The 72089-nt window shown below is 44.0% G+C and overlaps 3 protein-coding genes across 4 annotated transcripts; 2 read left to right on the forward strand and 1 right to left on the reverse strand.

The window, feature by feature from the left end:
- The first annotated feature begins 26619 nt into the window (after positions 1-26619).
- Positions 26620-35397, forward strand: LOC123444565 (katanin p80 WD40 repeat-containing subunit B1 homolog KTN80.2-like). Of its 2 annotated transcripts, none has more exons than XM_045121334.1 (17): positions 26620-26891; positions 28208-28338; positions 28441-28558; positions 29077-29406; positions 29693-29763; positions 30226-30300; positions 30379-30522; positions 30599-30770; positions 30875-31537; positions 31626-31685; positions 31801-31943; positions 32996-33121; positions 33944-34018; positions 34101-34213; positions 34449-34565; positions 34821-34889; positions 35059-35397. In XM_045121334.1, the coding sequence occupies exons 1-17, from the start codon at positions 26861-26863 to the stop codon at positions 35126-35128; spliced, it is 2508 nt and encodes an 835-aa protein (XP_044977269.1). In that variant the 5' UTR covers positions 26620-26860; the 3' UTR covers positions 35129-35397. The 2 variants fall into 2 exon arrangements, with proteins under 2 accessions (XP_044977269.1, XP_044977270.1); XM_045121335.1 differs by having other exon boundaries at positions 31629-31685.
- Positions 35398-36110: 713 nt separating this feature from the next.
- Positions 36111-41527, forward strand: LOC123444567 (secretory carrier-associated membrane protein 2). The gene is made up of 12 exons (XM_045121337.1): positions 36111-36359; positions 37120-37233; positions 37464-37526; positions 38237-38270; positions 38701-38823; positions 39376-39438; positions 39533-39626; positions 39716-39761; positions 39893-39960; positions 40823-40871; positions 40998-41063; positions 41151-41527. The coding sequence occupies exons 1-12, from the start codon at positions 36303-36305 to the stop codon at positions 41235-41237; spliced, it is 864 nt and encodes a 287-aa protein (XP_044977272.1). The 5' UTR covers positions 36111-36302; the 3' UTR covers positions 41238-41527.
- Positions 41512-44200, reverse strand: LOC123444566 (BTB/POZ domain-containing protein At5g03250-like). Its single transcript, XM_045121336.1, has 4 exons — positions 43937-44200; positions 43713-43782; positions 42304-43593; positions 41512-42229 (listed from the first exon to the last, which is right to left on the reverse strand). Exons 1-4 carry the CDS (start codon positions 43993-43995, stop codon positions 41717-41719), a joined length of 1932 nt encoding a protein of 643 aa, XP_044977271.1. The 5' UTR covers positions 43996-44200; the 3' UTR covers positions 41512-41716.
- Positions 44201-72089: the final 27889 nt, after the last annotated feature.

Raw genomic sequence — 72089 nt, forward strand, 5'->3', positions numbered from 1 at the left:
TCTTAAAGAGTCCTTGTAGCTCGCTACGACTCGGGGATACTTCGTATGTCGTGTGCACTACCTTGCACAAGATGGCTACTGTAAATTCGAGCCCGTGCGATCTTATCCACGAAGATATCGGATGAAATCTCGATCATATGTTTGTTCCGAGCAGTTCTAGCTCATACTTGTTTGCAGTGGTCTTAATCGGAATTTTGTCGTCCGTCACTTTGAGGAAGCATTCTTACTATTTTGTTCGAATGCAATTGCTTATTCCTGTTCAGATATTTCTGTCATGAATTTGTTCTGCCTATTTTGCAAGCCTCATCCTTTGTTTTGTTGGAGTATGGTAATTCGAGTTGCTTCGATGTCAAATGGTGAGTCATATCTTTTCTAAGAGGCGTTCTCATATTTTTATGGGAATGCTAATTCTTTTGCTCAATCAAATTGTCTTGTCAATTCGTTTCATCCGGGGTCGTCATATCAATTCTTACCGGTGTACTTCTCTTCAAGTGGATTTAATCCTCTCCAATTTTGCAAGATCGATCTCTCATTTCTTTTTGGAGTTTGTCTCATCTGTCCAAAGTTGTGTTTGTTTTTCCCCGCCCTCCCGCCCTTTTTCTCCAATGATTCAATTATCATCCAAGTATCTTCCTTTCGTTATTGCTTCCGCTACCTTTTATTTTCTTTTGTTACCGGTGATTCTTGTGAAGATTCTCACGAGTTCTGAATTCATCATTTCTTAATTTTTGTTTTCTTCTCCGGTGGATTCAATTCAATCTTTCGATGTTTATCATATCCTTTTCATCCTTTAAATTATTTCCCATGTTGAAAATTCTTATCAAGCCTCTCCTGTTGTTCATCAATATCTGTTCTATCCGGAGTGCTCGAGATATCTCAGAAGCTTATGATGACGAATTGATGAATATATTTCTCGCTCCTCGTTGGTTACCCCAAGTGGAAGTTTGATATGTAGTCAGCAGCAAGTTTTCCCTTACACGGAGACTGTAAGGTTATCGAACCAGGAGGACTCCTAGGGTCAACAAGTAGGTGTCCCCTGCCCTGGCACAAGTAGAAGACGTGGACCTCCACACACACAAATAACTTTGCTCCCAACGAGTACACAGAGGTTGTCAATCTCTCCGGCCTTGTAGTTTGTAAAGGATCAAAACACAAGCGGGAAAAGTGATAGTGATTGCAATGGAAAAGTAAATGATGGAGGTCTAAGAAATGGTGGTGGTATGGACCGGAGTCACATGATGTTTAGTACTGATGTCTCTCTCCCAAAAGACATAAACAACTATGCTTGGGTAAACAAATTACACCTGGGCAATTGACAGAATTATGAACGCACCGCAATGCTAATTATGCTACTTGAAAGTTAGAGGCTCAATAGTAATGGGCAGTATGCCAAGACAAGTAGACCGTTTATTCATCAGCATCTACTTACTAATCATCCACCTTGAGATATCTATCCAGAACATCTCGCTGGTATTAAGTTGCGAGCCCCACCCAAAGTGTAAATTCAAGGCAACGGACAACTGCATTAACGGACTATGCGTAAGGTAAACAATCCTTGCAACCATGGTCACAAGCACCGTTTTTTATCCCTGGTGGCAACAACACATCCCCTAGTCTCATGTTTCTGTCACTCAAGCTAGACATCAGGGGGCATGAACCCACAATCATGCATAACGCTCCCTCTTGGAGTTACAATCTACTACTCGGCCAAAGCAATAAAGAGAAACGGAGAATATGCGTGAATCACTAAAGAACATAATATAAAAGGATAATCAAATATATAACTCATAACAATCTGAACATAATCTCATAATCCATCGGATCCCAACAAACCGAGCATAGCAATAGCATGAAAATTACATAAGTGCCTTGATCATGTAGAGCAGCTCACAAGGACTAATCATGGAAGCACAAGATTGGAGAGAATACATCACATAGCTACTGGTCATGGACTCATGGTCCAAGGAGGACTACTCACGGCATGTTCGGGAAGTGTCCATGGCGGTGGAGAAGCTCCCGGAGGTCAATCCTCCCTCCGGCAGGGTGCCGGGAAGAGGTCTCCTGACGCTCCCGATCTCGGAAGCGCTACGGCGGCGGAACAATGTAGAAATTCGTGATTATGGATCCCCTAAAGGGTTTTTCTCGTCGAGGGATAAATATAGGCGAAAGGAGGGCACCAGAGGGCGTGGGACCCATCCAAGCGGCCTCCCGGAGCGGCCTGGGGGTGGGTCGCGCCCACAGGTCGCCTGGGCGGCCCCTGGCACCCCTCTCGCGCCCTTTCGTGCTTCGTGAAGCTTCTGGTGCGCTTATTTTTATATATATTTTTCGGGATTTTCGGGGCTCCAGAAAATTGGGTAAAAGCCCGTGCAAAAAAGACATCAGCAGACAGAAACTGGCACTGGGTGCACTCAGTTAGTAGGTTAGTCCAAATATGTGTAAAAATGTATAAAAGTGTAGCAAAACATATAACAATGTCACCCAAAATATCATGGAACAAGCACAAATTATAGATACGTTTGGGACATATCACCTTCTTGTTTTCAATCCTTTCAATTGTTTCGAGGTTCCCAACCTCATCAAGTTTTCTTTATACCGGTGCAATATCTCTCTTTTCTAACCAATTTTTCAAGGGTGGTTTTCTTTTGAGTGGGCCCATAACCCACAGGTTTCTCCGAGGATATTATGTGGTTCTTCTAATCTTTTGGCGGAGATCTATAATTCTTTTGAGTCGTGACGTAAGTATGAATTTCATCAGTCATATTCCTTCTCCAAGATCACTTCAAATTTATTCTCATCATTGGCTCAACTTTTCATATTCATCATTCCGGAGTGTCTCAGTAATTTAGGTAGTGTCCCTTCTCATCATTTTCAGCTTGGAAGACTGAAGGAGTTTTTCTCTCAAATCTTGTCCTTTCTCTTGAAGATTCTTCATTTCAACTTGTGTTATAATCTTTAATTGTTCCTAATCATGAGAATTCTTTTGATACCTATATCCGGTGCATTTCGGAGTTGTTTTCTTTTCGTGATCCTCCGAAGGCCATCATGTCAGAAGATTTCTTCGTTCTCAGCTTTCAACTTTCATTCTCAAATTCTTCTCAATTGTTGTCTCTTCGTTCATCTCTCAATTATTCTGGTGCCTTGTTCAAGTTTTTTTCTCTCAGGTGGCTCATGATCTCTTTGTTCTCTTGTATCTCCATTCATTCTTGTTATCCCCATTCATTCCAATTCTTACCGGTGCTTCCTTCAATTATGCTTCAAGTGGTGCATATCTCTCTCTCTTCAAGTTTGTTTTCAGAAGAATAAGTGGTATGCTAAATCCGTTGATTGTCATCAATTTAACTTGATGAATGATAAGCATAACATAATTCTTATTCTTGTTCATAGTGATTTGAATTCTTCTTCCAGAGTGGCTCATGATATCAATTCTTTTTCCCAACTGCTCCATGTTTTCTTTTCCTTTATCCTTTGAAGTGGTGTTATACGTTCTTCTTAGTGGAGGAGTCTCAAAGAGAATTTGTTTCAATAATTAATATGTAAACCCACCAAATTCTTGATCATGAGATATTTTGACTCATGATTTCTTCATTGAGATATCTTGGTTTAGATTTCACCTAAAGCTTTTTCTAAGGGTTGTTGCTATTATGGTGATTATCATTGTTCCAAGTTCTCAATATATCCTCTTGGTGTAAGAAGTTTTGCCTTTCTTGTTGCTCCCAAGCAATCAATCCTTGTTTTGTTAGTGGTGGTTGTCACCTCATAATTGTTGAGATGGTTTTCATAAGTCCACTACAAGCTTGTTCTTTCGTTGTTGATTTCGAACAACTCCATTCAATTCTTCTTGCAAGGCTGCTTATCAAATTCAATTGTGGTAGTAGTTGTCAATTTCTTCTTCATTCCTTTTTCCCAATGATCTAGTTTATATTCTCTTGTTCCGGAGTTGTCGTGATGTTGCTCTCTTCAATCTATCATCTTGTTTTGTCAAGATCATGTTCTTTCCCTTCTTGTTCATGTAACCAGAGTGTTGTGTCTTCTTTCATGTTCTTTCCTGGCATATCAATTTACTTGGTTTGTTGTGAATCTTTCAAGATCTTTCCATCTTATCAATTTTTTGTCCTCATTTTCCTACCAGAGTGCTGCCAAAATTTTGTATGAATTTTTGCTTGTTTCACATATCATTCTTCATCTCTTTGTAACCTTGAAGATTCATTGGTTTCACTCGTTTGTCAAAGAAGCAACTAAGATTTACCGTTTGCTCTTCCTCTTCCTCTTCCCTTTTCATTCTTAGATCTTAGGGCGAGATCTCTTGTTAGTGTAGGAGAGTTGTGACAGCCCGAGACCGACGCTCCACAAGATTCCCCTTTATTTCATTGCCGCTGTGCGATTAGATTGTCTGTCGCATTCATCATCGCATCATTGACATCACGCGCATTGCATCGGCACTCCGTTACCGTTAGTTTTCAAAACTGCATCCGTTATTAGTTGTCGGTTCTCTCCGTTTTCGTCGTTGACCGTTTTAAGCCCGACCACATTCGCACGCGCCCGCTGCATCATTAAAATATTATTTTAAAAAGTGTGTATAAAACATTCTAGGGTTGAGTTGAAACTTGGCGTGCAGCCTTGTTTAATGTAGGCACGCTGCCTGCCAAATTTCGTCGCAATCGGAGTTCGTTTGATACTTGTCCCGTTAAATATATAGCGACACTATAGCCAGTTTAATTGTTGGACGTTCGGTGTTTTAAAACACTATCACGGGCAGCACCATTTCCCTCTCATCCCTACATAGCCCAACTACACATACCATTAGACCCATCTAGCCACTTCCTCTATTCGTGGTCATCGGATCGCGATCGGATGGACGAGGTCCATCCCACCATAGACCAAGCCCTATATAATAACCACCCCATGGAGAGACCTCTCTCACTCCACTAGGGTTTCCCCTAGCCATTTTTGCAGCCACCCCCCTAGATCCATGCTTCTAATAACTTTTAAACCGTGCGTCGGATCGCAACAAGTTATATATGTAACTTGGCTAGAATTTCACGTAGATTAATATTTTCCAACTCTCATGCATATTTAAAGTTGTTAGCCTTGTTGTTTGCATCGGTTTGCGTGCAGACATGTTAAAAATGATTTAGGTCATAGTTAATTAACCGTAGCTTCGTTGGAGATTAGCCATATATGCAAATGGATAAAAACGACGAGTAGAATCACGTGAACCACTTTGTTTTGCCGTTTAACAAACATAAAATGTGATTAGGACAAATCTGGGCAGAATTAGAATGTAACGCATGAGGTCAGTTCGGAGATGCTATATGTCGTTTCCGGCCTCATTTAAAATGCCTAGATATGTAGTTTAATTTGTACTCACCCCTTTACATGTTTAAAAAACATTTAATAATGTCGTGTACCTAATCGGGAGTGAACTAAATAATTAAATGTGGAGTTTCGTCAATATGCAACTTGTTGCATATTGAGCTTCACTTAATGTGTAGTGTTTGTGTGATGTGAATTGCCATGCCATGCCTTGCATAATTTAACCCGACATACATCATATTAGGGTGTGCATCATATCATGCATGTATGTGGTGAATATCATGTGTTGATACTTGTTTCCGGTTTGCTTCGTCCCGATAGAGTTCCGCAAGCGTGTCGGAATGTGAGGATCCGTTAGACAATGTTGGTTCGTCTGTTTCACGGAGTCGTTCTTCTTCCAAGCGGGATCTCAGGCAAGATGACCATTTCCCTAGATACCATTATTATCATTGCCATGCTAGTTCTCCCGTTTCTTTCATTATGCCGTGTTGCCTACCACCTGTTAAATGTCAGCCTCTCAACATTGCCATGAAAACCATCAACCTGTTCACAACCTAGCAAACCACTGATTGGCTATGTTACCGCTTGCTTAACCATTGGATAGGGTTGCTAGTTGGAGGTGCAGTTGCTTCCATGTGCAAACATGGGTTCCTTGTTATATCACCATATTAAATGCTATTGAAATTAATGCACCAATATACTTGGTAAAAGGTGGAAGGCTCGGCCTTTCTAGCCTGGTGTTTTGTTCCACCTTTGTCGCCTTTGTTTCGGCTACACGTGTTATGTTCCATAAATGAGTGCTCCTAACATGCTTGGGGTTGTTATGGGGACCCCCCTAGATTCTCTTTTTGGGATAAAGCTCGTCTGGCAAGGCCCAACAGTGGTACTATATTTGCCCAACATAATATTTCTGCTAATACTGAAAAACATAGGGCGTCATGAACCCGAGGAGTAATTCAACATAATACAGGGGGGCAGTGCTGATGGTGTTGGTCCCAAACGGGCAGACTGCGAGGCCACCGCGAGGAAACTCGAGGTTTGGTTTTACTCGTAGGCTTTCCCATCCGGTCGTGTCCTGAGAACGAGATACACGGCTCCTATCGGGTTCGTCGACACGTTGGGCGGCCTTGCTGGACTTGTTTTACCTTTCTCGAGCGTCTTGTGCGAGGGATTCCGAGGATGGTTTGGGTTATCTCGAGATTGACGTTTTCCAATAGGAACCCGAGGAGATTACGGGTTTCCTTGATCGAGGTCATTCCGTCGCAGCGTGTGGTAGTTTGTGATGAACTAGATAGAGCACCCCTGCAGGGTTAAATCTTTCAGAATTCGTGCCCGCGGTTACGTGGCAATGTGGAAACTTTGTTTAACATCCGGTTCTAGATAACTTGAAGTAAGCTTAAGTAAAACTTGCCAACTGAGTGTGTAACCATGATTGTCTCTTTTGTGAGCTCATTCTCCGATCGAGGACACGGTGAGGTTATGTCTGACGTAAGTAGGTGTTCAGGATCATTCATTTGATCATCAATAGTACACGTCCGCTATGCGTAGATCACCCCTCTCTTATTCTTGTACTTGTAATTAGCCACCTCAAATAAATGCTTAGTCGCTTGCTGCAGCCTCACCACTTAACCTTACCTCACCCATTAATCTTTGTTAGTCTTGATACCTTTGGAAATGAAATTGATGAGTCCTCTGTGGCTCACAAATTACTACAACACCAGTTGCAGGTATAGGTAAAGGGTTGCTTGACGCGAGCGCGTTGATTGTTCATTTGGTGTTTCTTCTTCTTCATCATCATTGATCTAGGATAGGTTCAAGGCTGGCAGCCTGGGATAGCAAGGATGGGCGTCGTTCTTTTATCATTTGTTTTCGTCCGTAGTCAGACCCTACTCTTCTTCATGATGATTGTATGAATTGTACTGATGTGACCCTGATGTAGCTTGTGGCGAGTGTAAGCCAATTTCATATACTCATCTTTTCAGTACACGTACTTGTAACAATATCCATTCTTGCGAAACGACGAGATGCGTTTCTATCCCTGTCGAGGTCCTCGCGCCAAAATAAGGATAGGACCGCATCTTGGGTGTTACACAGTAGCAGCAATCTGTGGAATAGCAGGTGGAGTGCCCCAATTCTCCTTCACACGGAGCTTGAGAACACCATGAGTGACCATGTGATTAGTCACCAACAGCTCAGTAGGAAAGGCAGCATTCCAGGTGTCCTCAATCAGCTTGAACAGATACGGAACATAGATGTGCACCTTCTTTTTGTCAAACACAACACACCTCAACTCCATGCACATAATGTGGGAAACATCCAAGGTGGACTGGTGGTCTCGCTCCTTCATGCAGGAAAGAAGGAGGTTGACAAGGTAGGAGTGCACCTGGTCCTTGTTCCCAACACGAGGTAACATAGTGTTGCAAAAGATCATGTGCATGATATCCGGAAAAGGAATGAGCTCAGTACGGTTACCTCTCGCAGTCTTCACAATCCTCGAGTGACGAATGAGCTTGGACTTGTGAATAGTAGGAATACCCTCAGTGTGAGGCCTCAGGCCAATAGGCACATCCAGACCCCTGTCAGCAATGCCCACAGAGTTCATAAACATCTTCCAATCAGAGTGTAGCACACGTGCACCAGTCATCCAGGTCATGCGCCTTTCATCATCTAGATGTAAGTGAACAGTGGCATAGAATTGAGCCACGATCTCGCTATCAAAGTCCTTACTGAAGCTGATGATAGGACCAAGACCCCACTTCTCGCAGGGAGCATAAGCTTCAGCAAAATAAGCAGTATGGGAATTAGAGGTCATGTGCGCCATATCAATGATATTGACATCCACAAAGAGATTAGTCCTTGTCTTGATGATCTTGGAATAGATAAGAGATTGAGTCGTGTTCTAGAACGGACGCCCTCCAAGAGCTTCTCCTGAGGCATACAATAGGGATCCTTCTTGCAAAGCACATCAAATTCTTCTTGAGGCAAATCCTGGAGCTCTTTGGGCCCTTCTTCTTGCTGACTGTCCTCCTCACACGCTGCTTTTGTGGCTGAGCACTGGAACTAGCAGCTGCCTCCTCAAATGCACGTGGGCACTTGGAGCCACGCTTGGGTTCATATGATGAGTCATAGGACGAGAGCCATCACCTGGAACTCACAAGAAGAATGGCAAGAAAACATGTGTAAATAGACTGCAATAGTTAAATATGTTGGGGATCATGGTAACAATTCAAAAAAATTCCTACGTCACAGCAAAATCAAACTAGGAGAAACTAGCAACGAGAGAGGAAGAACATCTTTATACCTTTGAAGATCACAATGCGGAAACGTTACTATGAATGCGGTTGATGGAGTCGTACTCACGGCGATCCGATGAAACACCAAACGTTTGGTGTCTCCGCGTTCAACACACCTACAGCCCGGGGACGTCTCCTCCTTCTTGATCCAGCAAGGAGGGAGGAGAAGTTGAGGGAGAACTCTGGCAGCACGATGATACGTCTCCATTGTATCTAGTTTTCCAAACTCTTTTGCCCTTGTTTCAGACTCTAATTTGCATGATTTGAATGGAACTAACCCGGACTGACGCTGTTTTCAACAGAATTGCCATGGTATTGTTTTTGTGCAGAAATGAAAGTTCTCGGAACGTCCTGAAAATTTACAGAGAATATTTCTGGAAAATATGAAAAATACCTGCGCAAAGATCCACCGGAGGGGACGGACCAGTGGGACACAAGCCATGTAGCCGCCCCCCTGGTGGCAGCTACCAAGCTTGTGGGGCCACGTGGCTCTGCCGCCCCCAATTCCAGCGCTATTTATTCCCTTTCATCCCAGAAAAAATCAAGACAGAAGATTTCATCGCGTTTGCAATATGGAGGCGCCGCCACATCCTGTTCTTCATCTGGAGGGCAGATCTGGAGTCTGTTTTGGGCTCCGGAGAGGGGAAATCGTCGCCATCGTCATCATCAACCTTCTTCCCTCTCCAATTCCATGAAGCTCTTCATCCTTCATGAGTAATCTATTTGTAGGCTCGCTGGGCGGTGATGAGTAGGATGAGATCTATCATGTAATCGAGTTAGTTTTGACGGGGATTGATCCCTAGTATCCACTATGTTCTGAGATTGATGTTGCTACTACTTTGCCATGCTTAATGCTTGTCACTAGGGACCGAGTGTCATGATTTCAGATCTGAAATTATTATGTTGTCACCAATATATGTGTGTTTTAGATCCGATCTTGCAAGTTGTAGTTACCTACTATGTGTTATGATCCGGCAACCCCGGCGTGACAATAACCGGAACCACTCCCGGTGATGACCATAGTTTGAGGAGTTCATGTGTTCACCAAGTACTAATGTGTTGTTCCGGTTCTTTATTAAAAGGAGAACCTTACTATCCCGTAGTATCCTTTTGGACCCCGCTGCCACGGGAGGGATGGACAATAGATGCCATGCAAGTTCTTTTCCCTAAGCATGTATGACGACACACGGAATGCATGCCTACATCACATTGACGAACGGGAGCTAGCCACATATCTCTCCGTGTTATAACTGTTGCATGATGAATGTCATCCAACAAATCACCGACCCATTGCCTACGAGTTTGTCCCACTGTTGCTGCTACTGTTACTTGCTGCTGTTGTTACTTGTTTTGCTCTGCTGCTGTTACTACTGTTGCTACTACTGTTACTTGCTTTGCCCTGTTGCTGCTGCCACTACTGTTACTTGTTGTTGCTACTTGCTACTGCTGTCACTACTCTTGTTCCTTGCCACTGCTGTTACTCGTTACACTGCTGCTACCTGCTACAATACTTTTCTGGCGCCATTGATACAACAGTTAGGAATAGTCTGTCGTCAACAGATCGTTTTTGGCACTGTTGTTATCATACTACTTTGTTGTTGACACTTTGCCTGCAGATACTAATCTTTCAGGTGTGGTTGAATCTGACACATTCAGCTGCTAATACTTGAGAATATTCTTTCACTTCCCGTCGTGCGAACCAACAAATTTGGGTTGAATACTCTACCCTCGAAAACTGCATCGATCCCACGCGCGGGTGGGCTATTGCAAGACAATTTCTAATTGTTGAGCAATCGGGAACAACATTTTTCTAGCCATTGCCGGGGATCTGCTAACAACATTTTTGTGGCGCCATTGCCGGGGAAGGGATTGCTATATTCTCTGAGTCACTTGGGATTTATATCTGCTAATCACTATGAAGAATCTGAAAAATCCAAAAACCAAAGTTTTGCCCTCAACTACGAGGGGAGGTAAGGAACTGCCATCTAGCTCTGCACTTGATTCACCTTCAGTTATGAGTAAGTTTGCGACACCACCTCCTGCTAGAAATCTTGATATGTCGCCTGTGCTTGATGATGCTTATGATGCTACTATGCCTGATACTGCTAGAGATGTTATGCCTTATACTGCTATGCATGATAGTGCTAGAGATTATATGCATGATACTGCTTTGCCTGATGATGCTATGCTTGATACTGCTTTGCCTGATGATGCTAGAGATGTTATGCCACTAGGGGTATTCCTTGATGCTCATATTGCTAGAGTTACTGCCAATGCTCGTGATGCTTCTGAAACTACCGATACTATTGAGATAGAACCTGCTTTTGCTCCTGCTAGATCTAGCTCTCCTAGATATGAATTGCCTGATATACCTGAGGGTTATGTTATGGAGGGAGAGATAGCTGAGGATTTTCTTGCGTGTAAGGATGCCTATGACGCTGAGAAATTACTTCTCAAGTGGAAGGAAAAATCTCTGAAAGCTAGGATGAAATACGACCCGAAGTTTGGCACTTCACCTATCTTTATCACCGATAAGGATTATGAATTCTCTGTCGACCCTGAGATAATCTCTCTAGTCGAATCTGATCCTTTCCATGGTTATGAGTCTCAGACGGTCGTAGCCCATCTTACCAAACTACACGATATAGCCACCCTTTTCACTAGTGAGGAAAAGATCCGCTACTACTATATCCTTAAGTTGTTTCCTTTCTCTCTAAAGGATGACGCTAAAGCCTGGTTCACTTCTCTTGCTCCTGGATGTGTGAGTAGTCCCCAGGATATGGTCTATTACTTCTGTGAGAAATATTTCCCTGTCCATAAGAAGCAAGCTGCCTTGCAGGAAATATACAACTTTTCTCAACTCAAAGAAGTGAGTCTCCCACAAGCTTGGGGGAGGCTCATCCAACTACAGAATGCTTTGCCTGATCACCCTCTTAAGAAGAACGAGATACTTGATATCTTCTATAACGGACTCATCGATGCTTCTAGAGACCACCTAGATAGTTGTGCTGGTTGTGTTTTTAGGGAACGAACTATAGAACAAGCTGAGGTCCTTCTGAATAACATCTTGATCAACGATAACGCTTCGACTATTCCCGAACCACCTCCTAAGACAACTCCTAAGAAAAGAGGTATTCTATTCCTCAGTCCCGAAGATATGCAAGAAGCCAAGAAATCTATGCAAGAGGAAGGCATTAGATCTGAAGATGTCAAAAATCTACCACCTATCAAAGAGATCCATGGTCTCGATAACCCGATACAAGTAGTAGAAGTGAATTCTCTGCGTAGGTTTAATGAGAGTGATATTCGTTTTGACAAACCTGCTAGCCTATGCTTTGATGAATTTGACAACTTTGTTGCTAAACAACACAGTTTCAATGATTATGTTAGCAGACATTTGGAACAAAGTACTCGTATGCTTAGTCATTTAAGTGCTTGTGTAGACAGAAATGTCAATGATCTGAAGCTTCTGAGTAAACATGCCTCTATGATTACTACTCAGGTAGAACAAGTACTTAAAGCTCAGAATGACTTGCTCAATGAATTAAATGACAACTCTATCAGAGTCATTACTAGAGGAGGCAAAATGACTCAGGAACCTTTGTATCCTAAAGGCCATCCTAAGAGAATTGATCAAGATTCTCAAGGAATTAATGCTGATACACCAAGTCATCCTAAGAAGAAGAAGGATGATAGAAACCTACATGTCAGTTCACCAAACACTGTCACACCTGAAGAACCAAATGATATTTCTGCGTCTGATGCTGAAACACAATCTTGTGATGAACATGAACCTGGTGACAATATGGACAGCGATGTTCATAATAATGCTCAACCTAGCAATGATAAGGATGTGCAGATTGAACCTACGGTTAATCCTGATAACCCACAACCTAAGAGATACGATAAGAATGACTTCGCTGCTAGGAAGCATGGTAAATAAAGGGAGCCATGGGTTCAGAGAACCATGCCCTTTCCTCCTAAGCCATCCAAGAAAAAGGATGATGAGGATTTTGAGCGCTTCGTTGAGATGATAAGACTCGTCTTTCTGCAGATGCGGTTAATTGATATGCTCAAAATGTCTCCATATGCCAATTTCATGAAAGATATCGGGACTAGTAAACGGAAGATACCAGATCTTGAGATCTCCACCATGCTTGTCAATTACACTTTCAAAGGTGGAACTCCTAAAAAACTTGGTGATCCCGGAGTGCCCACTATACCTTGCTCCATTAAAGGAAACTACGTAAGAACTGCCTTATGTGACCTTGGAACCGGTGTTAGTGTTATGCCCCTCTCTCTTTATTGTAGACTTGAACTGGATAAGTTGACACCCACTGAAATTTCTCTGCAAATGGCCGACAAATAAACTGCTTTCCCTATGGGCATTTGCGAGGATGTGCCTGTTGTGGTTGCTAACACCACTATCTTAACAGACTTTGTTATCTTGGATATTCCCGAGGACGATGCCATGGCTGTCATCCTCGGAAGACCCTTTTTAAACACTGCAGGGGTTGTTATAGATTGCAACAAAGGCAATATCACTTTCCATGTCAACGATAATGAGCATACAGTGCACTTTCCGAAGAAAAGATATCAAGTACATTGCATCAATGCTATTGAAAAGACTTCATCGGTTCCTATTGGGAGCTTTGAATGCCCTATTCCTCGTGTCAAGATGAAGTATGATTTGCTTGTTGGGGAGATACATATCCCCATTGAGGTGACTTAGTGACTATTCGAAAATTCTCCGTTCTCTTTTGCGATTCGAGAAGGTTTTGTCATGAGGATTTGATCAACCCCATTGACGGATTTCTTTCGATGACCATGCAATGGATGAATCAAGGAGTCGCATACCTCTGTTTTAAGCTTTCACCTTCTGTTTCTTAGAAGAAAAATGATAGATTTAGTTTAATTTTTCCTGCTTTCTGTTTTAGCGTCCCGGAGAAAAATACCCCAAAAATAAAAGTTCTCCGATGGTCCTGAAAATCAAATATGATTTTTTCTGGAATATTTGAAAAATACCGGGACTGAGAGCTGGCCTGGGGGCCACACCAGTGGGCCACAAGCCCTGTAGCCGACGCCCCCTGGTGGCGGCTGCCAAGCTTGTGGGGCCCACAGGGACCCCCTCCACTCATTCCAGCTCCCATCCTCTTCTTCTACCTCCAAAAAAAATCGTTTCGCAGCTCAAACCCGTGTTCTTGCTCATTTGGGTGAGATTTTTGATCTCCTTGCTCAAAGCACCATTCTCCGAATCGTTTTGGGGAGATTACTCCTTGGTAAGTGACTCCCCCATTGGTCCAATTAGTTTTTGCTCTAGTGCTTTATCCTTCGTGTATTCTTGCTACCTTGGTGACCCTGTTCTTGAGCTTGAAATGTTAATTTTAGCTGGTCCCAAGTAGTTTTAGCGCGTGATACGGTCTCTAGGCACTAGTAGGAGTAATTGCTACAAGGTGTGGTTGGTCTTTATTCACTTTTCTCTTGAACTTCAAAAATTTCAGCAAAAGGAAATTATGTTCAGGAGGAAGTTTCATGGTGGTTCCTCAAGTAAGAAGGGTCCCTGTATTTCTATTTGGGAGCCTGATCCTTATCAACTAAGGGACACACCGGTACAACCATGTGAATGGCCTTCCGATGAGTTCATGATCGAAGCAGGCTTCAAGGATGAGTTTGATACACTTGTCCAGAATGCCAGGTTACAAGAATTCCTCTCAGATAAATGTGAACAGTATGCTATGCTCACTGCCTCTTTCGTGCGTAGATTTAAATTTTCAGTTGGCCGTGACTCATCCATACTGTTTGATCTGTATGATAAATCCTACACCATGGATTTGGAGGATTTCAATAGGATTTGCAAGATACCCGATGGGGGTAGTCTTAATGATCCCGCTAAGTCTTTGGTTAGAGATTTTGTCTCTGGTATAACAGTTGGAGAAACTAGAGACATCACGCAAGCTACCATAGGAAGCATTCATTTCCCTGCCTTGCACTACTTTGCCCTCTTCATAGGTAGATGCATTAACGGCAAGGTTGCACATTTTCACCTATGCGCATCCGACCTGAGTATCCTTAAGAGCGCAGTAATAGGTGATAGGAGCTTCAACATGGGAGCTATAATAGCAAGGAGGCTGAATAATAATGCCATTGATGGGGATTTCTTTGGTGGAATTTATGCTACACGCTTAGCAAATTTTCTTGGAGTACCCATCCGTTCAGGAGACCCCCTCTCTGTACAGCTTACCTTGATCGTGTCGCTCTAACACGCTACCAGTTCCTTGAGAGAGATGGTGAATCCCTCCTATACCCTTTGATATTTAACCGACAACGTGTTTTCCATATTACCCTTCCTGCTCCTGCTTTCTTTGACTTTCAGGTAAAACGGAGATACTACATGACCATAGGAGAGGCAGAGGAGTATGAGAGGGAGGCGACGGCTGCTCATCTTTGTGAGGCAGCTATTCAGCCAGTGGCTGCAGCACTCCTGTATAACACCCATTATGATTTTGGGTTTCGCCAGGACCATCCATGGGAGTATACCAAGCTAGGCCAAAAGCCTAAGCTTGGGGAGTACGTGTTCTCACAGACCTTACATTCATGCTTATGATTTCACTTTGTTAGTCGGTGTTTACACTTTGCCACTGTATTATCCACTTTGCCACTCCTTAGTCACATTGAGCTCATTATGATGATGCATTACCGAGTGGGCCCGCAGATACCTCTCCGTGACACGGAGTGACAAATCCCAGTCTCGATTCGTACCAACCCAACATACACTTTCGGAGATACCTGTAGTGCACGTTTATAATCACCCAGTTACGTTGTGACGTTTGATACACCCAAAGCACTCCTATGATATCCGGGAGTTGCACAATCTCATGGTCTAAGGAAATGATACTTGACATTATAAAAGCTTTAGCAGACGAACTACACGATCTTGTGCTATGCTTAGGATTGGGTCTTGTCCATCACATCATTCTCCTAATGATGTGATCCCATTATCAATGACATCCAATGTCCATGATCAGGAAACCATGACCATCTATTGATCAACGAGCTAGTCAACTGGAGGCTCACTAGCGACATGTTGTGGTCTATATATTCACACATGTATTACGGTTTCCGGTTAATATATTTATAGCATGCATGATAGACAATTATCATGAACAATGAAATATAATAATAAGCACTTTATTATTGCCTCTAGGGCATATTTCCAACAAAATAGGGAACCAAAACAGAGATGGGCAGATGCATAAAAGAAATTGGGTGCAGGTGCCAGGGCGGTAGTACCGTTGTGCCGGTGCGGTACTTCCGCCGCAGCAGTAGTACCGCTGTGTAGGACCGGTACTTCCGCCGAAGCGGTAGTACCGTTGTGCACGAGCGGTACTTCTGCCGAAGCGGTAGTACCTGTCATGCACGAGCGATAGTGTCGTCCGAGAGCAGACAACTACTGTCAATGGAGGTAGCAGTGCCGGATCTCTCTATCCCACAAATCTCCAATGCAAGTACCAAAATTTCAACAAGAAATCATCCGCACATCATACGCATGCCATGGGAAAACAAACTAAAGAGGGAATCCACACGCTTTGATCCATATGATGTAATTCCTTTTGTGCGGTGTGTTTGTTGGGATCCGATGAATTGTGAGTTTATGTTCAGATAATTCATGATAAATATTTGAGTCTCCTCAGAATACTTATATGATTCTTATGTGCATGATTATGATAGCTTCGTAATTCTCTCTGATCTATTTAAATAGTTTGGCCAACTAGATCGATATTTCTTCGGTGAGAGAGGTGCGTTGTGGTAGGTTCAACCTCACAAGTTTCTATATCCCACTGACAGAAGGGGACAAGATGCGTCTTTGTGTTGCTGCTTCTAAGGATAAAACGATGGGGTTTATTCATATTGCTTGAGTTTACTTTGTCTACATAATGTCATTGTTCTTCATCCATTACTTTGTTTTACTTAATACTCTAGATGCATGGTGGATAGCAGTCGATGAGTGGAGTAATAGTATTGGGTGCAGGTAAGAGTCGGCCTATTTGTTTATGGACGTGATTCCTATATACACATGATCATTGTTGTGAATACCGCATAACTATCCGCTTTTGTGTCAATTGCCCAACAGTAATTTGTTTGCCCATCGCATACTATTTTTTATGAGAGATGCCATTAGGGAAAACTATGGCCCCGGGATCTATACACAACATATTTATAAAACCTTCAATACCTTGCTGCCATTTACTTGTTTTTATTTTATCTTGGTATCTACAATTATCTGCACACCTCACTCGTTTGGAAATAACAATACAAGAGGATTGACAACCCTCTTGCCCGCTTTGGGTGGAAGTTGTTTGTTCTTTTGTGTGCAGCTGCTGAACACGGTTCTGGTTGATATTCCTATTGGTTCGATAAACCTTTGTTTCATGACTGAGGGAAATACTTACCCACATTGTGCTCGATAACCCATTCCTCTTCACGGAAAACCCAATGCTGATCACAAGTATCACGAAGGATTTCTTATGCTCTTGTTCCTCTTTTTATTTGCTAGTATATTTAGTTTGTCTTTTAAAAAGTAAAAAAAATCTTCACTTGTTACTAGTCTTCTTGTTTGAAGTCATGGCTAGTTCTTCCTTTGTTCGTATTACTCCCAAATGATGTTGTCAATTCTAAACAAAGTAGAGGAGAAAGTTTGAAAGATGCATGGTATAGGATTTTCTACACTCAAAATAAAGCAACTAATAAGCTATTCACTACTACCTTGCTCCATAATTTTTACGTTGGTGTGACAACTTGGCATAGGTTTGTCCTTGACACCATCACCGGTGGGAACTTCCTAATGTGTCACACTTTGGATGCCTATAATGTCACTGAAAATCTTGTTGGAACACCACCCATTATCATGAATGAAACCAATTTAACCTAGGAACATGTTATGCAAAGGCTTGATGTTATTGAAAGGAAAATGGTTACTCATGAACAAATTGAGGAGCTAGATAAAAAAATTGCATAATCATTCACTCAACTTGGGTCACGTGTAGGAGTGACTTTGAAAACCTTAAAGGAAAAGGACACTATTATTGATGAGAGGGTAGAACAAGGATTGAGTAGAACTGATAAAATGGAGGAGGTGATTGACAAAGTAGGTTCCTCCTTTACACCATCTAAAACTAATGTTAGTACTTCTCGAGACAAAAGTCCCAAGTTCATATACGTTCCTAAAAGCATTAATACACCTCATACCAAAAGAAACGAAGACCTCAAAATGATTAGTGTTCACCCCAACTTCATAAACCTGATAAAGGATTCTATTCTAAAGCCTCCTCTTGCCCATGGTTGTGTTATTAAGGAGCTCAATGTCAAAGATGACAACACTTGAAACTATGCAATATGCCTAACTAGGGGCGTAAAACAATAACACTTGTTGGGACGCAACCTAATAGTAATCTTTATTTTTGTTTTTTACTTTCTGTTTGTTTGTGATAACATGATTATTGCCTTTGTAATGGTTGTGTTTTTATTTTTAATTAGTGTCTGTGCCAAGTAAATCCATTGAGATGATTTGCATGATGAGTAGAACTGATACGGTGCAAAAATAGAAACTTTAACGTCCAGCGCATAATTTCTCTGATTTTACTAGAACGTCTTTCTAAGCTGAATGTTATTCACGGTATTGCTATACAAATTCCTCAGGTCTTCCTAATTGTTCAGAGTTTTTGGAGTTACAAAAGTATAGGTTCATTATAGATTACTACAGACTGTTCTGTTTCAGTCAGATTCTGTTGTTGCTTGCGTAGTTTGCTTGTTTTGATGATGCTATGGATTGTATCGGGGGGGTGTATAAGCCATGGAGAAGTCAGAATATAGTACCCTATGCTGAAATAAAATAATAATCAACTTATAACAACACCTGAAAGTATTTGATATGTTGCTTATACTAACGTATCTCACGAAGTTTTGTTGAGTTTTATGTGATTGAAATTTTCGAGTTTTGGGTATTATCCCGATGGACAAAGGATTGAGGAGTAGCAAAAGTCTAAGCTTGGGGATGTCCAGGGCACCCCAATGTAGTATTATAGGAAGGCTCAAGCATCTAAGCTTGGGGATGCATCAGAAGGCATCCCCTCTTTTCGTCTCAATCCATCAGTATGTCACTTGGAGCTATATTTTTATTCATCACATGATATGAGTTTTGCTTGGAGAGTTGTTTGCTTTTGTTTGATTTTAATTTCAGTTTGCCACAATCATTTTGGACACACCTATTTGAGAGAGATAACACATCATCACAATTTTTTAGAATACTCTATGTGCTTCACTTATATCTTTTGAGCTTAGCAGTTGCTCTAGTACGTCACTTATATCTTTTTTAGAATGGTGGCATGTAGATTTTATAGAAATATTATGCTCTTGCTCTTCACTTATATTTGTTTGAGAGCTGGACAAATAGTGACGGTAATTTGCATGGGTCATAAGACTTGATCTATAATAATGGGTATTCAATGAGTGATAACTAAAACCATCATGTAGCACGTATAGAGAAATTGTGAGTTAATGATACTGGTGTGGTGGTATAAAAAAGGTTTGAGTGCATAATTATTAATTCACAAAGGTGTCAATATTAAGAGATGTTAAACTTCTTGTTCATCTAAAAAATTAAAAGGGCATGGTGATGATGTGTGAGCATTTCTATTCCTCGTTGAAATCTTAGTGTTGTTTACAGTCAAAGTTGCGCGATGGTTAATTCCTACCAATCCTCTCCCTCGGGGCATGCGAGTAGTACTTTGATTTTGTGATAAAACTAATAAAACTTTGCAATAATTACATGGGTTCTTCATGACTAATGTGACACCATGGACATACGCAATCTCACCTCCTCATATTTGCTAGCCTCTTCGGTACCGTGCATCGCCCATTCTCGCCTAGAGGACGAGTGCAACTTTTGTCGGTGCATCCAAACCCCGTGAAATGACACACTATGTTGTACATAAAACTTTTTATATCCTCCTCAAAACATCCACCATACCTACCTATCATGGCATTTTCATAGCCATTCCGAGATATATTGCCATGCAAATGCCATCGTCACTTCACATGACTAGTCCGTTCATCATCACAATGCTTTGCATTATCATAATGCCACCGTTCATCATATTTTTTGATACATGTCACGCTAGATCTTTGCACATCCTGGTACACTACAAATGCATGCATACATAGTCATATCGTCCTATTAGTTTTCATATTGAGTTTTAACTAAATAAAAGTGTGATGATCATCATTATTAGAGCATTTTCCTCGTGAGGAAATAAAAATGGGGGAGGCCAAATGAGCCCACCATAATAAAAATGAATGAGATAAAAAGAGAGAAGGGACTTTGCTACTATCCTTCACCACACTTGTGCCTCAAAGTGGCACCTTGTTCTTCATATAAAGAGTCTCATGTTATATCATTCATATGCTAGTGGGAATCACTTTTTCATAAACTTATGCCCCAGGTCTTCATGAGCAAGCAAGTTGGATGCACACCCCAATTAGCTTGAGTGGATCTTTCATACACTTATAACTCTTATGCATCTTTTGCATGGCAATCCCTACTCCTTGCATCGATATCTATCGACGGGCATCTCCATAGCCCGTTGTTACACATAGTTGATGTGAGACTATCTTATCCACTTTTACCCCTTTTAAACCTACCACCATATTCTATTCCACCTTCATGCTATGTCCAATGGTTCACGCCCATGTATCGCGTGAAGAATACAAAGTTGACGCATATTGAAAAAGTACGATCCAATTGCTTGAATTGTACACCATGGTGCTTAACATTTGTATTAATGTGGTGAAGATGGAGCCATGCCTTGCTAATATAATAAGATGGATAGGGGTAAAACAATCTTTGAGGATTGTATACTTTGAAAGATCAATGATTTTGCTCCTTATACCTATAAGTATTGATGTGTTAATATTTGTTAATTCATCTTTTCTCAACGAGCTTACATGTATGAGGTTACATTATGGATAACATGTAACATAAAAAATTCTGTTTTTACCATTTACCTACTCGAGGACGAGCAGGAATTAAGCTTTGTCATGTCTGATATGTCTTGAACGTATCTATATTTTTTTGATTGTTCCATGGTGATATATTATCATTCTAGAATACTTTTGGGGTATGTATTTACCAATTTATATTATTTTTGAGCACTAATCTATTGACCCAGTGCCAGTGCCTGTTGCTATTTTGTGCATTCAGGCTTTCCATACCAAACAAAGCCCAATTGACCTAAAACTTTTTCGTGATTTTTCTGGACCAAAAGAAGACTGAGGAGTATCAAAAGAAGGCTGGATGCCGCACGAGGGGCCCACAAGCGAGCGAGGCACGGACTAGGGGGAGTGATGTCTTGTGCCTCCCTCGTGGTCATCCCGACTCCGTTCTATGGCTTTTAAATTCTCTTATACCCTAAAAACATGAGAGGTAGTCTCTAAAGACTTTTGCCGCCACAAGTCTCTGTTCCCACGGGAGGCCATCTACAACTCCGTTCCGTCACCCTACCGGAGGGGTAATCAATCACGGAGGGCCTCTTCATCAACCTTGCTGCCCTCACGATGATGTGTGAATAGTTCACCACACGCCTACGGGTCCATAGCCATTACCTAGATGGCAATCTCTCTCTCTTTGATCTTCAATACAATGATCATCACATCTTCGCTTTGATCCATATGGTGTAATTCCTTTTGTGCGGTGCGTTTGTTGGGATCTGATGAATAGTGGGTTTATGTTCAGATTATTCATGACAAATATTTGAGTCTCCTCTAAATACTTATATGATTCTTATGTGCATGATTATGATAGCTTTGTAATTCTCTCTGGTCTATTGAAATAGTTTGGCCAACTAGATCAATATTTCTTCAGTGAGAGAGGTGCGTTGTGGTAGGTTTAACGTGGCGAATTTCTATATCCCAGTGATAGAAGAGGACAAGATGCATCTATGTGTTGCTGTTACTAAGGATAAAATGATGGGGTTTATTCATATTGCTTGATTTTACGTTGTCTACATCATGCCATTGTTCTCGATGCATTAATTTGTTTTACTTAATACTCTAGATGCATGTTGGATAGCGGTCGATGAGTGTAGTAATAGTAATAGGTGCAGGCAGGAGTCGGCCTATTTGTTTATGGACGTGATGCCTATATACACATGATCATTGCCATGAATATCACAAAACTATTTGCTTTTCTGTCAATTGCCCAACATTAATTTGTTTACCCACCGTATGCTATTTTTCATGACAGAATCCATTAGGGAAAACTATGGCCCCCGGGTCTATTCACAACATACTGATAAAACCTTCAATACCTTTCTACCATTCACTTATTTTTATTTTATCTTGCTATCTACAATTATCTACACACCTCACTCGCTCGCAAATAACAAGACAAGAGGATTGACAACCCTCTCGCCCGCGTTGGGTGCAAGTTGTTTATTCTTTTGTGTGCAACCGTTGAAGACGGTTGTGGTTGATATTCTTATTGGCTCGATAAATCTTGGTTTCATAACTGAGAGAAATACTTATCCACATCGTGCTGCGATAACATGTTCCTCTTTATGGAAATCCAACATAGATCACAGGTACCAATGTCCTACAATCGTATCACGCATAGACACTAAGCATAGCACATACAATATCAAAACATCACAATCGATAACTATCATACTACTCTAGTTACAGAGATCGAGCATAGAAAGTAAGCATAGTGTTCATCCATAGTGTTCATCTCTGTCATGCTACTCTCTTAGTAGCTACCACAACATCAAAATATAACATATTCTAACAGATCACATCCCACCACATGCTCGCACATCGAACCATATGGCCACATCCTATCAGATCTAGCTACAACGAACAGCGAGAAAAGAGGTGATTCAACTCACAGAGGCCATGACTGCAACTCGGATGGACACGGGAGGGGTCGGGGAAGCTGAGGAGGGGAGTCGTCGCCACCATGGACCGTCGACCTATGATGGAGCTCCGCTTACCTCGTCGTTGGTGCCGATGCGGATCGGAGAGAAAGATAAAAAGTGGGGATATGGGTGGCGGGGCTTTGGGATGTGAGAGGAGGGGGGCTAAATAAGGCGACCACATCGACGGAAGGTGAGCCGAAATCCTCCCGCCAATTTTTCGGAGATGCGCACGAGCTCATGCCATCTCCCTGGTCGCACAAGGTCAACGCCATGTTCCCCTCCTCTGCCTCATGCGAGCCCGGCTTTGGAAAAACTGCCGATTTGAGCGTAGGTCGTTGATACGTCCCAAACGTATCTATAATTTATACTTGCTCCATGATCTTTTGGGCGACATTGTTATATGTTTTGCTACACTTTTATATATTTTTACACATATTTGGACTAACCTACTAACTCAGTGCACCCAGCGCGAGTTTCTGTCTGTTGATGTCTTTTTTGCAGGGGCTTTTACCCGAATTTCGAGAGCCCCAAAAATCACGAGAAAAATATATAAAAATCAGCGTGACGGAAGCTTCCAGATCACCGAAGATGGGCCAGAGGGGAGCCAGGGGCTACCCAGGCGACCTCCACGCGCGGCCTGGCCCCTGGCCGCCTAGGTGGCCCCCACCTCCTCTCACGCCCTCCTTTGGCCTATATTTACCCCTCCGATCGGAAACCCTTCCATCATATCCAGAATCACGAGTTTCTTCATCATTCCGCCGCCGCAGCGCTTTCGAGATCGGGAGCGTTAGGAGACCTCTTCCCGGCACCCTGTCGGAGGGAGGATTGACCTCCGGGAGCTTCTCCACCGCCATGGACGCTTCCCGGACGTGCCGTGAGTAGTCCTCCTTGGACCATGAGTCCATGAACAGTAGCTATGTGACGTTTTCTCTCCAATCTTGTGCTTCCATGATTAGCCCTTGTGAGCTGTCCTGCATGATCAAGGCATCTATGTAATTTTCCTGCTATTGCTATGCTTGGTTTGCTGGGATCCGATGGATTATGAGATTATGTTCAGATTGTTATGAGTTATATATTTGATTATCCTTTTATATTATGTTCTTTAGTGATTCATGCATGTTCTCAGTTGCTTTTTATTGCTTTGACCGAGTAGTAGATTGTAACTCCATGAGGGAGCGTTATGCATGATTCTGGGTTCATGCCCCCTGATGTTTAGCTTGAGTGACAGAAACATGAGACTAGGGGATGTGATGTTGCCACCAGGGAGAAAACAACAGTGCTTGTGACCGCGGTTGCAAGGATTATTTACCTTACGCATAGTTCGTTAATGCAGTTGTCCGTTGCTTTGAGTTTACATTTTGGGTGGGGCTCGCAACTTAATACGAGCGCGATGTTCTGGATAGATATCTCAAGGTGGATGATTAGTAAGTAGATGTTGATGAATAAACGGTCTACTTGTCTTGGCGTACTGCCCATTACTATCGAGCCTCTAACTTTCAAGTAGCATAATTAGCATTGCGGTGCGTTTATAACTCTGTCAATTGCCCAACCGTAATTTGTTTACCCAAGCATAGTTGTTTATCGCCTTTTGGGAGAGAGACATCACTAGTGAATATCATGTGACTCCGGTCCATATCACCACCATTGCTTACACCTCCACCATTTACTGCTTTCATTTACTTTTCCGTTGCAATCACTATCACTATTCCCGCTTGTGTTTTGATCCTTTGCAAACTACAAGGTTGGAGAGATTGACAACCTCTCTATACTCGTTGGGAGCAAACTTATTTGTTGTGTGTGCAGGTCCACGTCTTCTGCTAGCGCCAGAGCAGCAGACACCTTCTTGTTGATCCTCGCAGTCCTCCTGGTTCGATAAACCTTACAGTCTCCGTGTAAGGGAAACCTGCTGTTGACTACATCTCCACCTTCCACTTGAAGTAACCAACGAGGGGCGAGAAGTATATTTATCAACGTGCTGGAAAGTTCATGCTAGGCAGGTCGATCAGTGTATGTAGGACAACCAAACATCCCGATCCCTTTCGCCACGGGCCTGGTGGGCCTCATGCAGGCAACCAAACGTGTCCAAAGTTGTTGGATTCCACACTAGGACACACTAAGTTTTAAAGTTATAATTTCTCGAACCTATGCTTTTGTCGGCCAGAAGTTCCAAAACTTGTTTGTCGGTCGCTTGTATCAAGTTTCAAAATTTGAAACTTAATAAAGTATTTAAAACCCATTAAGCCATATTAAAAATGAATCTCATCTGAAAGACATAGTCACTAGAAACATGAATATGCAAACAAAACTGAATTTGAATTTTTGGTTCAAAATATATGAAAGATTCAGAATCAAAAACCAAAAGAAAAGGCGGGCCTCATGCCCCGCCCATGTGTGCTACAAGTCTCCTTCCCCGTCCACCTTCTTAAGTAACCTTGACCTCCGTTGCATCATTTTAGGTCATCTCCGGCGATGTTCATCAAAACATCCTTACTTGTCTGCAGACAAATACAGACGCACAACGTGATACCCAATGACATCCCTTCTTGTGTGTGGATAAATGGTGGCAACAATTAGTCTATATATTTTTGTCAATTTTGAGCATTCAAACATAGACATTCAAAAGCATCCAGGTGACAACATAGTATCATACATCCTATATACATGTAACATACTAGGTAGCTTAAAACACATTAAAACTCTAGAGGCGTTGCTAAAAGGGTTGTTGCAGTTGAGGTGGGGCTGAAAGGAGGCCAGGCGGTCACTGATGAAATCGTCGTCATCGAAGGAGGACCCACCCAACCGTCATTGTTGTCCCGACGACATCTCAAATGGGTTACGGTGGCGACGATTAAGTAGGACGTGGTTATTTAGGATGGTGGAAGATATATATAGATAGATAGATAGATAGATAGAGAGAGAGAGGGAGTGTGTGTGTGTGTGTGAGAGAGAGGAAGAGGGGGGGTACAAGAAGGTTTGTTGATAGCGTCGGGTTGTCGGATCGACGTGCTGGACAGTCAGGACGTCGTGTACCCCTTCCCTTTGCTTGAGACCAAAGTGGGGGTTGTCAAACTAACCGGATCGGGGTAGGGGAGTCCGTTGGAGGCTTGTTTTGTTCATATACTATCCAATTTGCCCAAATAAGGAAACCCATTGAAGACACACTTAACATACTATCATGCGGATGATGCTCCTTCCGTGCTTGAGAATGCCTAGCCCGACTCATGAACATTAGCCAGTCATATACTATAGTTTCACAACTTGACCACCATTGAGGCCATCATCCAACTGTTTAGATGGCAACACTTACAAGACATTGCCAAACATCGTCACATTGAGGCATTACTAACTTGGGGCCATGAAAAATGCGTGCTATTTGTTAGACCTTTATGATGCAAGGTGTCTACGAGTACATATGACTGCTACACCATCTTTATCTTTTATTTTTCCATCTCGACCACGTCCTATCTGGATATGGTATTTCATGCAACCTTTGTACCGTCCACGTCATTTTTTTGACCACATATCATCCACAACTATTTTGGTATGCAATGTCACTTAATCTAACACCTAATCGAAGGATACTATCGTCGAAACCGTCGACCAATGTCCATCTCACTGTCGCCATAACCTTACGATCTTCATGTCACAATTTCTTTTGCAACACACTACTCATGGTCAACATTTCACCAAATGACAGAAATATATCAGATAGGTCTCATATCGACGGCAGGGCAAATGCACGAGCGCGAGTTGAAGACGATCCAAAATAAACTAAAACTGAATAATGCGCAACATAAAAGGTCAGGAGGTTATCCCTTTCCACAGCAAGGCCGTGCACGAGAGGTTTTTATTCGTTTGAACTTTTGGGTCGTCTCTCTTCCGTTCCGTTCCGTCCCGTTGCGTTCCGTTCCAACAGCAACGAAGGCGAGAAGAGGAACCTCTTTCCTTTATTGCGCTCTGAGTACAAAAAAGAAAAGAAACGAGACCACAAGCGGAGGAGGACCCAGGAGAGAGAAAGGACGACAAAAACTCCACTCTCCCCACCCACCCACGCCGCTCCACACCCATCCTTCTCACTGCTGCCTGCGACTGCGAGCAAGAGAGAGAGGGGCGAAGCGGCTCTCGTCTCGCTCGCCCTCCTTCCGCCCCCTCCACACAACCACTCGGATCCGAAATTCTCAACCCCGCTCCCGCCCCTGCTCCACTCGTCGTCGTCCGCGGCACGACGACCCCAGCGCCAGCGCCCGGGGGCCAGCGGCCCGGAGCGGGGGAGAGGCGGGAGGGGGGATGGACCCGGAGAAGCGCGGCTACAAGTTCCGTATCCCTTTTAGTTTTTACCTTTCTTGCTTACGCTCCGAGAGCTGTTCTTGGCTCGCGCTGTTCTTGGTTCGATTTAGCTCACGGGGGGCCGCAAGACCCAACCGTCTCCTCAGCTAATCCGGGTAGGCATTTGCGGTCCAGCGGATGGAGATTCTGGTCTGCGGTTTGTCGAAGCAACGGGGGGGAGATAGATTCATGAGAAAAGATTTACCCCCTTTTGTTTCCCCCTTTCTTGGCAACCTACGTCAATGAAGGCCCTGCCATTTCTTTTTTGAGGAATGTTGGCAGGAGAGCTGCCAAATCCGTTGATTACACAGGGGTATTACTGGAACACCCCCATTTCTTGAAGCAACCACTAAGCTAAGCCTCGAGCTTTGCGGGTTCCCCCCTTTTGCCCCAATTTAGGTTCGCAATGCCTGGCAATCAAATTGTATTTTTCCTTTGGAGCAACTACTATTGCTAATGGGATCCCAAATGTTCCCTCCACAAAAAGGAATGATAGGAGAAAAGACCAAATGCTGACACGCTTAGGATGATTCAGTCAAAAAACAGTAATGTGGATGGTGTATTTTTCGTAGTTGTCACAGACAAAAGGAAAATTCCCCATGAGGTTGGGCTCAATGGAAATTTTCCTCTGGAAGTTGCATAGTGGTCCATAGGAAAAAAAATTATGTAAGCCCTGTAGAATATATTCCTTAGAACCATAATGCTCCAAAATTCATATTAAAGTCCTTGGAATCAAAGACATCCAAGTTATTGTTGAGTGATCGACGGACAGTTCAAACCCATACTTCAGTAGTCCCTGGAGACAAAGAACAAAAATTAAAAAAATGTTTGGCTATGTGCATCTTAGTTATGCAGAGGCCGGGTGTAATGCTTAAACCATTTAAGTAATAAAGCGCCCCTTATCGAAAAAAAGTAGTTCCTGGAGACGGAATTTTGTGATAAGGAATCAAGCTGCAAGCGTCTTTTTTCTTTCAGTGCAACATGCTTTATCTGCACTTGTCCTTACCAGACATATCACCTCACTTTCCAAGCTACTGCATAATTATGTCAACTAGAAAAAAAATGGTTGGGGGTGATTTGCCTTTTAGCTTACCTAACAACACATGAGTATTGTATAGTTGGTTGGGTTGTGCTTACTGCTTAGCTGCACGTTCACTAAACATAGGACAAACATATGTCGTGTCAAAGGATGATTTAGTATGCACATCTTGCCAACCAATACTTCTACACGCAGGAAAGTCAATATAAGGCTCTGAAAATCTGTAGTTCTCAAACTTGACTTCTCCTTAACAAGTAATCTGAAACTAGAGGAGTTTGTTGCGCACGATGCTGAAGTGAGGTCCTTGGCCATCGGCAAGAAGTCGAGCCGTGTGTTCATTACAGGTGGCAGTGACCGCAACGTCAACCTGTGGGCAATTGGCAAGCAGACTCCTCTCCTGGTTTGTGCCCTATGACATTATGAGCATGATACTACAGTCCATTTTGGCTATTTTTAATTTGATTCATGTTTTGTTTTTCAATGGGGTCTATTGTTTGCACAGAGCTTGTCAGGCCACACAAGCTCGGTTGAGGCTGTAGAGTTTGATACAGCAGAGGTGCTTGTGCTTGCTGGCTCATCAAACGGCTCCATCAAGCTCTGGGACTTGGAAGAAGCTAAAGGTGTGGTTAGTGCTTATATAAAGCTCCCAAAAGAGGGTTATATCTACTGTTTTTCTTTTTCCGTTATATTGTCTCTTCATTGTAACCAGCCTTTGAGCATGGCAATTGCATTATATTTTTTTATTCCGAAAAGGAGGATTACCCCCGGCCTCATGGCAATTGCATTATATGGTATCTTTGTGTGTTTGTCACAAAATTTATATATTTTGCAACACATGGAAACACACTGTCAGAGTGGGTGAGTTTGTATTGCTGCGTGCCTGTATATGAATCTTGACTTTACATGTAGTAATATAGACGCAAGAACCCTTGAAATCTTTGTCAAATGTCTTTGGTGGTCATACGAAACATGAGTACACAATATGAATTTGTCATCTGAGCTAATGTTCTTGATAGCAGCTGAAAGCATAAGGTCTCTTGGGAGGGTGTTTTCATAACATCAGTGCTTGTCTTGGTAGACTGTAAACTATGCTTTGCTGAAAGTAGGTTTCTGGTTGTTGTTTTGAATTGAAATGCAGTTGTGCGGTCTCTCACTGGGCATAGATCGAGTTGCACTGCTGTTGAATTCCATCCATTCGGCGAATTTTTTGCATCTGGTTCTTCAGATACAGATCTTAAGATCTGGGATATAAAGAAAAAAGGATGCCTTCATACATATAAGGGTCACAGAGGAGCAATTAAATCAATCCGATTTACACCTGATGGGCGATGGATCGTCACCGGTGGAGAAGATAACATTGTGAAGGTGTGGGATCTGACAGCTGGAAAGCTCTTACATGATTTCAAGTTCCACAGTGGACAAATCCGATGCATTGATTTTCATCCTCAAGAATTTTTGCTTGCAACAGGTATCGACTTTTCCTTCTAATTGTTTATAGTGTTAAGATTTCTGAGAGAACATATTTTGTTTTTGTAATTCAACATAAATCATCAAGAATCGTCTATCGTTTAGTAGTATGATCTAAGAACAAGTTTAAGTGTCCGAGGAATCCCATTTCAATTGTGTAATGTAGTTAGAAACATCTTTTTGCTTAGAAAAATGTGTATTATTTTTAGAATTAACTATAATTACTGAAACTTTACTGTTTTAGGAAGCTGAAGTATATTCTCAGTCAGTTTACTGTTATTTTCCAGGCTCAGCTGATCGAACTGTGAAGTTTTGGGATCTTGAAACTTTTGAATTGATAGGTTCTGCTGGACCCGAGGTACTTGCAAGTGATTTTCCTTATACCATTTCATTTTTGTGCAAGTTGAACATTGTCAATTGTTAAACCATAAAGGCATAAGCTATGAATCCTCAATTACGTTGTATGCAATATGCATTGTATCCAAGTACAGTAGTTGCTCACTGTGGCTGATATTTCTGCATGTTTTTCTTTTTTCTTTTCAAATTAGCACCATAGGAATTCCTTGAAATAAGCTTGAGGAAAATAAATTGTATTCCATTTGAAATACTTGAAAAGGGTTGATGATGCCCCTTCTCACATTTCTCTGTGATTGATTCTTTGAGTTATTTTCAGTGACGCTTTTAATATCTGTACTGAAGTTGCTTACTGCTCTTCTGCATTTGTTTTTGTTCTTGTATTAAAACGTGCATGATGAACACACACAAACACACCTTCCTGTTATGATAGATCTATTTGCTTTACATGCATCTTTTATTCCAGGATACTGGTGTACGTTCTATGGTCTTCCACCCAGATGGGAAAACCCTTTTCTGCGGATTGGACCAAAGCTTAAAGGTAGGTCTGATTTTCACGTGTTCTATTGATATTGCTTGCATGGCATTTGCTGACTAGTGACTACATGGACATCTTCAGGTATTCTCTTGGGAACCAGTAAGATGTCATGATGCTGTTGACATGAGATGGAACAATTTAGCTGACCTTAGTATTTACGAAGGAAAACTGTTGGGATGCTCGTACCATGAACGCCGTGTTGGTGTTTGGGTTGCTGATATATCAGTGAGTGTCATTCTTTGAAGTTGCATGTAATATGTACCTTTGTTTGTATGTCCTAACTTTTTATCTTTTGATCCAGCTCATTGAACCCTATGCTCTTGGTGTTTTGCCGGAGGCAAATTTTTTTGCTGAGCTTGTGGATTCCGTAGATGATAATCCTGTGAAACCGAATGGTAACGCTGCAAAGCCCATTCGTGCTGTAGCAACATCACATCCAAAAAACATGTACAAAGTCCAGGAGTCAGGAATTGGTATGGCTATAAATTATCAATATATTTTTAAGTTCGCATTGAAATGAGTAACTTTATCTAAGTATTCCATACTGAATAGTGATAATATGTCTTATTGATATCAGCACCAGCTGAAAGCAGAGTTCGGGCCTTACATTTAACTCCAGGAAGTACAGACAAAATAAAGAAAGATAGGAGCAGCAGCATTCCTCGAAGACCTGATTCATCTGTCAAACCATCTACTCCAATACGATGTATGAAGCCGGTTGATAGTCCTTCCACCAATTTAAAAACAGCAGAACGCAGTTTCGGACAGCGGGACATCCAATTATTATCTCGTACAGGGATGGCTATTAATTCTTCAACCACTAAAAAAACTCAGCCTTCAGAGTCGGTAGCTGTAAAAGATATTTACACTACATCACAGGCTGTTTCTGTGCCTGTTGTTGTTCCTAGAGACATTTTGGAGGACAAAGCAGCAGGCAGTATTAATAGAGGAATTGGAGGCAGAACTGCAGTCCCAGATGATTTTTATAGTACAGTGCACTTGAGAAAACGTTTACCTAGTGGCGGTACTAGTGATAGTGTCAGCTCAGTAAAATCCATGCTTGCTGAGCCTGATGTTTGCTCGGAGGGTTTGTCTGGGTTAAAGTTCTCCTTTGGACTAACTCTAAATGACAAGAAAGAAGAATCTGAGGGTACTGATAAAAGAGAAATTAGACAAATAGCAGAAAAGATGGACAGAATAGTATCATTTGAGCATCCGGTGCAGTCAAATGATGACAAGTGTATAGCTCTTTCTTTCTTTGTTCTTAATCATTCAAACCCTGTACTTTTGCTCATTTTGGGAATTTAACATTATAGCTCTTTTCACAGCAGCATATGAATCACCGTGCTCGACGACAGGAACAGCCAGGGTCAAATATGTTAGAGGAGGTGTGTGTGTGTATGTTAACTAATGTTATCAAGAGCAGTCTTGTATCCATCCTGAAGCTTGAGGTTACTTGGCCTAAATATAATTTTCTAATGATATTGTTAACTCCTTTTGCAGTCGCTGTGCCGTTAGGAAAAACTAAGTCTCTTGTTGAGAGATTTGAAAAGAGAGAGAGTTCTACTTCTAGCATTGATTGTTCATCGCCAACTGGCATTTGTGGTGATCATACAGTGAAAGCTGATAGCCCTCCCACCAGTTCGGTATGCTTTCATGTTTTTTTGACTGTAGTTAACTTTTAACATGATTGTATCCTTATAAATCGCCAGTATAATGGTATTAAGACCCTGTTTGGAACCACTCAGATTATATAATCCAGTTTTTATAATTTATTCTTTCTCCAAACAGGACAGATTATGGTGTAGATTATAAAAACTAGATGGACAGATTATTAAAAACTCACAATCTACTCTACCCCGGCTAAAATCAGATTATGGATTGCTAATGACTCATTACCCTTGTAAAGTTGGAGATAATTATATTTCTGCCATCGCCACTCTCCTCTTTAAAAAAAAACAGAGGACAGACAGGTCATTATGCAATGTAAAATTTGGATTACAGTTTATATAATCTGACCTCCAAACATGCCCATCTAGATTATTTTTATAAATCAGATTATATAATCTATCTTCATAATCCAGATTATCTAATCTATTGTGGTTCCAAACAGGGCCTAAGAAATGCTTAATATTTAAGAATCAGCAGTGTAATGGTATTAAGAAATGCTTAATGTTTAGCAACTCCTTACCTAGCTACTGTATCGAATCCCTACTACTCCCTCCGTCCCAAAATAAGTGACTCAACTTTGTACTAACTTCAAAGTTAGTACAAAGTTGAGTCACTTATTTTGGGACGGAGGGGGTATAATCTTATTTGGTTCTCAATTAGTAATTCACTCATACCTTGTCTGTGCATGTTATGATAATGTACAATTCTGAATCCCAAATCCCTACTAGTCATTTGGAGATGCAAGTAATGATGAAATATGTTCAGAAACCAGATATAAGATATATGCGGCCAGTCATGACTTAATGTGTTCTGATCCTAAGAAAAGACATAATGTGTTCTGGAGTTACAATAGGCTAGCATGTGGCTGGAAGGCTTCAGCGATAGTATTTTCAGAAACTTTGTACAGAACACAAGTCAAACAAATATCGCTATACCATTTTTATATGTTTATTATTTGATGTTCTCTAGTGTTTGTGATTCATTTCGCTGTTCAACGTATTTGGTTTGCGATGATTGTAATTGACAGACAGAAGCAAGTCGCACATATGAAAGGGACCTGTCAACAGTGGACGAGACGACGACTCCAATCGATTTGGTGCGGAACCATGATGAATTTATAAATGTTGTAAAATCTCGGTTGACAAAGCTAGAGGTGATCCTTCTGTTCTTTACTTGCGAACCTCTATTTCTTTCTAGCCCAGGGAACTTACACCCAACAAACTGATGGAAGATCTTGCAAACCTCGTCAAGTTTATTTGTTAGTGCAGCATGTGGATGGCTAACCTTTATTTTTTGCAATTCACTACTCCCTCCGTCCCAAAATTCTTGTCTTAGATTTGTTTAGATATGAATGTATCTAGTCAAGTTTTAGTATTTAGATACATCTATTACTAAACAAACTTGAGACAAGAATTTTGGGACGGAGGGAGTACTTGTCAACAAGTTCTCCGTTATTCTTCCATGAACTTTAGCTTGATTCACTTGAGACTTAAGGAATGACCCATATGGAAGCAACAGATATGAAACATGGGTTGACATATCAGTGCAGGTTACTAGAAATCAAATACTCCCTCTGTCCGGAAATATTTGTCATAAGAATGGATGTATCTAGATGTATTTTAGTTTTAGATACATCCTTTTTTATCCATTTATGCGACAAGTAATTCCGGACGGAGGGAGTATATGCCATGCACCCTAGAGGAATTCACACCCATCAGGCGGAAACCATGTACTGGAGATGTGGGAAATTGGCTTAACTTTCTGAGGTTCTTCAATGGATAGCTTAACATCTTAATATCTGCCCATGATCAAATGACATGTGACAAATGTAGGCTGTTATCCTTCCCTTCTTGTAGGCCTATTATGGAATGTACATGTTCTTGTAAAGTGATGTTGATTAGTCACCTAAAAATGAGCGCTAATGCGTTCTTGTGAAGTGTTACCAAGATACTAGTTTTAACCCTAATGTGTTCAGATGATGCGGCATGTCTTTAACCTAAATGGCATCAAAGGAGCAATTGCTGCGGTCGCAAAGTTGCCTGATATCGCTGTAAGTTTTTCCTCAGATGTATGATGGTTGCACATGATGTTCTGCACATTGTTTTTAGCTAATAATTGTTGAATTCGAACAGGTTCAAGCCGATGTTGTTAGTACTCTCAAGGGAAAACTTGGTCTTTTCAACCTAGATATTTTCTCAAGCCTTCTGCCTGTTCTTGCCGGGTTACTGAACAGCAAGACTGAAAGGTATCATACCTGATAGCAACACGGATGCACATGTACCCATGCATGCCCAAGAGGATGCCAATGCATACCTTGCAAATCTGTACTATTGGAACAGAAGATCATCTTATGTTTTTCAGACCCATATAATTATCCTGCAATATGTGAATGAATGCTTATACTGGCATCCTAGTGTAGGAAAATGATTAGTTTGGCAGTAAGTATCGTCTCTTCTAATTACGTTGCCTCAAATTTGCAGGCACACTATTGTTGCTTTGGAGATGTTATTGGATCTTATAAAGATTTTTGGACCGGTCATTCATTCAACATTGTCAGCTAGTTCACCAGTTGGAGTAGATCTTCAAGCCGAACAGAGGTATGCTCTCCAACTTAAACTCTGGGAAGGGTGCTGGTATTGCTAAGAGAGATGGTGCAAAAACTTGCGTTGCTACAAGCCTGCCAATGAACTCGGTGCGAGGTGGGAAGTTGACCCCGAACATATGTTTTACCGAAACTGTTGCCCTAAATCAATGAACTGCAGCCACCAGTAGCATATTACCCTAGATGGGGCCTTTATATTCTTTATAGATATATAACCAGGACAGTAACCAATTTGTGTGATGCCATGCAGGTTGCAGCGTTGCACCCGGTGTTTTAACCATTTGCAGAAGATTGTGCGAGCTCTACAACCGTTGATGATGTAATAATCCCTTTCTCCCCCTCCATCACTATGCTAGTTGTTTTCATGCATGTTCTTCTACTCCTTTTACGTACCACCGCAACTAGCGAATCGTTACACCATGACGAGCAACAAGCGCGTCTAACGACCTACAACTTTCTTCTTCTGTTGTTCTTGTTGGCTGGCGCAGGCGGAGCGGCCAGTCGGCGCAACTTGCTCAAGAGCTGAACATGTCCTTGCAAGACCTGGTGGTCTTCTGAAGCCCAAGTTGACGCCGTCAGAGTAGATACCATTCTTTTTGCCACAGGAAAATGGAAGCGCCATATGGTGGCGGGGTAGCCTGTTGTTCGTCGTGGTGGTGTGTAATTCTTGTCCCGTGTTTGTACATTTGAGCGAGCGAGAGAGCTTTGGCTGTTCATCAGTCTGTAATTAGCCCCCATTTTACTGCGTGGACAGCCCCGGACCGGACGGACGAGGGAGGTAGTGGAAATGAATGAATGAATGAATGGTAAAACCGCCTGCTAGTTTAGTCTTGTGTCTCATGTCTGGTCTTCTCTTCATGTGGCGTTGGCTCGCTCCACCATCGGCCGTGTGGTGTGGTTCAAGTTTTGAAGACAACCATCTCTCCTCCAGAGGTTGGTACGGTACGGCCGTTTGACCATTCCTTTGTTTAGCATGTCCCCACCAGCTGGTTGCCTAGGACTGCTCGTTTGAACATTGTCCTAGAAAATGTGAACTCATACTTGGCTGCTAAGGAAACAATCTCGTGCAGTCTATGACCAGCTGGCTGCTATTTCCCCCCTCCTTCCTTCAACTCAGCTGTAAAAAATGGGATTTTGTGTAATTAGTATTCCCCCCTAAAAAGTGCAATAAGTTGTTGAATATCAACAGCTTTGTGTAAAAACTAATCACAGAAATCTAGTGTGCCGCGTAAAAGATAATCACTTAAAACAATCTTCCACTGTTGCATAACATTTTTGTCCTTTGTTGATGGCGTTTCCAGGTTAGGCTGCAGTAGCAATGTTGGGTTAGACCCCATCTAATGCTCCCTTTTGTCCCTGAATGCGCCATGTCAGAACAAATCCGTCTTCCTCTTCCATTTCCTTCTACCAGTCCTGCCTGCCCAGCCAGGGCCCACCTGTCGGCCACGAGGCCAGAACGCGCAGAACCGCCCGCAGTCAGATTTGCACGGCGGCAGCAGGGCGGAAGTATAAAATTAAACCCGACTCAACAAATCCACATTCCAAACCCACCGCGTCACGTAAATAACACCGTCTCAGGAAAGCGGAAGTCCAAAGCAGTTGGTCGCTCGCTCGCTCGCTCGCCACCGCCGCGTTGGACTTTTCCCTCGCCGGAGAAACCGCCGCGACCACAGCCGCAACCGCCGCCACCGCTTCCGGAGGAGGAGGAGGAGGACCAGGGAGGGAGGAGGCCATGGCGGGGAGGTACGACCGCAACCCCTTCGACGAGGACGACGTCAACCCCTTCGCGGTGAGTCGCCTACTCGGTTTCTACTACCTTCTAGCCGCCTCGCCGCGCCTCCGCCCGCGCCGCGGTTCGCCCTGTCTACTGCTCCCTGGCTCGCGTAGGTGTCGAATTTGGTCCGGATCGCTGTTGGAGTTGCTTCTTGCGGGTTTCTGCCTATAACCCCTCGTTTCGCCGTTCTGGGTGCTCCGGTGGATCTGGTTGACTCACCGCCTTTAGGAATAGAGGGGGATCGATGGATGGACCCGTTTATACGCGTGCCCTGCTTTGTTGGCCGATCGCGAGCGAGAGGGGCGGCGGGTGCTGCTTTCTTCTGTATTTGTTTTGGGGTTTTTTTCAAGGCAGAAATGGTGCTTAGACACGAAATCGGCACTTGAACTCGGATAATTTTTGTCTAATCACGACGATGCGGTTTACGAGATGTGTAGAGCTTTGGAGGCGGGCGATTTGCTCTTCCAAATTATATGCGGGCATACGACAGAATGGAAAAAATACCTCGTACCTTTTTACTGGCTGAAGATTGTTTTAGTACTGGCGTTCAGTGTGATCAGTGGTAGCCGCGGTTTGGCGTGTGCCTGTGGATCTGCTGCCGCTGAATGTGTTCCATACAATACAAGAGTCGTTATCTATACCAGCAGTTCGGATTGCTGTGCCAACTATCGTTGACAAGGATATCTGATTGTGCATAAGCTTCTATATAAACTGGTTGTTTTTTCTTTTAACTGTTGTTTGGTTAATGATTTTCCGAATGTATGATGTTCTGCAGGGAGGAGGTGTACCCCCTGCTTCTAATTCTCGGATGCCACCTCTTCCTCACGAGCCTGCTGGATTCTATAATGACCGTGCTGCTACCGTGGACATACCTCTTGGTTCATCGAAGGTGCCTGTGCTTCAATTGAGCTTGTCAATTCTGTACTTACTTAGCAAGATGTGCTTTGCCCAATGAATTGAAATGCTAGGCAGAATGCAGAATGCAATTCACCATTGGCCAATGATGAATGGTCACAGTATTCTTTATTAAGATACTGTTGATTTCAAATTTTATTATGGAATTCTTTCACAGCGTGTTGTTGGTTGCTTATGCGGTGCGTATGTTATTTTCAAATGTAGGACTTAAAGCAAAAGGAGAAGGAACTGCAGTCGAAGGAGGCTGACCTTAACAAACGGGAAAGAGTATGCGTCTTTTGCTTGAAACTTGAAATTCCAGCTTTACACTCACATCACATGTTATCCTATATGTCATTTGAGTTATTGATTTGTTCAAACCATTGTTTTGTGAATTCAAAAGTTGTTTCGTAATCATTCAGTGATCAAACCCCCCTATGCGGAAGTAAAATCTTAAGTTCTCCTGGATGAAATTTTGCGAAGCTTCCCAGATACTGACAGCCCATTGTGCTTAGATATGTAGACGGATATAGCCAACAAAACTTTATATGGCCTTGTCTAGAGTTATTGAAGTAGTAACCATGATGCAGTATGGAAACTGGTGAGCTATGGTTGACATGGATTTACCTCAGGCTCTCCTATAACTATTGATCATATCATGGACAGTACTTGCCTCATGCCTAGTGAGCTAAAACCATGGGATCTTTACGCCGACAGCTGGAAACTTATAGCCCTATTAAGGTGAAGGGTGCTTGTGCTTCTGGAAACTGGCTATTGTTATAGCCATCTCTTCATTAACCCAGACAATCAGATAATAAAATTCTTAACATGAATGTACAATATGCTGAATCAAGAATTAGCAGTGGTTTTACGTAATCAGTAAAACCTTTCTAGACAGTGTTCCACACGATTGAAACAGCTCAGATGTGCTCATGAGCATTCACTTGTAATTCTTTCTTTAACTGTTATATCTGATTTTTATATTTTCCTGAAACCAGGAACTTAAAAGAAGGGAAGAAGCTGCAGCTAGAGGTATAGTTCCCCCTATAGCTAATGCAGTTAACTTTTGTACCCCCTCCTTTCCTAAATATAAGTCTTTCTAGAGATTCCAATATTGACTACATACGTAGCAAAATGAGTGAATCTACACCCTAAAATATGTCTATAACTCTATATACATCCATATGTAGTTCGTATTGAAATCTCTAAAAGGTTTTATATTTAGAAATGGAGGGAGCATATTTCTAGCCATGATATTGATGGGAAAGAGGTAGATAAGATGTCGGAGTTGATTAATGAGGATATTTATCTGGAAACTTGTTCCGGTCAACTTCAGTTAAGACCTTGAATGATTCAGTGAAAGGCTATTTCATCTAATTTTGTCATTATGCTCTGCTGTTACAGTCCAAAATTTCACTGCCCCTGCCTCTCACTGTTATACTATCTTCCTTTTCATTTGCAGCTGGTATTGTCATTGAAACGAAAAACTGGCCACCATTTATGCCCATCATTCATCATGACATTTCAAATGAGATACCAATCCACCTACAAAGGATGCAGTACCTTGCATTTTGTTCATTGTTGGGTGAGTGTTTGTTCTTGTTTTACCTCTCCTCAAAATATCTTCTAAACCATCACCTTGTAGATCTTTACTTTTGTTCAAATATTGCAAACACTATTCTTACTAGAGATCTCACATTCACATTCACATTCACACTGTCATTCACACTGTCCAAATAATGCACATACTTCCTCTGGATCGTTGCGATTGGCATATCATCTCCTATGGCGTGAGTGAATCTGCCATTGTCTTCTGAGAAGTGGCATCATAAAACAGAATGGTATTTCAAAACGTCAACACACTTCCCGTATGTTGACAATCTGTACTTTGTAACTATGCTTTGTTACAAAAGTATAATTCTTCGAATCTACTGTAAATCTTATTACTAAATCATACTACCTCCGTCCGGAAATACTTGTCCTAGAGATGAATGTATCTAGACTTATTTTAATTGTAGATACATCCATTATATGTATTTTTAGGACAAGTATTTCCGGACGGAGGGAGTAAGAATTAGGAGACAGAGTCTAAGATTAGCACAGATTGCTGATTTCTGCAAATTTTGATGCCATGCAGGATTGACGTTATGCCTCTTTTGGAACATCATTGCAACTACCGCAGGATGGATTAAAGGGGGAGGTATGGCTAAGTTGTACCTTACTGTCTACATCTTGTGGATCAACTGCTATCTTCTCTGACACTGGGAAACAAATCTGGCGGTTCCTTTCGATAGGTGTTGTCATCTGGTTGCTAGCAATTATCTACTTCATCTCTGGTGTCCCTGGGGCCTATGTGTTATGGTATCGGCCGCTTTATAATGCAATGAGGTTTGTGTACTTGCTTATGCTTTTGTTATTTTTACAAGTCCCTTCTTTGTATGTTTTTACACCTTATGCCACTGAAATTCATGTTACAGGACTGAAAGCGCTCTGAAGTTTGGATGGTTTTTTCTGCTGTACTTGGTAACAACCTTGCCATCTAGCATTACTCTTCTAGACTTAAATGGTTTCCACATTTGTTGCTGATATTTGATTCTTTTTTTTGGCGACGAGTTAATATTCCATTCATTGCTAATGATCTTTGCCCCTTCCAGATCCATATAATATTCTGCATCTGGTCAGCTGTGTCTCCCCCATTTCCTTTCAAAGGAAAATCTATCGCGTAAGTGTTACATCACTTATGTATAATTGAAAGTACTTCTGTTTGTGCCAGGCATAAATATGGTAGCTATTCACTTACTGTGGCTAAGCCGCAAAGTTTGGACACACTATCATAAAAGAATTTTGTGTGTTGTTATTCTTCAGTATCTTTACCATACACAAACATTTACTGATAAAAGGCACCACCACCAAAGCTGATGTGGCTCCTTCGTTACATATGCTGGATGTGCCGACTAAGGATACACACCCTACTACTCCCTCCGTCTGGAGTTACTTGTCGCACAAATGTATAAAAATGAATGTATCTAGAACTAAAATACATCTAGATACATCCATTCCTATGACAAGTATTTTCGGAGGGGGGAGTACTTACTAAACTGTGAGAGATTACTTAGTGTGTGGGATCGGCCTCTACCAAAGATTCCGATTGACAGTCCGTACACAACTGAGTGGATCCAGGTAATACCACCTTAAAGAATAGCAACACCATCTACTAAGTACATTGTCACGTATAGCACTTCCAGCACTGATTAGGCGGTGTTGCTATTCTTTAGGGTAATATTTCTTGGATCAATTCGGTTGCTGCTCTAAACTGTTCATGTCAAGAATACTTAGCAACTCTCTTTCAGACTATCGGCTCCCTTTTCAAATCATACTCCCTCCGTCCCAAAATTCTTGTCTTAGGTTTGTCTAGAAATGGATGTATCTAAATACTATAACATGACTAGATACATTCATATCTAGACAAACCTAAGACAAGAATTTTGGGACGGAGGGAGTAGATAGTTGGATATCATCTCCTCTTATCTACAACTCATTCACATTATTTAACTATGCCTATCTTATTGTTTCTGGTGTTACAGTGGGTTTTTGCCGGCAATTGACGTCATAGGCAGGAATGTTATTGTGGGAGTAAGTATCTCTGTCCATCTCGAGTTTTGTTTGTTGTTGATTTGGCATGGTTGCTTTTCTTGGAAACCTGCTTCTCCCGTATAGTTGGCTAGTCATTTACATTGTCTCCACATTTTCTTCTGGCAGATATTTTACTTTGTTGGATTCGGGCTGTTCTGTCTTGAAGCACTGCTCAGCATTGTGGTCATCCAGGTGCGTTAACACGTGACCTTTTGTCGTGCCTTGTGTTTCTTTCGCCAAGAGAGATTATCATTCTGAACTTGGTCACTTGGAATGCAGCAAGTATACATGTACTTCCGTGGAAGTGGAAAGGCTGCTCAGATGAGACAAGAGGCAGCACGTGGTGCCATGAGATCGGCCTTCTGATAGATGAATGGATGAGAATAGGATGTGCCAATCGGTGATGGCGTCTGGTCTTGTACATCCCTATACATATCTGTGCTGCGCGTGGCTGAGAGAGAATACTTGTAGCTATAGATGTTCGTGCATTCTTGTAATATATACGAGTGCTTCATTCCTTTCCTAGGCCCAATATCCATGTGCTTATATGCAGCTTAATCTTTTGGGAAATACAACTTCAAACATCACTCATTTCTCTGACGAGCTTGGTTGCAGTATCACTATATATGGTTAATGTATGTGAAGTGCTAAAACTAGTTTATTTCGCACCATACAGAGCTGAAGAATCTTATTGCATTACACTATATATATCTAGTCCGTTAAATATAGCCATCTAGCGTTAATTTAAGAATGAAAGAACTATGCCGTTTTGAACAAGTGAAATGGGAGACGAATCTATAACTCTAGCGTGAGCTGAGATTTCGTACTTTTTGCGGCGCCTCTCTCTATTTGCCGCTCATGGCAGGCTGCGCCTGCTGCACCTTGGCCCCGAAGCCGCACTTCCTGGTGAGGATGCTCCACGACCTCCGGGGCTTCCCGAGCCGCCGGATCTCCTGCTTCATGGTCACGCACTCCTTCTCCAGCTCCGACACCCGCGCCCTCACGTCCGTGATGGCCTCCCCTCCCTTCCCCTCGGGCGTGCACGTCATGGCGACGGCGTCGTCCTGACCGGCCATGCCGCTGTCCACGACCGCACTGCCCTTGGGGACGATGGCGCCGGCGTTGCTCGGGTGGTGCGGGTGAGCGCCGTCGGTGGCCGCCGCGTTGTCCGACACGAAGAACCACCCGGCGATGGAGGTGCGGAGGCGCAGCTGCTCGAAGAAGAGCACCTGCACCACCACCCGCAGCGGCAGCCGCTCGTTCTGCGCCGCGTGCGTGCACGCCTCCAGCGACAGCTTCTGGCAGTTCATCAGCCGGCACAGCTGCTCCCGCTCCGACTCCGACAGCCACGGGTGCGACTGCACGCAGCTCAAATGTTAGCGAGTGAGATCCTAACTCAGCAAACCGAGATTTGTCTGTGAGTAGTTGTGACCTTGAGGTATATGTCCATGGCGCGGTAGATGCCGTCGTCGACGGTCCGCGCGTAGTCGGGCACCACGGCGGCGAGCGCCTGGAACTTGGGCAGCTTGAGGTTGGTGTCCGGCGCCACCTCCGCGAGGTACCCGTCCATGAGCTTGGCCACCATGGCGATCGGAGCCACGGCGGGCGGCGTCGCGGCCTGGGGCAGCCCCAGCTGGCTGCCCTCCTCCGCCAGCGCCGGCGACGTGTACCCGGTCCCCAGCCCGTCCATCGACGACATGAAGTAGTCCAGTATCCTCTGCACGCAATCGATGTCGTACAGCGTCTCCACGGTGTAGCCGAGGTTGGGCACCAGCAGATCGTCGAGGGAGGCGTCCTCCAGCTGCGCGCCGATGCGCCGCTCCAGGTTCTCCCGGCACAGCGGGCTGGCGTGGAGGAGCATGGCCGTGCGGAGCAGCCCGAGCAGGAACTTGGTGGAGGTGACGCCCTTCTTGGTCGGCACCAGCGCCACGATCTCCTCCAGGAAGTACCTCTGGTCGCCCTCGGACGTCCCGGAGAGGCTGGCGGTGGCGGAGCGCGGGGTGGCGCTACGGCTGCCGGCGCCGCCGACGTAGTCCGCGAAGCTGGCGTTGCTGAAGCTGGCGCTGCGCTTGAGGCCCGGGAGGAGCCGCCCCGCGTAGAACATGATGGCGCCGGCGATGCTCTCGGCGCGCATGCTCTTGGCCTCCATGGCCTGGATCAGCCGCTTGAACATGGGCAGGCTCAGGAGCGACACGTCCTCGTACCACCAGTCCATGGCCGAGGCGGCGGCGCGCGGCGTGTCGCCCGAGCCGATGCCGTTCCAGAGCGCGTCCCTGTCGAGGCTGGCGGCGTTCTTGGCGCCGTGCGTGGACCAGGCGGCGGCGTCGGAGGCGCAGGCCTTGGAGGCGAGCGCGGTGATGCAGCGGGGGACGATGTGGAGGTCCTCGGCGGTGGGGAGCACGCCCTCGCAGGTCTCCAGCGCCCTGACGCAGTCCTTCCAGTTGGCGAGCACGTCGGCGAGGAACGACTCGGCCTGCGCGATCAGGTTGCCCTCCGCGTACTCGTCCGTCATGCCCAGGTACTCGGCGGCGCACCGGAGGCACACCACGTTGAGCGCGTTGAGCTCGATCTTGACGTCGTAGCAGAAGCGCGCCGCCAGCTCGAACGCCTTGGCGCCGCCCGGGATGTCGTCCAGCTGCAGCGTGCACATGCCGCCGTCCGACGCCGGGTGGTACTCGCTGATCAGACGCTGCAGCACGCCGCTCCGGCTCAGCAGCGGGAACTGCACGCTCACCATTGTTGATCGACGCACCATTGGTTAGTCGCATTAACGCGCGATCGATCGGTTTATGCAGTTGAGTTGATGAATGCGGAATGTGACGGCGACACACTCGTGCTAACCTTGTGAAGATAAAAGGACACGTCTCCTACTTCGACGACGACATCACTCTCGAGCTCGGTCATGCATCTCCTGGGGAAAAGTCAAGACGGATGGTAAGCATCTGAAATTCTCATCAAATTTGCATCCGTGCTCGTGATCCGCTATTGGATCGAAACGAACGATACTGAATGGGATAAGGCCATTTATGAACTAGGAAATATATGAAATGAGGAAGGGGGATAACCATGTGAGGCCTTCGAGGACGAAGATGTCCGGCTTGGAGCCCAGCTTCATGATCACCATCTTCTCCTCCCAGAATTATTCAACCTAGGCCAGCGGATCTAGGCCTTCTTCTCTCGGACTGAGCCAGGCGCCACCCCGGGGGAGGGAGAGGGTCTCTGTCTAGTGGATCTGGAGGGTGGTCTTTTGAGGAAACGGAAGCCGAGGGAAGGGTGCGCGCAAGGATTTATGGGCAGCGGAGGGAGATGGGTTGCTGCGCGCTTGCGCATGCGGGAGGGAGGGAGGGAGCACGTAGCTGAGGTGGCGCGCGCTGCAGGCAGATGGGAAATAGGACCAGCGACATGCATGCAGGGACAGTTCAAAGCTTGGCCCTGGTCCAAAGGGGGAGAGCCGGAGAGGTATGACACCTCGCAGCTTACATGTTGAAAAGAAAGAACATTATCTTTCTAAGTCATTAAAAAAAGTTTTTTTTTTAAAACGGAGGCATAAGATTTGCCTCATCCATTAAATAAGGGAAAAGAGTTATAAAATGTTACAAGGTCTGCCCAAACCGGCATGGCAATTACTCGCGGATTACAATAGACCCTAAATCTTTTGCGCGTGCGGCGACCCAAAGATTAGCCTTGTCGACGATAGCTCTTAGGAGAATTGAGGGCGGTGCACTCTTGTTACGGAAAACACGAGCATTTCTTTCATTCCAAATCGTCGAGAGACGAGCATCGTGAGGGATGCTAAGGATTTTCTGTTGGGGTTACGCATGTCGGTGCGTCTGTCCCACCATTCTATGACCGACCTCTCGTGATGCCAGAGCTCAGTGTTCAAATGGCGAAGACCGTACTTTTGGATGACGAGGTTTCAGAGCCGAGTTGTAAAGCGACAATTGTAGAAAAGGTGTGCGTCCGTTTCCATTTCCCTTTTACAAAGAGGGCATAACCCACATTTTGTCCAGCCTCGTCTCTCAAGATGATCGGCCGTCCAGATACGGTTTTGCAGGAGTAGCCAACGGCCCTCGCGGGTCGAAACCAGCGTCAGGGGCATCGGGTCAAGCAAGACACCGGCTCAAGCTATGGAAGATGTGATGGCCGAGATGACCAAACTTTTTGAGGCACCGATGACCCCGAAAAATTAGGAGGAGCGCAATATGGAGTCGACTAAACTTCGTGCCCAGATGACCAAGATTCAGGCGGAGATTGATGCTGAGAATATTCATATGGCAGAGTTGCAAGCTCATATTCGTAGTGAGACCAAACAATTAAAAGCGGAAGCCTGGCAGCTAGGTCTTCATCAAGATGCCTCGGAGGCAGTTCATCACAGGAGGCACGAGAGCCGGTTTCCCCCCAATCTATAGCGGACACGCCTTTTTGACACTCCGCGACGCACCCCAGACACTGGATGACCTCCGGAGAATCAACCTCGTTAGCCAATCGAGCAACGCCAGACAGATCAACTGCTGCCGGCTCAATCGCCGCCTGAGCGATTCCATACATCGTTGGGTCACTTTTCAAACTCAGTGGATAACATGCTGGCGGTGACTCGCAATCTCGAAGCACTACCGATCATAGGAAATACCCCAATTGAAGTCGAAGCCATGAACGCCATTGAGATGCTAAAAACTGCGATCACCCAACTTGCACAATGTTCTTATAGTTGTGATCGGTTTCATTTACACCCTATGCAAGTTGTAGCAAGAGCCGACACGATTTACCAATAGTCTCAAGCAGTGGTCGGATACAACGACCCCGTAATTCTCCAACCCGACATGTGGTTTTAGACGCCCGAGCGATTGTGAACGCGGCTCAGGCCTCACGAGAAGCAGAGGCAGTAGCAACGGCGGGTCAGGTGCCCCTACTACAACCGACTTGTCTGCTCAACGGCGGGTCTAAGCAGTAGAACAATTGGAGTCCCCTGCCTGGCCCTGGTTCTTTGCCAAGAGAGTATGCCCAAAGATTTTAAGGGTCCTCGCAAGGTTCCCAATTACACGACTAATCTCGAGCCACCAGCGTGGATTGAAAGTTATGAGTTAGCATGGATATGCTTGATGTTAGCGATGCCATGTGTACTAAGTATCTAACCAGGATGTTGGAGGGGTCGGCTCGCACGTGGTTGAAAACTTACCCCCCCCCCCCAATTCTATCTACTCTTGGACAAAGTTGAAGGTACGTTTCATTAAGAACTTCCAAGGCACTGGTAAGCGTCCAATGATGATTGTTGATTTACATCATTGTGTTAATGGACAGATGAATCTACTCATCATTGGATTCGCTGGGTCGCAGAGTTCATTCACTCATCGCACATTATCACACCTACCCAAGCTGATTTGATTTTGGAGAGAAATTGTCACTTCCACCACTTGTTCAAAAGCTTTGACGCCTCAAGCGGAAGGTTCAAGATATGGGAGACCTCATGGATGTCCTTACTAGGTAAGCTGAGTCACACACACGAAAGATCCTGGCTTAGATGATGATAAATCGGGCAAAGGGAAGAAGCATGACAATAGCAAGGGTCATCAACAACACAATTATGGGTATCAAGGAAACCATAACAATCACGACAATGGTGGAAAACACAAGCATCCTAACGGTGGGTCAGATTTTGTTGCTAACACTAACACTGGTTTCAAAAATCAGCGACGGAACAACAATTCTAGCAGATCTTATAGTGGGAACAAGCCTCACAATTATGAGGAAACACTTAAAGGCCCTTGTCCCAAGCATAGTTTTTGAGATAAGCTCGCCGCTCATTCATGGGAGAATCGCCACTTCATGCAGGAGTTCCAGAACTAAGCTTTTCAGAATTTTCAAGGAGGCAATGGTGGCGGAAATCTGGGTCATCCTCGCAGTTCAAGAGCTGGCTCATCTAGGGGCTTCACAGGTCGAGGATCTCATGGGTCCGCCGGCTTGGGCGCTGGTTACTGACATCATGACAATAATGATGATGGACAGTGTCACACCCTGTGTTTATACCACTTTGCCACATTTTGTTTTTTTTACAAAATTTAGAATCATTTAAAATATTTTGCATGCTTCTGATGTTTGATCTGGTTCCTACTTGCTTGTGTGATTGATCGATTTTAAACCACCAAAACTCATTCTTCTCTCAAGAACTCATCTCCTTCCAAACCTTTGCCCAATGATAATGCGATGTGTATAGGACGAGAAACTATTTTTAGAAATATTTTTTCAACTAAAAAGGCACTTATTTATTTTAAGCTTTCAAAAACACGTGAGTTGAGATTTGTACTACAAGTCCTCAATTTAAAAGAGAAGTTTTACCCCAAAGATTTTGTTTGGATCCTATTGTCAAAAGGACTTTCCAAAACCACAAAATAATTATTTTAGAAGATATTTTCCAATTTTATTTAAATACCTCTTTCTGAGACTAGAAAGCTATTGTATTGGGAAAATATTTTCTTGTTTCAAAAATATTTGGGAAAATTTAGGGAAACTCATGGGACATATATTATATATATATATAAGAGTTTTAACATATGGCCATGTTCAAAATATTGGACAAAATCCCTCAAAACCCTTTTTGCCTATTTCAAGATTTTGAAATATTTCTGTAGGAAATATTCTCAATAAATTCCAAGAAAATTCTAGTAGGTCACACATGCTATATCTTGCCAAGTTTCATCTCAATCCAAGTTGATTTGGTTCACGAAAATATCCCAAAATCCTCTTCGTCGAGAATCAAATTTGAGCAACTTTACATTACCAAGTTTATCCAATTGATCTCAAACTTTGCAGGAGCGATCTAGACCCCAAACAAGGATGCTACACCAAGTTGTGCATTTATGGGGATAGATTTGCCAGCAAGGTCTACAAAAATCAGTTCTGTCAATTTCTAGGGTTTTTCCAGTTTGCATTACAAACTTTGCTCAAACGAGCTTAAGTTTGGCGATCCCTCTTTTTTACCCATAACTCCATCTTGTTAAGTTGCACAAGAATTGGGTAAGGGTATCTTGTCAAAAACTCCATCAAACATCTTCTGGTGTTTCTCCAAAGAAGCTAAATTCACCACTTAACTTGTTCCCCTTGCTCACAATTTTTTGCCACAACTTCCCTGAGACCCAAAGCACCGCCAATAGCCACCCCAGCATATACATGCATGATTGCGGGGGTGAAAAACCCCATTTCCCTCCTGGGACAACACATTTTCTCCACTCTATCTCTCTCTTATCTCTCTCTCCTGACCAGCATCTGGAACATCCATCGCTCTCTCCCCCTTTGTTTATTCCTTCTGCAGCCTGTTGACACAAATGGCCGCGCCAGAGCACATCAGGGCCATCATCATGCCAGCCATACCCGTGATCTGGAGCGCGCTACAGGATGCTGAGAGTGGACTTTGCTCCCAGCCCATCTCCTGACCACCTAGAGCCCCTCCCCTCGCGCGAATCAATGTGCATCTACGTCCGGGATATGCCTCCTTGCTTGCCCCCTTTTCTCTCTCCATCGAACGACACTTCACACACATGCCATTGCTGCCCCTCTCGGCCAATCCCTGGCCTCGCACGTGCGTGCCCCCCTCTCTCCTCTTTGCCTCCTAGTCGTGGACGAACCCTAGAAAGACCCCCCGAGTTGCCCATTCCTTCTCCTGTGACCCCCATTGCCGTTGCAACCAACTCCGGCGCACGGGTCTACGGTGATCTTATGCCCCACCTATAAGAGCCCCCCCCGAGACCCTCTCTCCCCTCTTGCCTTTCTCTCTCATCTCTAATCGAGCACCAAAGCCCCTCCTAGCGAGTCCTAGTGTTTGAGTGCTCCGGATAGAGCCGAGCGCTGCCGTCTCGGGTCACCAGCGCTAGCACGGTAGGGAGATCCTCTGTCCCTCTTCTTCCTCGATCTATAACCACGGGGAGGTTCTGATCACTTCCCCCCTCTCCCCCGTGTGTTTTGCAGTCGGGCTCGTCGACGACGGCTACCTCCCGAAGCCCTCTGCCGCGGCCTCCTCGTTGTCGGCGACTCCGACCACCCTAGCTGCTCCCTCGACCACCCGTGGAACAATGGATCCATGCTGGTTCCATTCCCGCAGCTCCCACACCTCACTGTGCCCTCCCTCCCTGACGGTGAGCACCGCCCCCTCTCCGCCATAGATTGACAACAACCTCGATAAGGGACCCCACTCGTTAGCCTCCACCTCGCCCTGTGCCTCCCTCCTCTCTCGCTGACCCACGTGCCAACCTGATGCGCGTGGGAGCGCTGGCTCGCGTGGGCCCTCCTGGCTGGCTTTGGCCCATTGGCACAGTGCCCCTTTTCTTTTTCTTTTTTGGCATTATTCCAAATAAATCCCATGGCCAGAATATTTATCCAAATCCAGTGATTCAAATTTCTAAAATTTTGAAATATTACAACCTATTTGAATATGCCACTTATGTAGTTTTTGGAAAATGTTTTAAGCATGGTTTTATTTTAAAACCTTGTTTAAAGCATTTTAACCTTATGTTAAAATGTTTTCACAACTTTCTGCACTTAGAAAATAAAACCTAGTAATTTTCACATTACTAATAATCACCCTAGTATTTTACAAAAATAGGTTGACATTTTTCTGAGTGTGTTATTTTTTCTTGTTTTTGTCGTGCCCTTATTTTTGTGCATTAAATTGCGACGATGGATTGCGGTGTTGACGAAGGGCTTGGACCATAAGATTTTGAAGACCCCGGAGACTTTGTTGATCTAGCTAAGCAGCCCCTTGACCATGACTTGAAACACTTTTTGCATGGCATATAGCACTTACTTTGTTGTATTGAATCGTGGTGACTATGCTGACCACCTTTATGGGTTGCCTCCGTCACCTCCTCGTTGATACTTGCATGACATGACTCTAGTTGTGCTCAGAGTTGTGTGGGTGGGGAGTAGATATGTTGTTATGTAGTTGCTACACAAATGGGCGGGATTATGCATGTGTTGGAAACAACGGTGTGTGTGTGTTTTATGGAAAAGACCCTTCGAAAACTCCGTCGGGTGCCACTAATGCCCGGGGGAGATAGTGATGGGTTTGGTAACCACTTGATAAATAAGTGATGTACCGAGACAAGGTGTGTGTGTGTTTTATCGAAAATGGGTTAGATTTAAGATGTGCTGACTGTCCCAACCTTACATGCGCAACCACGGTACCCCTTATGGGACAGGGCTTTGTTGATTAATATGGTTGGTACTAGAAGAGAGCCCGCATTACTAGTGGCGGGAATGACGTGGTTACTCTCGAGACGGGGTTGTGTCAAGTAAGGACAACCATGGGATGTTTTTATAGACACCGGACACACCGTTGCGTGCCCTCGTGGATGATACTAGTGATGTACATCACGAGGGATGGCACCAACGATTGAAATCTTTGTTAGTATCGTCATGGGAAAGGCATTTTTCGCGTACTTACCTCGGGTATGAAAATACCGCGAGTCGTATATTTCCACGAAAGTTTCCCGAGTCTTGTGGGTAAAGTGTGCAACTTCTCCAGAGTGTAAAACTTTTCGAATAGCGGTGTCCATGGTCATGGATAGTTGGTGGTCCTTCTTAGACTATGTCGAAATGTTTTCACAACTTGGCATGTGTGCTTGACAAATAAGATGGTGTGACATTGAGTTAAGTCAGATGACTTGTCATGGTGGGTGAACGTGAGACATTCGACCCTGGATTATATTGATATATGTAACTTGTTCATATGGACATCGGTACCTCGTGATGCATACCTTCATAAGACATTGATCACGACTTGCACATAAAATTAGCTTTCTGCAATTTACCTATTAGTGTTATATCATGCATTGTTATTGCCTTGTTCCACAACATGGGTAGCTTGCAAGTACATTCAAAGTACGCATTGGCTTGCCACTGGTTATTTAATGGGCCACGCATGGAAGAGCAGGAGTTTGACGAAGAATTCATTAGAGACGAACATGCGAACTAGGACGCTTCCTAGTCAGAATGCGTGTAAGGTTAAGGTAGATGGCATGGGTTCACTCTTTTGTTCAAGATTTCCGCTGCTAGTTGTGTTTGGTGTATCGGCCTTTGAGTCCCTATCTATGTAAGACTTGAACTTAATGATCTCTATTTGTATCACACGGTATGTATGGATGCAAGACTCTTGTTATTCAGCTTTTGTGTGTTAAGTGAGCATTGATCTCTGGGATCACTGTACACGTGAATTCGGTGATCATGAATTATGAGTCAGGGTCACCATAGGCAGCAACGTTCGAGACAAGGAAATCAACAACATAATAACCAAGACGGTTTTCAGAGCAACCCCAAGAAATTGGATAGCAGGAATTATCATGTATTCACTACTAGCACTTGCCAGAGAGAGAGTAAGGTCAGACAGAGGGCCATCAATATGGTCGAGCCAGTGACCCCCGGGTACTTGAATTTGTCTGAATACTCAATCACGTGGGTCACTGGTGTTGACCCGGTCGATATGACATCACTTAAGACGCCCACCATAGAATCTGAACCCGCCCTGATGTTCAAGCCGACCGAGGATACTAAGTAGGTTGAATTTACTCCTCGCGATTCTTCCCAGCAGTTCACTGTTGGGACATGCATGGGTCCCAAATAGGAAAGCGTGCTCCTCAAGTTCATCTGTGATAATCAGGATATCTTTGCATGGAAACCTTCTAACATGCCTAATGTACGAGGGAACTCACTGAGCACCACCTTAATATCGATCCTAAAATAAAACCTGTTTGGCAATTCCTCCTTCATTTTAGAGAGGAGAGACGAGCAACTATTGGTGAGGAAGTAGCCCAGCTCCTAGCTGTCGGGTTCATCATTGAAGTATTTCACCCAGAGTGGCTAGCAAATCCAGTGCTTGTTTTGAAGAAGAACAACACTTGGCATACGTGTGTTGATTACATAGATCTCAACAATGCTTACTCCAAGGACCCGTTTGCTCTTCCTCACATCGAACAAATCATTGATTCCACAGCTGGATGTGAATGCTTGTGCTTCTTGGATGCTTAGTCTGGTTATCATCAGATCGAGATGGTTGTTGGGATCAAGAGAAGACGACTTTCATCACCCCTTTTGCTGCTTTTTTCTATGTCTCTATGTCCTTTGGGCTCAAGAGCATGGGGGATACTTATCCGCGTTGTGTCCAGAACTGCTTACACAACCAGATTAGGCCCAATGTTCATGCTTATGTCGATGATATTGTGGTTAAATCCCAAAAGAAGGAAACTCTGTTGGATGACCTCAAGGAAACATTTGACAACCTTCGTTTATATAGAATGAAGCTTAACCCGACCAAGTGTGCCTTTGGAGTTCCTGCAGGTAAGTTGCTGGGTTTCTTGGTCTCAGAGCGTGGCATTGAGGCTAACCCACATAAAATCAAAGCAGCAACCTCCCTTTCTAAGTCGGCAAACATCAACGATGTCAGCGTATTGCTACCTTGAGCTGATTCATAAGCCGCCTTGGAGAGAAGGTGATTCCTCTCTATCAGCTGCTAAAAAAGACTAATAATTTTGTTTGGACAGATGCTATCAATGATGTGTTTGAAGCACTTAAAAACAGTTGGTTGAGTCATCCGTCTTAGCCGCCCCAATTGACAAAGAGCCTATGCTCCTGTACATCGCCGTCAATAATAAATCGGTGAGTGTAGTAGTTGTCGTTGAGCGCAAGGAGTCATGAAAAGAATATTTGGTGCAATGCCCTCTATATTATGTGAGCAAATATTTGACCTTATCAAAACATAGATACCCACATTGGCAGAAGCTGGTTTTTGGCGTTTTCATGGCTAGTCGTAAGATCAAACATTATTTCCAGGAACATCCAATTACTATGGTCAGTTCATCTCCTCTTGGATATATCATCCGGAATAGAGAGGCCACAAGCCGGATTGCTAAATGGTCAATCAAGCTTGGACCACACCAGGTGAAGTATGTGCCTCAGACTGCCATTAAATCTCAAGCTTTGGTGGACTTTATTAATGATTTGACTAAATTACAAGTCCCCAAAGAAAAGCGAGACAACACATACTGGAAGGCTCGGGGGCTGGAGTTATTTTATCTTCCCCACGAGGTGAAATTTTTTGTTATGTCCTACAGCTCATGTTTCCTTGTAGTAACAATGCAGCTGAGTATGAAGCTCTCCTTCACGGGCTCCGCATGTCCAAGGAGATGAACCTCAGCTGGGTCAAATGTTTGGGCGACTCAGACTTAGTGGCTCGACAAGTATGAGCGACTTGGGACTCCAAGGACCCTCTCATGGCGGCTTATCAATGAGCAATCATAATTATTGTAGGTCACTTTGAAGGTTATCAAGTTGATCACATTGATCGCCGGCTCAATGAAGTTTCACACGCCTTGTCCAGAGTTGGCTCTCGGTGTAAGCCGGTACCACCCAACATTTTCCGTGATGTGCTCCACAATCCTCAAGTTAAACTACAATTAGAGGAGGACATAACTATTCGAGACCCTCAGGTACAACTTGTGGAGGTTCTACATGCAATACCTGATTGGACCATACCCTATTTGGCTTACTTAACCCGGGGCGAGCTCCGTGATGAGGAAATCATCTCCTGACAAATCTTCAGGCGTTGCAAGTCTATGACTATAGTCAATGGCAAGTTACAACATCAAAGTGTCACTCACATATTTCAACATTGTGTTTCTCCTGCACAAGGCTAAGAAATCCTTAATGAAATCCACGCTGGTGATTGTGGTCATCATGCCATCTCAAGGTCACTGGTCGCCAAGGCTTATCATCATGGTTTTTACTGGCTTACCGCTCATGTTGATGCAAAGGACATTGTGCGAAAATGCGCTGGCTGCCAAAAGTTCGCAAGACAAGCTCATGTGTCAGCTCAAGAATTACGGATTGTTTCGATCACTTGGCCATTTCCAGTCTGGGGGGTTTATATGTTAGGTCCTTTCACAAAATCGTCAAATAAAAAGATGCACCTTTGGTTGGAGTGGATAAATTCACCAAGTGGGTTGAAGCAGAGCCAATCAGTAATTGTGATGCTCACACTGCGGTAAAATTCAAGAAAAGTTGATTTATCATTTTGGATATCCACATGGCATCATCACATACAATGGCACAAATTTTTCCAAGGGGGCCATGGAGGAATTCTGCGAATGAGAGTATATCCGGCTTGACCTCGCATCAGTGAAACATCCACAATCTAACGAACAAGCATAGCGAGCTAAGCAGGAAATATTAGGTGGGATCAAACCCCACCTCATGGTTCCTATGGAGCGAACACCAGGCTGCTGGGTCGAAGAACTCCCCTCGCTACTTTGAAGTACATGAACTACCCCAAATAGATCCACAAGCTACACACCATTTTTCCTGGTTTATGGAGAGAAGCTGTTTTGCCAAGTAATATCATAGATGACTCCACCAGGGTTACAACTTATGTTGAGGAAGATATGAAAAAGCACGTCAAGACTCCCTCGATGCGTTGGAAGAGGAACGTTACCTTGCCACCTCATGATCATCTATCTATGAACAAGACCTATGTCGCTATCATAGCCGTAGAGTTCGCAATCGAACTTTCCAGGAGGGCGCTTAGTGCTCCATTTGATTCAAGACCAAACAGGTAGGCATAAGCTTTCTCCCCCATGGTAAGGTCCTTTTCTCATTAGCAAGAGCCTCAACAATGGGTCATATTACATGCCTGACATCCGTGAGCACAAGAAGTAACATACCTCAGAGGAAGAAACCAACAGTCCTTGGAACATTGCTCATATCTGGCCTTACTTCAGTTAGAGCCACTCGCTCCAAATCATTATGCATACCTATGTATACATTTTTGTGTTCAATATAATAAAGCCAACACCCCCGAAACTCGGGGTCTCTGTAGTTTTAGCTACAAAATTTCTTGAGTCTTTATTCTTTGAACATAGGTCACTTGGGGGTCCCGACTTAACGAGTTAGCCATTCATAATTTCCCTCTTGACCCAGCTAAAAGCCAAACACAACAAAAATATATGGTTAAACATACCTATTTGCAAGATGCTCCTCCGCACAAAGTGACCCCGTGTACTCTCTGATGGGGAACGTTGCACGGGAAACAAAAAATTTCCTATGCTCACCAATATCAATCTACGGAGATCAACATCTATGAGAGTGGGAGTGCATCTACATACCCTTGTAGATCGCTAAGAGGAAGCATTGAGAAACGTGGTTGATGTAGTCGAACGTCTTTGCGATCCAATCACGATCCATCCTGCGGTCCAATCACGAACATCCCGATCAAGTGTCGAACGGATGGCACCTCCGCGTTCAACACACGTACAACTCGATGATGCCTTCACGTCCTCGATCCAACGAGCGATGGTGAAGTAGGGGTTGAGTACTCCGGCAGCACGACGACATGGTGGCGGCGGTGGTGGTGCAATCTTAGGAGGGCTTCACCAAGTGCTACCGCGATCACGACGATGGAGAATTACTAAGAGAGAGAGGTATGGCACCGCCAATCAGTTGTGTGTTGTCTGCCTCCCTCTCCCTCTCTATATATAGGAGGAAGGGGTAGGTAGGGCTCAGCCTTGTCCCCTCCTCCAAGGGAGGGCTGGATGGCGAAGAGGGAAGGAGTGTGATAACCCACAAGTGTAGGGGATGGCAACAATTTTCGAGGATAGAGTATTCAACCCAAATTTATTGATTCGACTCAAGGGGAAGCGAAAGAATATTCTCAAGTATTAGCAGTTGAGTTGTCAATTCAACCACACCTGAAAGATTAGTATCTGCAAGCAAAGTATTAGTAGCAAAGTGGTATGATAGCAACGGTGCCAGAAAAAGGTCTGTTGACGACAGGCTATTCCTGACTTGTTGTATCAATGGCGCCAGAAAAGTCTTGCAGCAGGTAACAACAAAGTAACAAGTAATAGCAGTAGTGACAGCAGTAGCAAGTAACAACAGTAGTGACAGTAGAAGCAAGTAACAATAGTAGCAAGTAACGTAGCACGGACAAGTAGTAAAAGACTTGTAGGCATTGGATCGGTGATGGATGATTGTGCCAGATGTGATTCATCATGTAACAGCTATAACACGGAAAGATAAGTAACTAGCTCCCGTTCGTCAATCTAATGTAGACATGTATTCCGTATGTAGTCATACGTGCTTAGGGAAAAGAACTTGCATGCCATCTGTTGTCCATCCCTCCCGTGGCAGCGGGGTCCTAATGGAAACGACGGGATATTAAGGTTCTCGTTTTAATAAAGAACCGGACTAACGCATTAACACTTGGTGAATACATGAACTCCTCATACTATGATCATCTCCGGGAGTGGTTCCGGCTATTGTCACTTCGGTGTTGCCGGGTCATAACACATAGTAGGTGACTACAACTTGCAAGATAGGATCTAAAACACACATATGTTGGCGACAACATAATAGGTTCAGATCTGAAATCATGGCACTCGGTCCCTAGTGACAAGCATTAAGCATGGCAAAGTAGTAGCAACATCAATCTCACAACATAGTGGATACTAGGGATCAATCCCCGTCAAAACTAACTCGATTACATGATAGATCTCATCCAACTCATCACCGTCCAGCAAGCCTACGATGAGATTGATCACGAACGGTGAAGAGCATCATGGAATTGGCGATGGAGGAAGGTTGATGGCAACGATGGCGACGATTTCCCCTCTCCGGAGCCCAAAACGGACTCCAGATCTGCCCTCCAGATGAAGAACAGGAGGTGGCGGCGCCTCGGTATCGTAAAACGCGATGAATCCTTCTCTCTGATTTTTTTCCAGGCGAAATGAAATATATAGAGCTGAGATTGGAGGCGGTGAATCCACGTGGGCCCCACAAGCCTGGTTGGTGCGGCCTCGGGGGGGGGGGGGGGGGGTGGTCGCACCCCTTGGGCTTGTGGCCCACTGGCTCACCTTCTCCGGTGGATCTTTGCGCAGATATTTTTCATTAATTCCAGAAAAACTCTCCGTAAATTTTCAGGTCATTCCGAGAACTTTTATTTCTGCACAAAAACAACACCATGGCAATTCTGCTAAAAACAACGTTAGTCCGGGTTAGTTCCATTCAAATCATGCAAATTAGAGTCCAAAACAAGGGCAAAAGAGTTTGGAAAAGTAGATACGACGGAGACGTATCAACTCCCCCAAGCTTAAAGCCTTGCTTGTCCTCAAGCAATTCAGTTGACAGACTGAAAGAGACAAAAGAAAAACTTTGGCGAACTCTGTTTGATCTTGTTGTTGCAACTATGTCTAACTGATATCCAGAGTTTCAGCAAGATCACAAGAAAACCACATAAGCAAATGACATCTAGGTCTCACGGTGAACTCATATCAATGGCATAATCAGCTAGCGAGCAAATAATAATAAGCCTCGAATGTCAACATTTCAATCAAAACAACATGAAGCAGTACGAACAGATGGTATCTCACTAGCTCTTTCTGAGACCGCAAAACATAAATGCAGAGCACCTTCAAAGACCGAGGGCTGACTAAACATTGTAATTCATGGCAAAGAAGATCCAGTCACAGTCATACTCAACACAGTTAAAAGCAAAGCATAAAAATGACAGAGGTGCTCTCTAATTGGTGATTTTATAAGAGGGGGATGACTCAAGAGGAACATAAATAGACATGCCCTTCTCAGAGGGAAGCATTGCTTTGCAGAGGTGCCAGAGCTCAAGCTTTGAAAACAGAGATAATAATTTTGGGTGGCATGCTTTCATTGTCAACGCAATGACTAAGAGTTCTCAACATCTTCCAAGCTACACATGCTATAGGCGGTTCCCAAATAGAAAAGTAAAGTTTTGACTCCCCCACCACCAATCAATCACACTCCACGGTTAGCCGAATCCTCGGGTACCGTCCATACCAACATCAATCCTGGGGGAGTTTTGTTTGCAATTATCTTTTCGATTTGAGCATGGAACTGGGAATTCCAATTACCGTCCCCTTTCTCGTGAATGATAGTGAATAAACACATATCGAGGATAACACACCTAGCATGGAAGATACTAATAGCCCCCTGTCACCACATGAGCGGTTCGGGCACGCAAAACAGATTATTTCTTGAAGATTTAGAGAGTGGCACATGCAAATTTACTTGGAACGACAGGTATATACCGCACATAGGTACGTATGGTGGACTCATATGGAACAACTTTGGGTTTATGGAAGTGGATGCACAAGCAGTATTCCCGCTTAGTACAAGTGAAGGCTAGCAAAAGACTGGGAAGCGACCAACTAGAGAGCGACAACAGTCATCAAAATGCATTGAGATTAACTAACATTGAGTGCAAGCATGAGTAGGACATAAATCACCATGAACATGAATATCATAGAGGCTATGTTGATTTTGTTTCAACTACATGCGTAAACATGCGCCAAGTCAAGCCACTTGAATCATTCAAAGGAGGAAACCAAGGCAAACCATTATAAACTCCTAGCTAAGTAAGCATGGCATCAACAACTATGATCTCTAAGTTGTCATTGCAAACATGTTTCTCTCACAACAAAGCTGAACTAGGAACAGTGAGCTAGTCATATTTACAAAAACAAAATAGATCGAGTTCATACCAGCTTTTCCAGGCTCAGACACTTCATCATATATCGTCATTATTGCCTTTCACTTGCACGACCGAATGATATGAACATTAATAAGCATGATCGTGCATTGGACTAAAGATGGAATCTGCAGGCAAACACAAAGGAGAATACAAAGTAATATGGCTCTTTGAAAGCTAAACATGTATGCATGCAAGAGCCACTAAACATTGTAACCATGGTCTTCTACCTTGACCCAAAGAAAAAGAAAACTATTTACACGGGAAAGCTCCCAACAAGCAAAATAAGAAAAGGAAATAATTTTTGGGTTTTCTCAAACTAGACAGACACACGAAAAGAAAACGAGAAAAAGAAAATAAACTAGCATGGTCTTTTATTTTCGGGGTACTTTTCCACGGGACGCTACGAACAGAAAACAGGGAAAACTAAACTAAATCTATCATTTTTCTTCTAAGCAACCTAAAGTGAAAGCTTGGAACAGAGGTTTGTGACTCCTTGATTCATCCATCTCATGGCCATCGAAAGAAATCTGTCAATGGGGTTGATCAAATCCCCTCGACAAAACTTCTCGAATCGCAAAAGAAGACGGAGAATTTTCGAATAGTCACTAGGTTACCTCAATGGGGATGTGAATCTCCCCAACAAGCATATCATACTTCATCTTGACACGAGGAATAGGGCATTCAAAGCTCCCAATAAGAATCGATGAAGTCTTTTCGATAGCATTGATGCAATGTACTCGATATTGTTTCTTCGGAAAGTGCACCGTATGCTCATTACCGTTGACATGGAAAGTGATATTGCCTTTGTTGCAATCTATAACAGCCCTTGCAGTGTTTAAAAAGGGTCTTCCGAGGATGACAGCCATGGCATCATCCTCGGGAATATCCAAGATAACAAAGTCTGTTAAGATAGTGACGTTAGCAACCACAACAGGCACATCCTCGGAAATGCCGATAGGGAAAGCAGTTGATTTATCGGCCATTTGCAGAGAGATTTTAGTGGGTGTCAACTTATCCAGTTCAAGTCTACGATAAAGAGAGAGAGAGACATAACACTAACACCGGCTCCAAGGTCGCATAACACAGTTCTAACATAGTTGCCTTTAATGGAGCAAGGTATAGTGGGCACACCGGGATCACCTAGTTTCTTAGGAGTTCCACCCTTGAAGGTATAATTAGCGAGCATGGTGGAAATCTTAACCTTAGGTATCCTTCTCTTATTAGTCACAATATCTTTCATGTACTTAGCATACGGAGACTTTTTGAGCATATCTGTCAAACACATTTGCAGAAAGACAGGTCTGATCATTTCAACAAAGCGCTCAAAATCCTCATCATCCTTTTTCATGGATGGTTTGGGAGGAAAGGGCATGGGTTTCTGAACCCATGATTCCCTTTCTTTACCATGCTTCCTAGCAGCGAAGTCGTTCTTATCGTATCTTCTATTCTTTGGCTGTGGGTTATCAAGATCATCTGGTTCAATGTCCACATCCTTATCATTGCTAGGTTGAGCATCTTCATGAACATCACTATTGATATCATCATTAGGCTCATGTTCATCACCAGATTGTGTTTCAGCATAAGAGACACAGACATCGTTTGGACTCTCAGGTGTAGCAGCAACAGGGTTGCTAGCATGCAGGTTCCTATCATCTTTCTTCTTCTTTCTAGGTTGACTAGGTGCATTAGTGCTAACTCCTTGAGAATCTTGTTCAATTCTCTTCGGATGACCCTCAGGATACAAAGGTTCGTGGGTCATTCTACCGCCTCTAGTGACGACTCTGACAGAATTGTCATTCAACTCATTGAGCAAGTCATTCTGAGCTTTAAGTACTTGTTCTACCTGAGTAGTAACCATAGAGGCATGTTTACTCAGAAGCTTAAGATCATTGACATTTCTGTCTACACAAGCACTTAAATGACTAAGCATACGAGCATTCTGTTCCAATTGTCTGCTAACATAATCATTGAAACTCTGTTGTTTGGCAAAAAAGTTATCAAATTCATCCACGCATAAGCTAGCAGGTTTATCAAAAGGAATATCACTCTCATCAAAACTACGCAGAGAATTTACTTCTACTACCTGTTTCGGGTTATCGAGACCATGGATCTCTTCGATAGGTGGTAGATTTTTGACATCTTCAGATTTAATGCATTTCTCTTGCATAGATTTCTTGGCTTCTTGCATATCTTCAGGACTGAGGAATAGAATACCTCTTTTCTTCGGAGTTGGCTTAGGAGGTGGTTCGGGAATAGTCCAAGCATTCTCATTGCACAATATGTTATTCAATAGGATCTCAGCTTGTTCTACGACTCGTTCCCTAAAAACACAACCAGCACAACTATCTAGGTGGTCTTTAGAAGCATCGGTAAGTCTATTATAGAAGATATGAAGTATTTCATTCTTCTAGAGAGGGTGATCACGCAAAGCATTGAGTAGCTGGATGAGCCTCCCCCAAGCTTGTGGGGGACTCTCTTCTTCAGCTTGAGCAAAGTTGTATATTTCCTGCAAGGCAGCTTGCTTCTTATGGCCAGGGAAATATCAGGCAATTCAGGCATAGGAGAGCTAGTTCTAGCAGGCAAAATAGCAGGTTCTACTTCAATGGCATCTGCAGTTTCAGAAGTATCATCACATCTAGAAGCAACTCTAGCAATTTGTGCATCATGGAATGCACCTAGTGGCAAAGCAGTATCAAGCATAGCATCATCAGGCATAGTATCAAGCATAGCATCATCATAAGCATCATGGGCAGCAGAAGTAGCATCATCAAGCACATGCGACATATCAAGATTTCTAGCAGGAGGTGATGTCGCAAACTTACTCATAACTGAAGGTGAATCAAGTGCAGAGCTAGATGGCAGTTCCTTACCTATCCTTGTAGTGGAAGGCAAGACTTTAGTTCTTGGATCTCTTAGATTCTTCATAGTCACCAGCAGACGTAAATCCCAAGTGACTCAGAGAATATAGTTGTGCATCGCCAGCAACGACGCCAGAAAATAGTCTTGATAACCCACAAGTGTAGGGGATCGCAACAATTTTCGAGGGTAGAGTATTCAACCCAAATTTATTGATTCGACTCAAGGGGAAGCGAAAGAATATTCTCAAGTATTAACAGCTGAGTTGTCAATTCAACCATACCTGAAAGATTAGTATCTGCAAGCAAAGTATCAGTAGCAAAGTGGTATGATAGCAACGATGCCAGAAAAAGGTCCGTTGACGGCAGGCTATTCCTGACTTGTTGTATCAATGGCGCCAGAAAAGTCTTGCGGCAGGTAACAACAAAGTAACAAGTAACAACAGTAGCAAGTAACAGCAGTAGTGACAGCAGCAGCAAGTAACAGGAGTAGCAAGTAACATAGCAAGGACCAATAGTAAAAGACTCGTAGGCATTGGATCGGTGATGGATGATTGTGCCAGATGTGATTCATCATGTAACAGCTATAACACGGAAAGATAAGTAACTAGCTCCCGTTCGTCAATCTAATGTAGACATGTATTCCGTATGTAGTCATACGTGCTTAGGGAAAAGAACTTGCATGCCATCTGTTGTCCATCCCTCCCGTGGCAGCGGGGTCCTAATGGAAACGACGGGATATTAAGGTTCTCGTTTTAATAAAGAACCGGACTAACGCATTAACACTTGGTGAATACATGAACTCCTCATACTATGATCATCTCCGGGAGTGGTTCCGGCTATTGTCACTTCGGTGTTGCCGGGTCATAACATCAGTAGCGACAGAGTAACGTAGCAAGGACCAGTAGTAAAAGACTCGTAGGTATTGGATCGGTGATGGATGATTATGCCAGATGTGATTCATCATGTAACACCTATAACACGGAGAGATAAGTAACTAGCTCTCGTTCGTCAATCTAATGTAGGCATGTATTCCGTATGTAGTCATACGTGCTTAGGGAAAAGAACTTGCATGACATCTATTGTCCATCCCTCCCGTGGGAGCGGGGTCCTAATGGAAACTTTGGGATATTAAGGTTCTCCTTTTATTGATGCTTCCGCTGTCTTTTCTTTTCTCTCTTATATGGTGATGCATTATGAAGATTCTCAGGAGTTTAGGGTTCATCTTTCTTCATTCTTGTTTTCTTTCCGGTGGATTCAATTCAAGATCCTGGTGTTCATCATATCCTTCTCATTTGTTTGGAAATTCTCTTCAAGTCTTTCTTGGTTATTCATTCATCTCTGTTCTCTCCGGAGTGTTGAAGATATCTCAGAAGTTTCTTCTTTTCAATCCTTTCAATTATTTCGAGGGTCTCACCTCATCAAGTTTTCAATCGTACCGGTGCAATTTCTCTTTTCTAATCAATTGTTTCAACAGTGTTTTCTTTAGTGGGCCCATAACCCACAGGTTTTCCGAGGATCTTATCTGTCTCTTGTAATCTTTTCCGGAGATCTCTAATTCTTTTCAAATATGACGTAAGAATTATTTCCATCAGTCATATCCCTTCTCCAACATATATTTGAATTAATTCATTCTTTGGCTCAACCTTTCGTTCTTCATTATTCTAGAGTGTCATTGTTATTTTTGGTGGTGTGCTCCTCATCATTTTTAGCTTGGAAGGTTGTCGTGGTTTTGTCACGACAGATGTCCTCGTGAAAGGACTTAGTGATGGAACCATCGCACCTTGGTGGCGACTCAAAGGGGTTGAGCGGAAGCGAGACTCGAATTTACCCAGGTTCAGCCCCTCCGATGGAGGTAAAAGCCTACGTCCTGCTTTGTGTATATTGATGGTGGAATCGATTACAAGGAGGGTGTAACTCGCCTGACCTGGCTCTTGATGGATTGATACTTAACATATCTCCCCTAGGGACTTGCCTTTATATATAGGTCGAGGCCCTAGGTTTTACAAAAGTCCAGGACACATTACAAATCGTGACCTGCTATATCTCTAAACCGACGTGTCTTCCAAGCAAGGAAACGGACACGTCGACTCATCTTCTCGTATGTCTTGAACCGCCATCTAGACTCATGGGCCCTGGCCGACTCTCCGTTGAAGTTCTCCTGGCGCATCTCAAACCCTGGGCCAAGGCCTATCTTGATTATGAATGTTGAATCGTCGTTCACCTGACCTGGCCCAATAGGGCGGGTCATGCCGCGGGTAATATCCCCAACATTAGGCCCCATATTGACTTGAATTCATTCACGCCAATAAACCTCCATACTTGTCTACGACGATTCACACATGATCTCTGACCTTTCTCGTTCAACGAGTGACAAGCCGCCAATCTTCATGCTTCGCGTGAATCACGAGGTATTTTATTGGTGATGTCATCTTCTCCACTATTCGAGGGATCTTGATGACATCACTTCCAACGGATCTTTTGTCTTATCCTGTCATCCCGAGAATCTAGGCACCATCATTTCCGATTTGCAATGCGCCTCCTTGACTCCCGCGCCTGCCATTTCGATTTCCGCCCTAGGTCTTTAAATAGCCATAGGGGGAAGGGGTATCCTCACCTACCTCTATTCCATCGCCTCCACTGCATCTTCTTCCTCGAGCTCATGTCGCGAACGCCGTGCCATCATCGAACCTCTGCTCCAGACCGGCTGCTTCTCGGACTGATTTGGGGCATGGTGTTCGACGCAAACCTCCGCGGCTTGCTTCCGTTGTCGCCCCCATTCAACAGGCAACTCTTTTCCTCTAGTAGATCCCAATCTCAAACCTCCCCAGTTCTTAGGGTAGCACCAGAACTCCTTGAGAATTTTCTCATTGCGCCATCGACCCACATAGGCACGGTCTTTAGATCTTGCATTTTAGCAAAGAACTGCGGTAGTCCCATCAACACTCTTTGGTAGATCTGTTGTTCCCCCATTGTTTCATAGGACCACCACACCGCTCCACAGTGTCCCTGTGTTCTTAGCACTTTTATTTTGGCAAGTTATTTTGCTGAACAAAATCACCTGTAGATCCGTGAACTCTCTTGGTATTAGAAACGTGTTTATCCTCGATTAGAAATATTCTAAGGAAATTTTAGAAATGCAACCCGCTCTCAGTGATGTGGCGAGTCACAATGCCTTTTTAGACATGTTCCCAGCCGTTGGCTGGCGAGTTACCATTTTGTAGGTCCTTACGACCCGCCAATCCTTCTTATGCAGATCTCCGCCCCATCCTTTTAAGCTTGCAGTCATGGGTTCCATCTCTAAGTGCAACTGGTTACCAACAGAAGTTGACGACGCCTACCTTGCGAACTTTGTGAAAGTGGGCAATCTTGCACCGCAAGAAACGATCGGCTGGCGAACCGCCCTAGGATAGTAACGCCCGCAACCCGCCGAAGGGAAGTGGTCGTTTTTGCTTATCACCTCGAGCGAGGGTTCACACCGCCCGGCTCAAAGTTCTTCAGGTACACCTTGCATTTCTTCAACCTCCATCCCCAAGACTTAGGCCCAAACTCCATCAGCAACCTTTGCCAGTTCCAAGTGTTCTGCGAGGCTTACCTGCAGATAGAGCCTATTGTACTTTTGTTCAGGAAGTTCTTTTATTTGAACCGCCAAAAGGAATTTGCCAACGGGCCCTACCTAAAGCTTGGGGGAGTCAACATCCAGCGACGACGAGAATGCGGGTTCCCGGCTGCTGCACTGCCCAGTCATCCCAAGGGTTGGGCAAAAACTTGGTTTTACTGCCGCGACACCTCTCCACCCAATGAGAACCCCTTACCAGGTTTCAGGGAGGAACGTCTGCCCATGGATTTCAAGTTGCCTGAAAAGCTAACTGAAGAAGAAGAAGCTTCATTTGTCCCCGTCTTTGCAAAGCTGAGGGCCCTTACCGCCAACGGTCTTAGCGGAATTGATCTGATCAGCTGCTGGGTGGAGTGGAGAATTATGCCCTTGAGCCGCCGGAACGGCTTAATGTGTGAGTTCAATGGCGACTTAAACCACCCTCAATGCTTGTACAACGTGAGGCTTGAAGAAGAAGATATTGTTGAAATTGTGAAGAAGCTAACTGGCGAGCGTGTTGAAAACTGCTCCAAGATCGGGTTAAAACCTTTGTGCGTTTCTAATCCGGCTCCAGAGGTAAAACATACCAACTTGCCCTTCTAGCTTTTAATATACTCAAGCTTGTCTTTGATCTGGGCTTTAATTATGTCAATCAGAGGGGTTCGGCCTTCTGGAATCGAAGGCCCAAAACTATCGTCAAGGAAGTGCCCTAACCCGTCCCAAAGAAAAATAAAACCAAGGGCAAGGCCACTACAAAGGAGTCATCCATTGTGGGCGAGTCTCAGTTCACCGAAGAACAATCAGAGGTAAATGCTCTTCGTCTTTATTGTTTTAATCTGACTTGTACTCATGCTTTGCTGATTATATTTATAGGATGATGATTTTGAGAGCCAAGATAAAGACGTCGAGGTAATTTCCATTTCTTCGGACTCAAACTCTTCTCCTCCCAAGCCGACAATTAGAATTTGTAGGAAAGTTCCCCTGTCTCACCCGGATGCTAATCTGGATCCCAATTTCCTTTTGAAGAAGGCGAGTTTTACGCCCAAGCGTCATACTCGAAGCCACCCTGGGTAACTTTTGTCCGGCTTGCCCCAGAAAACGGCTGGTCGTAAACGACAGAACGAGGTACATTTTTATTAAACATCCTTTCTTCCTATGCAAACCATTCTCGCGATTTACCCAATCTTTAAATCCTACATCCAACAGGTTTCACCTCCTTCATCTGGCGATTCAGCTGCATCAACTCTTCCCTCATTGATCCACCTTCAGGGGTAAGTTCTTTCATCAACATGCTCTTTTTGGGTGTCAATGTTTCTATTGTAACATATTTACCATCGTTCCGTAGGGCTCAAGCGAAAAAGAGGAAAACCGGCGAGTCATCATCCGCTCCCAAGGCGGCTGAAATATTTGGAATGAGTACTTCCATCCTAGAAGCTCAAGACGAGCCGGATGAGACTCATGCCGAGGCCTTTGATGATTTTCCTGACATCTGAGACGAGCTTCCAAGTCCTCAGAAGGAGTTAACTGAACACCTCAATCCGCCAAGTTCTCACAAGGCGGCTGAAGACGTGATGCCTGACCCAGATCCAGTCGTCGTCACTAGTATCGGTTTTTCCAAACCTGCATCCACGGTTTTAATCAAGCATGCACCCAAAGATGCCCTAGTCTTTGCAGAGAAGGACATGACCAAACAGAAGCTTCCCAATTTTGAGAAGCTGGAGTTTGATGAACCGTACTCTGATTTTGTGAGCCGCCTGGAAACGAGCCATGAAATTGAAAAAAAGCTTGGTTAACATGATGCGAAGAAAACATGAGGTATGATACCTGTTAACCTTCTTGACATGTCCGCCCATTAGCCCTCCAAACGGCGAGTCATCTATGACGAATCGTGCTTTGTATAAACTTTCAACCTGTAGCCCCCAAGGGCCGGGTCATCTTATTAAAGATGAGCCGGCTCTTTTAGTTTATACTTGAAAGCTTCAACCTGTAGCCCCCAAGGGTTGGGTCATCTTTTTAAAGATGAGCCGGGTCTTCAACATATATTTGAAGAAAGCTTCAACCTGTAGCCCCCAAGGGTCGGGTCATCTTTTTAAAGATGAGCTGGGTCTTTGGCATATATTTGAAGAAAGCTTCAACCTGTAGCCCCAAGGGCCGGGTCATATTTTTAAAGATCAGACATATCTTTAGCATATATTTGAAGAAAGCTTCAACCTGTAGGCCCCAAGGGCCGGGTCATCTTTTTAAAGATGAGCCGGGTCTTTAGCATATATTTGAAGAAATCTTCAACCTGTAGCCCCCAAGGGCCGGGTCATCTTTTTAAAGATGAGCCGGGTCTTTTTTTTAAGGTTTTACCTTAGAAAAAATGAATCGTACATTAACCCCCAAGTGTTAGGGATGTTTCTTGCAATGTGCATGAAACTTGCTTTGCCCTGATGTTTTGCAGGAATCGTTAACTCGGGCCGACTCAAGTGTGGCCGGCTTGAAGCAAAGTCTGGTTGAGCAACAAGACGCTCGAGCTAAATTTGAATAGAAGCTTCGCCTTGCACTGGCTGATATGGAAAAAATGAAGGCAGAACACATGAGCTTGATAACAAAGCCGAAACTCAGCGAGCCGCCTTACTGAAGAGGGCGGAGCAAGCCGAAGAGCAGATGAAAGCCGTCATGCAAGAGCTGTCTGGGCTAAAACATCATATATCAAAAATGGCACATGCTGTGCTTGGTAAGTGTCCACCACTTCCTTTCCTTCCGTAGTTGTGTTGTAAGATCTTCTGGCGACTTATAAGCGTGCATCTTTACTGCAGGTCCTCGAGCTGCCACTCTTCAAGATGATTGCATTTTAAAGTTGAAGGCAATATATACCTTGACAGAACAACTGTACACTGGTGGTGTGATGACTATGAAGGCCGTTATGGGCGACAAAGAGCCCATAAAATCAATCAAGTATATGCTGAGATGCTTGTCCATGCTGCCGCCCCAAATAGAAGAGCTAAAAAGGTCAGCCGTCTGAAAAGGAGCACTCACCACGCTGAGCCGGTGCTTACCTATGCTCCAGAGCTTAAGCCGGAGGAAGTAACTCAGGGATTTCCATAGTATAAAGATGATGGGTCAGAGTTTACTGAAGAAGATTACCATTGCTGTGTGAAGGAATCCCGCTTCGCGGCGACTCAACTGGCAGCCGGCTTGGACTTAACTAAGTATCAGGCGGCTTATGATGAGCACAACAAGCGGGTTACTTCTCCTTCGTATGAAATCACCGCTCTGAATCAGTAGCGCTGTAAGCACCCTTTTGACTCTGATGCCGACCTGTACACCATCTTGACGGACGAGGATGAGTTCCATGCCTTGACCAATTGCAATTGGAAATTGGGCAACTTACAGATCCAAGATGGCGAAAGATCGAGGCAGGATAATCCAGAGGCGGCCTGAACAAGGAGTTACTTGAAGATCACCCGTGGAGATCAATTTAAAATCCAATGCCGGGTTATGTAATTGATTACGGCCTTCCGGGCCATGTAATAGGCTAGAGAAAAACAACATTATGATACGCCTGTACCTTTTGCTGACTTTTGAAGTCTCACCCTTTCATGAATATGAGTCGCCTTGACTAGGCCCTCTTACCATGTGTGTCATATAATAATAAGTCGGCTCAGTGAGACACGGTGATTTAGAATGATTTTTTAGAAAACTCTTTAGCTATGCTACAAAGATACTTTGTAGTCGTAAAGGTTGCCGGCTCAATGAGTCACGACAGGGTAGGACGAGCTTGCAAGGCTCTAGTGCTACCCCAAGACGGCTTTTGCAACAGCCTGATTTCTTTAGACCGGCTGATCAGGCGCGAGTCAAGCTTCAGTGAAGCAGGTTCAGTGAACCCATGGTTTGTCTATTTTCCATGTGCCGGCTCCCGCTAGCACCCATCATGTTTTAACCTAGGCAAGTTCAGGGTCCAAAAAGTGGATTGACTCGCCAAGAGTACATGGGACAATAGGGCGAGTCGCCAAACACACAGTCCAGTATAACCATTGTAATGCGTTACTTTTTCTCTAGCCAAGAGGGTATTCAGACTGAACTCAGTGAGTAGAAGCCCCCAAGTGACCTATGATTAGGGAAAAGTCAGACATAGGATTGCAGAAGCGTTTACGCTCTTACTGCAAAACGACTTGGGAGCTAGTAACTCCCAAGTAAGCCGACTTGATTCTCAAAACCATATAGGGTGGCCATGTTTGAACCATGCAACATGGCAACTTTGGTCCTCTTTGGCGTACGAGTATCCAGTTTTGAAATTAGTGCAGCATGGCGACTTATGCTCTTTGATACTGATAGCGTCCATGCTTGGACGACTTATGAAACAAGAAAGACTCATGCTCTCAAGAAGCTGAAATGGCAGAGACCCCGAAGTTCGTGGGCGTCGACTTTATTGCTATATATATATATATATATATATATATAGAAAGAGAGTACAATGACTAAACTATGTACAATGATAAGGAGCCAGTGGCTCTAAGTATAATAAGGCCGCAAGTGGAAAATGTTCCAAGGCCGGGTCGTTTCAACTGCTGTAGTTGGCCTATCTGGGCGAAGATCTACCAGGTAGTAGGAACCATTGTGAAGACTCTTGCTGATGACAAACGGTCCCTCCCACGGAGGGGATAACTTATGCATACCAGTATGATCCTAAATCAAACGGAGCACTAAGTCGCCCTCCTGAAAGACTCGGCGGCTATGATAGCGTTGCAAGTCTTGCTGATAAATCGCCGACCGTGACGCTGCGAAGTCGCGCTCCTCCTCCAAGGCATCCCACGAATCTTGATGCGCCAGCTCATTGTCTTTCTCAACATAAGCGGCGACTCGCGGCGAGTCGTGCCTAATGTCACTTGGTAACACCACCTCAGCTCCATAAACCAAGAAAAAGGGCGTGTAACCAGTAGATCGATTAGAGGTAGTTCTGATGCTCCATAAAACATAAGTTAGCTCTTCAACCCAACATCCCGGGGTATGTTCCAAAGGAACCATAAGTCGAGGCTTGATCCCCCGCAAAATTTCTTGATTCACCATCTCCGCCTGTTCGTTGGATTGGGGGTGTGCAACTACAGAGACATCAAGACATATGTGCTCTTTTTCACAAAATTGTTGCATGGCGTCTTTGGATAGATTAGTACCATTGTCAGTGATGATACTATGAGGATACCCGAAGTGAAAAAACAATTCTTGAGGAACTTGACGGTCGTGTCTGCATCGCAACTACAAACCAACTCTGCTTCAACCCACTCAGTAAACTTGTCGACCGCCACTAGTAGGTGAGTTTTTTTGTTGGATGACATCTTGAAGGGACCAACCATGTCGAGTCCCCAAACCGCAAAAGGCCATGTAATTGGGATCATCCGCAATTCCTGAGCCGGCACATGCATTTGACGCCCAAACTTCTGGCATCCCTCACATCTGTGCACTATGTCCTCAGCGTCTACATGAGCCGTTAACCAGTAGAATCCATGCCTAAAGGCTTTGGATACCAAAGATCGCGACCTGACGTGATGACCACAATCGCCAGCGTGAATCTCGTTAAGAATCGCACACCCTTCTTCAGACGAGACACACCTTTGAAAAACTCGAGAAGTGCTTCGCTTGTGCAACTCGCCTTTATGTATGACCGTGGATTTGCATCGTCGGATAATTTGGCGGGCCAGCAACTCATCAGCAGGTAACTCGCCTCGTGCCAGATACGCCATGTAATGGACCGGCCAATCCGGAGTGGCATGGAGAGCCGCCACAAGTTGATGTTGGAAATATGCCCTAGAGGCAATAATAAAATGATTATTATCATATTTCCTTGTTCATGATAATCGTCTATTGTTCATGCTATAATTGTATTAACAGGAAACAGTAATACATGTGTGAATAAATAGATCACAATGTGTCCCTACCAAGCCTCTAGTTGGCTAGCTCGTTGATTGATAGATGATCATGGTTTATTGATCATGGACATTAGAGGTCATTGATAACGGGATCACATCATTGGGAGAATGATGTGATGGACAAGACCCAATCCTAAGCATAGCACTAGATCGTATTGTTCGTATGCTAAAGCTTTTCTAATGTCAAGTGTCTTTTCCTTCGACCGTGAGATTGTGCAACTCCCGGATACCGTCGGAGTGATTTGGGTGTATCAAATGTCACAACGTAACTGGGTGACTATAAAGGTGCACTACGGGTACCTCTGAAAGTGTCTGTTGAGTTGGTACGAATCGAGATCGGGATTTGTCACTCCGCGTGACGGAGAGGTATCTCTGGGCCCACTCGGTAGAACATCATCAAGAGCTCAATGTGACTAAGGAGTTAGTCACACGATTACGTGCTATGGGACAAGTAAAGAGACTTACCGGTAACGAGATTGAACAAGGTATAGGTATACCGACGATCAAATCTCGGGCAAGTTCTATACCGACAGACAAAGGGAATTGTATACGGGATTGATTGAATCCTTGACATCATGGTTCATCCGATGAGATCATCGTGGAGCAAGTGGGAGCCACCATGGGTATCCCGACCCCGCTGATGGTAATTGGTCGGAGAACGTCTCGGTCATGTCTGCATGCTTCCCGAACCCGTACGGTATACACACTTAAGGTTCGATGACGCTAGGGTTATAGGGAAATGTTATACGAGGTTTCCGAAAGTTTTTTGGAGTCCCGGATGAGATTCCGGACGTCACAAGGAACTCCGGAATGGTCCTGAGGTAAAGATTGATATATAGGATGGACGGTTTTGGACACCGGAAATGTTTCGGGCGTCACGGGTAGCGTACCGGGACCACCGGAAATGGTCCCGGGGGTCCACCGGGAGGGGCCACCAGGCCCAAGAGGTAGCATGGGCCAAAAGGGGGAGGTCAACCAGCCCAAAGTGGGCTGGTGCGCCTCCCACAAGAGGCCCAAGGCGCAGGAGGGAGAGAAGGGGGGGGGGGGAACCCTGGCGCTGGTGGGCCTAAGGCCCACCTAAGGGGTGCGCCACCCCCTCCCCCTGCCCTAGCCGCCACACCTCCCATCTAGGGGGGCTGCCGCACCACCTAAGGGGGAAACCCTAGGGGTGGCACCCCCCTCGCCTCCTCCTATAAATAGAGAGAGGTTTGGGGCTGTTTTCTACACGGTTTCTTCTCCTCTCGGCGCAGCCCTGCTCCCCTCCTTCCTCCTACTCCCACGGTGCTTGGCGAAGCCCTCCCGGGAGACCTCGTCTCTCCATCG

The sequence above is a fragment of the Hordeum vulgare genome, chromosome 3H (assembly GCF_904849725.1).
Source record: "Hordeum vulgare subsp. vulgare chromosome 3H, MorexV3_pseudomolecules_assembly, whole genome shotgun sequence".
In the NCBI taxonomy this organism is placed as follows: Eukaryota; Viridiplantae; Streptophyta; class Magnoliopsida; order Poales; family Poaceae; genus Hordeum; species Hordeum vulgare.

What these genes read in the sequence shown, in the direction of transcription:
- LOC123444566 (XM_045121336.1), bottom strand. Translation starts at nt 43,995, where the DNA reads ATGGTGATCATGAAGCTGGGCTCCAAGCCGGACATCTTCGTCCTCGAA. An exon ending in GTCCTCGAAGGCCTCACATG is followed by an intron (nt 43,783 to 43,936) that starts GTTATCCCCCTT and finishes ACTTTTCCCCAG; the next exon opens with GAGATGCATGACCGAGCTCG. An exon ending in TGTCCTTTTATCTTCACAAG is followed by an intron (nt 43,594 to 43,712) that starts GTTAGCACGAGT and finishes GTGAGCGTGCAG; the next exon opens with TTCCCGCTGCTGAGCCGGAG.
- LOC123444567 (XM_045121337.1), top strand. Translation starts at nt 36,303, where the DNA reads ATGGCGGGGAGGTACGACCGCAACCCCTTCGACGAGGACGACGTCAAC. An exon ending in ACCTTAACAAACGGGAAAGA is followed by an intron (nt 37,527 to 38,236) that starts GTATGCGTCTTT and finishes TCCTGAAACCAG; the next exon opens with GAACTTAAAAGAAGGGAAGA. An exon ending in TGCATTTTGTTCATTGTTGG is followed by an intron (nt 38,824 to 39,375) that starts GTGAGTGTTTGT and finishes GATGCCATGCAG; the next exon opens with GATTGACGTTATGCCTCTTT.
- LOC123444565 (XM_045121334.1), top strand. Translation starts at nt 26,861, where the DNA reads ATGGACCCGGAGAAGCGCGGCTACAAGTTCC. An exon ending in GAAGCGCGGCTACAAGTTCC is followed by an intron (nt 26,892 to 28,207) that starts GTATCCCTTTTA and finishes ATCTGAAACTAG; the next exon opens with AGGAGTTTGTTGCGCACGAT. An exon ending in GATCTTCAAGCCGAACAGAG is followed by an intron (nt 34,566 to 34,820) that starts GTATGCTCTCCA and finishes GATGCCATGCAG; the next exon opens with GTTGCAGCGTTGCACCCGGT.